Source organism: Tamandua tetradactyla, chromosome 4 (genome assembly GCF_023851605.1).
Source record: "Tamandua tetradactyla isolate mTamTet1 chromosome 4, mTamTet1.pri, whole genome shotgun sequence".
Lineage (NCBI taxonomy): Eukaryota > Metazoa > Chordata > Mammalia > Pilosa > Myrmecophagidae > Tamandua > Tamandua tetradactyla.
In genome coordinates, this window is record NC_135330.1 from 2340978 (window position 1) to 2412750 (window position 71773).

A 71773-nucleotide genomic window follows, 5' to 3' on the forward strand; every position below is an offset into this window, starting at 1 on the left:
GATAGATGATGATGTCATGGCAACATGGAGATAGATGATGATGTCATGACAACATGGAGATAGATGATGATGTCATGGCAACATGGAGATAGATGATGATGTCATGGCAACATGGAGATAGATGATGATGTCGTGACAACATGGAGATAGATGATGTCATGGCAACATGGAGATAGATGAGGTCATGGCAACATGGACATAGATGATGATGTCGTGGCAACATGGAGATAGATGATGATGTCATGGCAACATGGAGATAGATGATGATGTCATGGCAACATGAAGATAGATGATGATGGCACGGCAACATGGAGATAGATGATGATGTCACGGCAACATGGACATAGATGATGATGTCACGACAACATGGAGATAGATGATGATGTCACGGCAACATGGAGATAGATGATGATGTCACGGCAACATGGATGTAGATGATGTGACAGTATAGGGATAGGTGATGATGTCACAGCCATATGGAGATAGATGATGACGTCATGGCATGTTGACTACAAGAGAAGGACATTCTGATAATTGCCTCCTGAGTTTTGGAGTCAGGTTCTCTCTGCCTGAAATGCTCTTTCTCTTCCTAGTCCCAGGGTCTGCTTCTTCACTTCCTGTGAAGAGAACTTCATCACAGGGGCCTTCTGTGCCACCTGCATGAAGTAGCAGATGTTCCCCTCCCCCACCATCACTCTGCTTCTGGTAATTATCCTTTGTTTAGTTTCTATGCTACTTAGCACCATTTAATATTTTATGCACTTAACCACTTGTGTAGTTCGTTTCTGCTTCCCCCACTAGAGTGTAACATCTAGGAAGCAGGAACTATTTTCTTTTTGCTTATACCTGTATCTCCAACTCTTAGGCCAGTGCCTAGCACATAGCTGCTGCTTAGAAAGTATTCACTTAATGAATTAATAATGATTAAATATTTCAGAAAAATTACATTTATTTTGTTTCCCATATTTTGAACATATAGCATGGGATGCCGCTTTGCCAACTGTTAAACATTGGTAAGATATTTAGCTAATGGCATGTACTACAAACAAATCACAGTATCTTCTCTCATTTGAAGTATGTATGCCAGGGCATTTCCTCTGAACTGCCATTGAACTGTGATATGAAAGGTAAACCTTGTTTCTTCTCATTTCATTATAAATGACATTGAACATTTAGCAATTAAAAGTCAATTTTTATGAATGAGTTTGTCAGGCATAGTTTTGGCAGAGACCAGCATCTTTTTAACATCCATTTATTTTTCATGTAAATATGACAATTATATAAGCATATTTTAGTAATAGTGTTTATACCAAATGCAATTCCTTCAGTGTTTCTGCTGTTGCTTTTGTAACAGCAATAGAAATGACATCCTTCTTATAGTGAAAATTGTATGTAATTTTACAAGCTATTCTCTAGAGTATGTATTTTTCTCTCATGTACAATGTGGACAGTCATTTTAGATATGGTATAAGTTCAATTCATCTGCACTTTTTCATAGCATTGAACTATTTAAATTGAATATATGCTATTTATGATTTATAACAAAATGGCATTTATACCAGGAAACAGCTGACATAGAGCTATTTTGTGAAATTTCACTGCATGAAACATATAAGGGATTTAACCCATTCTTAATCAGTATAAAAATGCATCCCAGAGAGGCAAAACATAATTGTACAGTAGTATTTGGGGGCAAATTAAACTTTATTTTGGGCACATAGCTTTAATTTTGTATACTGCAGTCAATGTGGTTATTGCTAAGTGAAAAATCACTTGGACCCAATGCGGTTTATAATTTATTTCATCTTAATCTTGACCATTCTTCTGGGGACAGCAAGAATTTTTTGGATGTTCTTTGTTTAGCCAGAGATTAGCTTCTAGTATCAAGGATCATTATTCCACATTTATGTAAAATAAGAGCATTTATAAATATAAATTCATATAAGAAAGCAAATATTAAGTGCCAATATATGTTTTTAACTTTTTTATTGTATAATATAACGCATATACAAAGCAAAGAAATAAAAAGCAATAGTTTTCAAAGCACTGTTCAACAAGTATTTACAGGACAGATTCCAGAATTTGCTATGGGCTACCATACGATCCTCTCAGATTTTTCCTTCTAGCTGCTCCAGAATCTAGGAGGCTAGAGGGCTTAAATACATTTTTGTCATCACAATCGACTTTTTTTCCTTCTTTTTTTGTGAACAATAACATATATACAAAAAAGCTGTAAATTTCAAAGCACAGCACCACAATTAGTTGTAGAACATATTTCAGACTTTGACATGGTCACAATTTCACAATTTTAGGTTTTTACATCTAGCTGCTCTAAAATACTGGAAACTAAACGATATATCAATTTAATGATTCAGCATTCATATTCATTTGTTAAGTCCTGTCTTGTATGTATAATTCCACCATCACCTTTGATCTTTCTCTTACTCTTTTTGGGGTTATTTGGGCTATGGCCATGCTAAACTTTTCATACTGGAAGGGTCTGTCATTAATATGGGGTAGGGAGATGGAACTATCTGATATTCTGGAGAGGTTGGGCCCTCTAAGTTTCAGGACTTATCTGTACGAGGGACCCATCTGGAGGTTGTAGGATTCTGGAAATTTACGCTAGTGCCTGGAACCCTTGTGGAATCTTATATATTGCCCTAGGTGTTCTTTAGGATTGGCTGGAATGGTCCTGGTTGGGGATTGGCAGGTTATGATAGGTAGTAAGGTCTAACTGAAGCTTGTGTAAGAGCAACCTCCAGAATAGCCTCTCGACTCCGTGTGAACTCTCTCTGCCACTGATACTTTATTAATTACACTTCTTTTCCTTCTTTTGGTCAAGATGGCATTGTTGATTCCATGGTGCCAGGGCCAGATTCATCCCTGGGAGTCATCTCCCACATCTCCAGAGAGTCTTTCACCCCTGGATGCCATGTTCCAGGTAGCGGGGAGGGCAATGATTTCACTTGCAGAGTTGGGCTTGGAGAGACAGAGGCCACATCTGAGCAACAACAGAGGTCCTCTAGAAGTAACTCTTAGGCGTGCCTGTAGGTAGTCTAAGCTTCTCCACTACCTACATAAGCTTCACAAGAATAAGCCCCCTGATCGAGGGCATGGCCTACTGATTTGGGTATCCCTAAAGTTTGGCACAGTATCAGGGGATTCCCTGATGGTAAGGTTTAATAGTTTCATAGTAAGAAAACAAATATTAAGTGCTAATATTAGTTTTAACATGATATTATGATACAGCATGATTTGTTCAACATTTGTGAAAACAGCTTCCTATTAAACATTGATACAACAGAGACTTACTTGATATTAGATTTAATGCAATAAGCTGTAGTACAATTTTTTTGTGAATAAAATTTAGCTTAACTAAAAATAATGTATAAAGGGTAAAGTGAATCCTGTATATAACTACGATTTTGTTGATATTGGGATTTTTGAGAGGTTAGTTAATCATACTCACTCCCTCTCCAAACGCTGACTCAATGGAAACAGAGACACTGGTTTATGATAGAGAATTGGTGGAGCAGAGCTTTGGAGAATGTAACTTGTACCAGAATGGACTTCATAATATTTGCTGGAAAGTCTAAACCTTAGGACCTGAGCTGGGACAGAACTGGGTGAGAGTGAGAACTGGGCGCACACCCGCTCAGATACCTGAAAGTGGGCACAGCCGAAAAGCCCAAATATATTAAGATAAGACTCTTGCCATTCCACCTGTTGGCTAGATCGTGCCTTCTCCAGTGGTAAAGAGTGAGATTGAGATGGAAAATATTAATTTAAAGACTGAGGCTATAATGTGGGCAGAAGGTGATAATTCCCTTTAATTCAATAAACATGCCTTCAAAATAAACTCCACACACCAAGAGTTACCATAAGTTTTACGCTAAGCTCTGCCCAATAGACCAACAACATGGTGATCTCCAAGGTGTTGTTTATCACTCGGTATCTAGCATTTCTGAGTCAGCACACTGAGTATCATCACAGTGCTTTAAATATATGCACACAGAAACAACCCAAAGACCCTGGAAATGCCGCTCTGGAATTCTATTCCTTATGTCACATGTGGAGGACCATTGATCTCGACGTCCTCTTCCTTGAACTAAGCGTTGGGACATAAAAAGAAGTCGGTCACACCCACCTCATTCTAACCCACAAAGCTCTCTGTGCCCTAGGTGCCCCTAGCCAGTCATGACTTATGATTTATTTTGGCCTGAAAGGATGACCTGGAGCAGCAGTTCCCAATCTCTTTCCTGCCAGGGCACACCCAGTGAATGGCGTTTATGTGTGAGGCACTCCACTGCATGAATCCAGATGTTTTAATAAAGGATTTGCTTAATCTAAGATGTGGATTATGTGAAATTTTTAGTATAATGATCATAACTCCATTCTTTTTTCTCCCACCAAGGTGCCTGTGTGTTTAAGAACCACCATCCTAGAGGGTGAGTGGAAGGCATCGCTACTGCCCGTGTCCACTGCTGGAGAGGGCAGTGCTTCAGGACACGCCCCAAACCCATGTCATTTGCCTCATTAGTTGACAGAGTGTGGCTAGCAAAACTAAGGTCAGAAGTTCTCTTATGGGTATTGTGCTAATTGTACAATTTTTTATTTTTATTTTTTTTTTTTATATTTCAGGTGCAGCTTCATTCAGTGTTCCAACATAGTTACATTACATTTAGGTATTATTGTGCTGTCCATTTTTGAGTTTTTGTATCTAGTCCTGTTGCACAGTCTGTATCCCTTCAGCTCCAATTACCCATTACCTTACCCTGTTTCTAACTCCTGCTGGTCTCTGTTACCAATGATATATTCCAAGCTGATTCTCGAATGTCGGTTCACATCAGTGGGACCATACAGTATTTGTCCTTTAGTTTTTGGCTAGACTCACTGAGCATAATGTTCTCTAGGTCCATCCATGTTATTACATGCTTCATAAGTTTAGTCTGTCTTAAAGCTGCATAATATTCCATCGTAGGTATACGCCACAGTTTGTTTAGCCACTCGTCTGTTGATGAACATTTTGGCTGTTTCCATCTCTTTGCAATTGTAAATAATGCTGCTATAAACACTGGTGTGCAAATGTCCGTCTGTGTATTTGCCCTTAAGTCCTTTGAGTAGATACCTAGCAGTGGTATTGCTGGGTCGTAATCCATTCTGCCATTCTATGTCTTTTGATTGGGAAATTCAGTCCATTAACTTTTAGTGTTATTACTGTTTGGATAATATTTTCCTCTACCATTTTGGCTTTTGTATTATATATATCATAACTGATTTTCCTTCTTTCTACACTTTACTCCATACCTCTCTCTTCTGTCTTTTCGTATCTGACTCTAGTGCTCCCTTTAGTATTTCTTGCAGAGCTGGTCTCTTGGTCACAAATTCTCTCAGTGACTTTTTGTCTGAGAATGTTTTAATTTCTCCTTCATTTTTGAAGGACAATTTTGCTGGATATAGAAGTCTTGGTTGGCAGTTTTTCTCTTTTAGTAATTTAAATATATCATCCCACTGTCTTCTAGCTTCCATGGTTTCTGCTGAGAAATCTACACATAGTCTTATTGGGTTTCCCTTGTATGTGACAGATTGTTTTTCTCTTGCTGCTTTCAAGATCCTCTCTTTCTCTTTGACCTCTGACATTCTAACTAGTAAGTGTCTTGGAGAACGCCTATTTGGGTCTATTCTCTTTGGGGTGCGCTGCACTTCTTGGATCTGTAAATTTAGGTCTTTCATAAGAGTTGGGAAATTTTCAGTGATAATTTCTTCCATTAGTTTTTCTCCTCCTTTTCCCTTCTCTTCTCCTTCTGGGACACCCACAACACGTATATTTGTGCACTTCATATTGTCATTCAGTTCCCTGATCCCCTGCTCAAGTTTTTCCATTCTTTTCCCTATAGTTTCTGTTTCTTTTTGAAATTCAGATGTTCCATCCTCCAGTTCATTAATTGTAGCTTCTGTCTCTTTAGATCTACCATTGTAGGTATCCATTGTTTTTTCCATTTTTTCTTCTTTGTCCTTCACTCCCATAAGTTCTGCGATTTGTTTTTTCAGATTTTCTATTTCTTCTTTTTGTTCAGCCCATGTCTTCTTCATGTCCTCCCTCAATTTATTGATTTGGTTTTTGAAGAGTTTTTCCATTTCTGTTCGTATATTCAGCATTAGTTGTCTCAGCTCCTGTATCTCATTTGAACTATTGGTTTGTTCCTTTGACTGGGCCATATCTTCAATTTTCCGAGCGTCATCCATTATTTTCTGCTGGTGTCTGGGCATTTGATCAGATTTCCCTGGGTGTGGGACCCAGCTGGTTGAAAGGTTTTTCTGTGAAATCTCTGGGCTCTGTTTTTCTTTTCCTGCCCAGTAGGTGGCACTCGTGGCGCTCGTCTGTCTGCGGGGCCCACCAGTAAAAGATGCTGTGGCTCCTTTAACTGGCCAGTCCGAATCTTGCAGTCAGCCCCGGAAACCGTGCGTGGAGGGGGTGGGTCGCCGGCTGCCGTGGCTTGGGGGACTGCCGGTCCAAATTGCCCAGCTGGCCCGAGACACCAAGCGTGGCGGGAGGGCCCCACTATCCAACGTTCCCACTCAGACCGGGGAGCCACATGCGTGGAGGGGACCCCAGTCGCCAGCCGCCCCGGCCGGGAAAACGCGTGCCCCTTGGATATCTCACCGCAGCGGATTCTCCCTGCCCGTTCAGCCGTTCCAGAATGGGGTACGCTGTCTTTTTGGTCTCTGTCATGGCTCCGGGAGCTGTTTCGTATTGTTTCTGTTTCTTTAGTTGCTTTTCTGGAGGAGGAACTAAGACCCGCGCATCTTACTAAGCCGCCATCTTCTCCGGAAGTCTAATTGTACAATTTTATAAATTGTCGTGGTCATGTAGATATACTCAAGAAGAGCTTTTTAATTGAATTGATATCCAAGAACTACAGGTACCCCCATGGGACCTCCTTCCCAAATGTGAGATTTTCCCTAAATCAGAAGGCTCTGGAGACTGAATCCCAGGGCTGGGAAGAAGAGTGTCCGTGAGGAGTGAGAGGGAACCCTGTGCTGGTGACAGTAGTAGCAGCAATGGGGCTGTGCCTGTCTTTTGGAGACATCCCATCACTCCCTTTTGGATCTTTTCTTTCCACAGTCTTCTCAGACTGCTTAGACACGGGATCTCCCTCAACAGAGACACCCGATCTGGCTGGCTCATTGTGGAGAATCTTCTTAAAGAGTGCAAACTAATGGGTGTTCAGCAGAGCTGAGGCTGGGGGAACCACAAACACCAAGTTCAGGGAACCAGGACAGATAACCTTTATTGTCATACACTGAGGGGTTGTCAGGAATCAGTCTTCTCTAGAATTCAGACCTCCTTTGTCTAGGGCAGAGTCAAGGCCAGAAGGTGGACTTTTCCAGTGAAGGAGAGGAACCCATAACCAACAAAGTTAGGCAGCTCAGTTCAGGAGGAGAATGGAAAAAAGATGTGAGAGTGAACAAGCATCATGGGGCTGGTCCTTAGTTTGGGTCTTCGATTCCTCGAAGGTTGGAGGTCAGCAGCAGCTCCCAGAGTCATGGAAACAATGGAAACATCCAGAAGATTCACTCTCATAGCGGTTAGAACACTGGTGCTGTTGCAAGTGGACTCATGGAAACTGGTGGAGACCAGACAACTGCTGCTTTCCGAGCTGGAAACAGAGTATCTGGGAACACAGCAGGAGGAGGTTGGAGGGTGGCGTAGAGCTGGGCATGAAGCAAGAGCTTGAGGGGCCTTAGGGGGACACTTGGGCGAACATCTGGGGATATACTTGGCAGGGAGCAGGCACTTAAATCTGAAAAACAATGCAAATATTTTGAAATTCCATTGAATATAGGCTTTGCTTTTATTAATATTTTTCTATAGAATCTGAAATTCTGCCATTGGGTGTGTGGCTCCAGGAACCATTTCATTATAGCAGTTTAGCTCTGGATTCCAGCACAGGAGGAGTCAGGCAGTAGGAATGTTAGAATTCACGAACACCTGCTACTTATCCTGGTTCTCCCAAGACCCCTGACTTCAAAGGCAGCAGCTTGGGGTACTAGGTAGTTAGTCAAATCTTAAATAACTTTTTTTATCATATCCTCTAATTTATGTGTTCTAGAAACCACATTTTGAGACGAGAGTCCTAGGTATACCAGCCCTATGGCTATGCCACTTCCCTTCATTGTCTCCCTTTTTTCTCTCGTCTCATGGGTGCCGCCTTCAATCCTATTCTTAGCCTTCGTTGGCTGTCTCCTGTCCTCCCAACCAACTTTCCACCCCCCAGTATCTGGTAATTTCCACCCCTTCTGGGATTGCTACTTCTTAGCCACACCCATGATTTTCATGCACCTGTCCTCCTGAAGTCACCAGCCAGTCGCCTTCCCTCCAGCCCCGTTCAGTGGAGGTGCTGCTGTCCCAGCCACCCCAAGGCTGCTGTGGGGTCAGTAAGAATACTCACCTTGTCCTCCTAACCGTGGGCAAGAGATGGAGAAGTCAAATGAACCGAGGAACTGCCACCAGCTGAGGCCTTCTCTATGTATCTTCTTGCACCTAATCCAGGGAATGAAGCATGGAGGATGTGAAAGTTGTTTTCCAGCCAAGCAGCTGTGATGACAACTTCTCACACTCCACTGGCTCTGTCATTCTGTCATTTTGTTGCTTCCGGTCACTACCAGTTTCTCATGAGCATATTTTCAAAGCATCCCTCCTCTCCATAAACTCTGGCAGTCTTTCCGTAAAGATAAGAAGATAACTAATTACAAAGGAGTTTTACAATAGGATTGCCTGGGAGCTGAAGTGAGGGTTTCTGGAAAAATCCAAAGGATGATTTAGCAGAAGTTCTAAAGTCTCAAGAGTTGGATCAACCCAAAGCACTGATAAGAATTTCTGTGGGTTTCATTAACAGATTCGGAACCAATAATCTAAGCATTCCCAGGCCACTGCAGAGAATTTGAGACGCCTAATTCAGGTACCAAAATACCTGAATATTTGGCCAATGCAGCATCAGAGAACGGCGCAGCCTGAAGGGTTTTAGACCACTTCCTATACTCCACAAATAGATGAGGAAACAGACAGAGAGAGTAAAGAAGATGCTCAGAGTTGGGCAGAGTCTGAACCGGAAGCCAGATCCCCTCATCTTTGAGACCACAAACCCAGACATTCCCTTCACTGACCACAGTGCCCCCCCCTTTTTTTCTGACTTGCTTAGTTACATCCACTGGACTCTACTTTTTTCCTGTCCACAAGCTCCCTTCTGTCTCCATGCCACTCCCACCCAGCTTGCTTTCCATAGTCCATCATCTCAACCACTCTATGCCATATAATAAGTTTCCTTGCCTGTTTCTTCTCAATGCATTTGTGTGACGAAGCCCAAACCTGTCTGAATCCTGCTACCTTCTTCCCTGCTATAAAAAACACAAAAACAAAACAGACACCTTGGCAGGTTGACACCATTATAAAATCATGATCATCTACCTGCACTGGGCCCAAAACACTGTTTGACCGTTCCCTACAGCACATGTGCGATGCCCTTTCTTCTCTTTTGAATCCTCCAAACCTTCCCGTCGCCCCTCGGTAGGTGATAGTGTCTGTACTTCATGGTGGAAACAGAAGTTGTCAAAGGAAAACTGTTTCAGCTTCCCACTAGCAAGACTTCAACCCTACCCATGTCTGCAGCCATCCTTCAGGTATGATCCTGTGTTACGTAGGAGTAACAACCCCCTGTCTTTTTCCTGCCAGTCCCTACCCCTTTATGTGAGAGCCTTGCATTATTAGCCCCAATTATGTTAGTTTCACCTATGAAATGTTCTCCATAATGCCCTTTATTCTTTTAGTACAAGGCTTGTATTTATTTTTCAGGTTCTGTCTTCTTGGATGTATGGAATGCCATGTTTGCTGTCCTCTCTTTACCCCTAGCACCTACGCAGTTTCCCTTACAACGTGAGCCCCCAATAAATGTGTGCTCAATGAATTGATAAGTTATTTGCAGATGAAGCAAAAGGTATGCCCTCCTTTCACTCTGAGAGAGAAAGAGAGAGAGAGAGAGAGAGAAGGAGGGAGAGCACGAGAGCGAGCATTTTGGGAGGCCAGCTCAGAGGCAGGCATATGGGGCAGGTGTGGGAGGTTGCTGCAGTCAAACACACTGGTCAGTAGCAAAACAACTGCAATACAAGTCAGGGTGCTGTCGTGGCTTGGCCACTCCCGGATGTGTGCCTTGGACAAAGACCACTTCTCTTTGGGTTTCAGAAGGCATTGGTCACCGACCTCAAGCATAGGTTCAGCTTTGGATTTGCATTTATGGGCATCAGACATCCAGGGAGCTAACATCCCACCTGGATGCCCCCTTTTCTGGTCTGTCCTTTTCCCTCCATGTATTTTAACTGGGAGTGGAAGTGGTGGTAAACTTGGTGAAGCGGGGAGAAGTAATGGCTGTTGTGTGAGCATGTGAGGATGTGAAATACTTGAAGGTAAGATGCACTGTGCAGGAGCAACTCCATATAGTCTGTCCATCTCATTCCACTCATTAGAATTTTCTTATTGGATATTGTGCCTTGTTGCACCAAAGCAGAGTATTGTGTAGGTTTGTGGCTCTTGTCTGACTTTACTGCTTCTTCTGGCTAAGAGTGTGGGCTGTTGGAACTCTCTGAGGTATGTGGACATGGGCCAAATCAGGTCCTTTCCTTGCAAAAGGCTTCCACTAAAATACTTCAATTAAAATAGGGCTGGAAAACATCATCATGTTGTATTAATATTACCAACAAACTACCAATTCAGTAATGAAAAATAATTTATTCCAATAAAAACACCTTCCTTGTAATAACTTTTCAAATATAACTTAAATCTTTTTTTTTTTTTTTGGCATGGGCAGTCTCCGGGAATCAAACCCGGGTCCCTGGCATGGCAGATGAGAACTCTGCCACTGAGCCACGGTGGCCCGCCCTAATTTTAAAAATATTAATTCATTTGTTGATTGCCTGCTATATGTAGTTTTGTGAGTTCAAGGATTAAGATACTTTCTTTCCCTTAGGGACTGGTGTAAGTGCAATGATATGGAGAAAAGGAAGGAGTTAAAATTTCTGCTCAACATACTGTTTGTTTACCATGATATTTGCAGCACAATTAGCTCTACGAGTTTCTTATTATTAATCTCCTTTCAGAGATTTAAAAAAAGTGGACAGTCAAAAAGATTAACTAGCATACCAGTGATTCAAATGCCAGTGCCCTGATTCTAAGACCCATACTTTCCAGGTTCTGTGCCTTGTAGAGTCATATACAGTGCAACAGGCAAGGATGGAGTCATGAATAAAGGACTGGGGGTGCCTGGAAGACAAGAGAAGCTCATAGGGTCTGGAGGGGTGACTTTCAGAAAAGATGAGGATTTGACCCAAGTCTTGGAAAATAATAGGGAATGAGTCAGGGGGGAGTAAACAACTGCTATTCTAGGCAGAGGAAAAAACGAGTGTAAAAGTAGAGGGACATGAAAGAGTTTGGCATGTTCTGGAAATAGAGTGGACATAACATCAGATGTACGAGAACAAGAGGTGGGACACAGGGCTGGGCACGAAGAGAAGGTCCAGAATATTTAACTGATGGGTTGTGTGGCTTTAGCCTGTAGATTAATCATTTCCAAATTATATTCCTTGGAACCCCCAGTCTCCAGGGAGGTCCTACAAGGGTTCGACAAAGGTTTGAGTCTCATTTAAAATATTTTAAACCTTGATTAATCAACCAAATAATAAACATTGGCATTGATACTTATTGCTTAAAGTAGGTAAAGCCCTTAATCTTAATCTTTGGCTATTTGGACTACTGAGGAGATGAAGCTGAGCAAATGATGATCTAGCCTTCCACCCAACCCCTGCAGCCATCAGAGCAGTGCCAGTTTCATACATTAGTGGTGTTTATGGAACTTAATTGACACAATCGTGCTCATCAAAAGTGTGGCCAGAGGCAATCAGGGCATCCCTGCCTATGTAGGCCTGGGAGCGGCATCATCAGATTTGCATTTCATGGAGATTACTCAGGTCAGACCTCACATACCATGGCTTGTTACTTAAGAGGTTGAAGAAAGACGAGGCTTCAGGGCGGATGTGAGCTTCACAGCTGGGCTTGGGGGCAGCTTATTATTAACAGGTTTGGAGGAAAAAGACCTACTGGGAGGTGGTCGGAGGGTCTTTGCTTAGATAGAGCTGTCTGGCACAGCTTGTGCCTTCCTGGACTCTGCTACCACCTGCCCCTGCACTTCCCCATCACTATAGCCTGCCTGATGAAGGACTCAAGGACAAGGGGGATTCCTGTCCTAACAGGATGGTGCCAGCCAGGCCAGCCTTGGCACACATGAGTTTTCCAAAGTGATGGAGAAAAGGAAAGCAAGAACCTTCCTCCTGCCTGATCTTCAGGCCTTTGAACGTCCCTCACGCGTGGGCCAGAACCTCAGGGGTGGACGGAAGATGTGGGCCTGCCCCTGGCGAACAGAACTGGGGGAGAATTCGGGCCGGGGTCACCGGGGTACTGAGGCCGTGTGCTGCTTTCCTTGGTGCAGAGGGACCAGGCATTATCCTTGCACCCTGACCTGTCCCACTGGTCTGTGCCCATCTTGTCAGCTGCTGGGTAAGAAGAGAGGGACAAGCCCTTCTCAGTATAACCCAGTCCCATTCCTTCTGTGAGGTGGCCAAGAAACCAATGCCCTATCACCTCTGTAAAGCTTAGCTGGAGACAGAGTCCCCCCAGGTCTAATACAGTGATTCAAAGGAATCATGTGAACGAAGAACCCAGCCCACTGAATGCCCAACATTCCACAGGGGCTGGGGAGGCTGCGGTAATATTTATAAACCCCAGGCATTTCCTAGCTGATGAGTCCCTGTGGGATTAGGGAATGTATGTCCATATCATCTGTCACCAGCACTGTGGACTGTCTTTTCTCTAAAATCCCCAGCTGCAGAGCGCTCCTTTGGAAGGAAGTAGCCAATCACCTCTGGGGCACAGGCCCCGTCCTGACACTCACCAACTGTGGGTCCCTTACCTCCCCTGGGCCTCAATCTCCTTACTTGTAAATGCTACTATATTTTACCTGATCTTGGAGGTAATTGCGAAAGCCTGTACCAGGGGGTCCTCTAGCGCACATTAAAACCTGGCTGACCTCCTTACTTTTTTCTCTGACAGCAGCCATGAGGAGCTTTCTCCTTGGTAACAGACGGGATGATTCCCTGCTTGGATCCAGGTTCCAGGCTGGCCCTCATTTGACTTCAGTGAATAACACAGCAGCTAAAACATCCTATTATGAATGGTTTATGTTTGCAAATGTCACCGTGAAACAATGCCTTATAGTCTTAAACCAGGAGGAAATAGAGAGCTCATTTTGCCTAACCTTTGCCTCCAAGCAATGCTCCCAAGAAGATATTTCTAAAACCTTCCCAGAGCTTGAATGACAGAGCTTTCTCTCTTATTTGAGCTGTCTCTTCCTGCAGGTGTTCAAGGCCTTCTCGCTCACCTAAGTGAGCTCAACACCTCTTAGCTCCACACCCTCCTTCTTAGGGACACCTATACTGATGGCATCTATGACTCATCCAACCCCAGCTAAGGATTCACTAGTGTTTCCTCCCCTGGGCCAAAAAGGGACTGCACCCTGGGACTGCATCCTGGACCCTGGGATTAGCATGTCTTAAGGGAGAGGGTGAGCTCCTTGCTGCCCACCCTCCCTCACCCCTGCCCCACCTTGAAGGTGGATCAGGAGGGCCACCTTTGCCTAAGAAGTCCCACACAATGGACTCCATGAGCACAAGGAGGGGAGGCATCAAAAGGCTGCTCAGACTTCCTGGCCAGTGTCCTCTCCCCTTTGCCACTCTGTGGACCAGCAGTTTTAAGGAGTTTATACTTTTAGAGGTAGTGGCCATGCAAGGGGAGCATCTCATATCCCCACCTTTGTATAGTGTTTGACATTTTTTTTCTTCTTTTAGCAGCCCTGTGAGGTGGATAGTATTGTATCTGGAAAAACTGCATACTGTAAAGTTTAAGAGTAAATGCAGATCACACAGTCTCTAATTTCCAGACGCTAGGTCTAACCCAATAAGGAATTTCATGGAACAAGGCAGCTGTCCTTTCAGTCTTTCTCTTGGTGTGGTAATAAATCAGGAACTGCAGAACCACCGGTTCATCTGAGCCATCTGGGAAGCACTCATAAAATGCAGATTCCTGGTCCCCAACTAAGACTTACTGAATCAGAATCTCTCAGAAGTGTGCTCTGAGCATTTAAATTCTTTAAATACTCTCCAGGTGATTCTGCTTAGTTTGGGAACCATGGTCTTGGGGTGTACTACATTGCCAAACAACTGTAGCCAGCCCATCGAACTGTCCAAGAACATACCCAACGACGAAAGCTATAAGGAATAAAGACAACTGAAGACGTCATTCAGCCTGTGGCGAGACCTTAGCAAACATCTACCACATTTTCTATCAAATGCTCACATCCCGTCTCCTGCATTCCACTGGATGTAAACCCACTGTATATAGGACCTTTTGAAAAGGTTGCTTCACTTAAGGCCTGGCCTATCTCACTTGGGCTGGGTCTGGGAGAGAAATCCATAGAACCAAGAAGCTGTAATCAACAAAACCCAGCAGAGAGAGACCAGCAGAGGGGATGTGAGCATTTGATAGAAAATGTGGTAGATGTTTGCTAAGGTCTCTCCACAGGCTGAATGACTTTTTCAGTTGTCTTTATTCCTTACAGCTTTCACTCGTTGGGTATGTTCTTGGTAGAGAAATTCGGACATGGAGAGAAAGCCATAGAACCAAGAAGCTGTAATCAACAAAACCCAGCAGAGAGAGAGACCAGCAGATGCTGCTGTTTTGTGCTTTGCCATGTGACAGAGGAGCCGAGGATCACCAACAGCCAGTCCTAGGGAAGAAAGCATCGCCTGGATGACACATTGGTTTAGACATCTCAAAGGCCTCAAAACCGTGGGCGGAATAAATTCCTGTTGTTTAATTCAGCCCATCTCATGGTATTTGTTTTGAGAGCCTAGGGAACTAGGTTAGATGCTAGATGATGCCTAGGCTCGGTGGTGAATGGAATAGTAAGAAACACATTTATTCAGGCCCCTTATCTAATTTGGACACCATCTCAACTCCAGGATGAAGTTGTTTTTATTATCCACGTTCACAGATGTGTGAATTGCATGCCTTATGAGCCGACCTAAACTATTTTCCTTCTTTCCCCACTGCACAGGCCCTGAGAGGCTCTAAACGATGAAGTTCCTTGTCCTCCTCCTCTCTCTGGGGCCTTACGGACTCTGAGTGCATCATCGTCACAAAGAAAAACACTCAAAACCAATGGTTCTAATCCCTCACCCATCTCCGTGAAACTAAACCAGCCTAATGGCCACTTAGTATACCACTTGCCCACCCTTACCGTCTTCCAGTGCTTGTCCTCCAGTCCATTCCCAGCCCTTAGAAAGCTGGCCGTCCCTTGTCTCAACGGAGTTAAGTTCTAGTCTCTGTCTCCTGCTGGAGCAGCCCCTGAATAATGTCGTTTTCCCCTGTCTGACATTGTCCGCTGCCGTTTTTTTTTTTTTCTTTGACAGACACGAGCTATGGCTACAGCTGTGAAAAATTCTGTTTTGTTTTCTTGAACTCTTGGTTTACTTCCTCTGTCCTCTCCCATCATCATCAATATTGTGCTTAATTTGATTAACTTTTTAGTGGGAGACGAAACAATAGCAGTTTGTCACCCATCTGCATGTCTGTTCAGGAGAATTGTTCATGGTATAGCTGATCATCGCAGGCAAGTTCTTTTAGGTATATGATAAGAAAGTCTTGAAGACAGAAAAAAAGTATGTAGCCAACCATCTGTCTCATTATATCTTGCTACCAGGAAAATTAGAATCAAAGAGAAAACTGGCATATGGCAACTATAGAGCATTTGTGCTCTTTTCTCTATCTTCTTCTGCTTTCCTACTTGTGTTTTTTGCATCAAAGATGCTATGCCCCCTTCTGCCTGGTTCATGGAGAAATTCTCAATGGTTTTGATCTATGTCTTAGCAGAGAGTGAAGCCTGTCGTGCCCACAATCCCATACAAGGCATTCACCACTTCTCGCAGTGTCTAAACCATGGAACAGAAGCTTGTTCATAGAAGACAAGTCTAAGGGAGGTGGCTGCAGGAGAGACTGCGCAGAGTCAAGGAACAAAATGCCATCAAATGTAGATGATCTCGCGCAGGTGACGGTCACCCAGGAATGACCTGCCATCTCTGTGTACCCTGGTGCCCAGAGTGCCCCTGCTGTTACTGTGCCCCCACCCCTACTTCAAGGCCCCTAGCCCCTAGGACCCTGGCCCACCCATTCTTTCCTTGTCCAGCATAACTTGTCATATAACCTCTGGAAGCAAGAAAAAGCTTCTCATCCAGCATGCACTGGCTCCTGGGTGTTTCATAATTTTCTTTTCAAAATAAAGCACCCCACACATGGATTATTGGGTTGAATGAGTAAGAGTGTATATAGCAGAGAGTGGGAGTCAGTTTGTCACTGTCGGAGTGGGAGTTTTCAGATATGCTGTTCTAGTTTGCTATCTGGCAGAATGCAATACACCAGAAATGGAATGGCTTTTAAAAAAGGGAATTTAATAAGTTACAAGTTTACAGTTCTAAGGCTGAGAAGATGTCCCAGTGAAAACAAGTATATAGAAATATTCAGTTTAAGGAATCCAAGACATCTTGGCTTAAGAAGGCTGATGATGTTCACTGTTTCTCTCTCAGCTGGAAGGGCACATGATGAACATGGTGGCATCTGCTGGCTTTCTCATGGCTCTATAAAAAGGTCTCTCTCCAAAATGTTTCCTCTCTTAAAAGGATTCTAGTGAGCAACTCCACCTTCAATGGGTGGAGACACATCTCCATGGAAATCACCTAATTGAAAGTTACCACCCACATTTGGGTGGGTCACATCTCCATGGAAACAACCAAAATGCTCCCACCCAGCAATATTGAATGAGGATTAAAGGACATAGCTTTTCTGGGGTCCACCTCAAATTCAAACCAGCACGTATGCAAAGGAAGGAGGCTAGAATAAACCACGTGATAATGATTTAGAGTTCGGACATCAGTATGAACTCATGTTTAGCTCAATATAGAAGCACATGGATAAATATAAAAGTGATTATAGATACGCGTGTACACACGTATCGTTGTATAAGGATATGATCCGAGGCTCTGCCTGCTGAGTGTGCCAGGTCAGCACCGCTAGTATCAATGGCCCCAAGTAGCAACGGACACAGCCAGCACCTAGAACTTGCTTTTTATTAAGACCACTTGCCCAATTAAAGGAACCAGAGTTCACTGGAGAAATGACTGATTCTAGGTCTGGGCAGAGGATATACAAAATGAGCCTGAAGCATCCTGCAGTGACAAAAAGTAAGGACGTGCTCCATTTAAATAAATTGATAAGGTTATACAAAGGGACCCGCGACCAAATGAAAGAGCTCCCGATGGTCAAAACTGGGCCGATGTGAGCAACAAAATAAATAGCATAGCGTTGGATTATAAACCGAAGGTTAAAATAAATGCATGTCCAATAGTAATGAGTCCACAATTATATAAATGAATGATTGGAGAACAGACAGAACTTGCAAAGGATTCCCAATCGCTTATGTCGATAGCCGACTCAAGGAGGTCGAGCATGGCTCCACGGTCCTTAAGGATTGGCTGGGCACAGTGACGTCCTTCCCAAGTCCAGAGTAGAGAAGGGGAGATGGGTGGACCTTTGTGGTGGAGAAATCCGAGCAGGAAAGCAAGGTCAGCATCAGCAGAGATGCTGTGGGGATGGCGTGTCCTCTCCACGCCATGTGAGGAGAATGACGCTTTACCTCTGTTCAAAGTCTAATTATGAGATATTCCACAAGATATGTGACCAACAGTCTTCAAAATTGTCAAGGTCATCAAATCTACTAAAGCCTGAGAAAGTGTCCCTGTCTACAGGAGCGCAAGGAGGCGTGACGATGAAATGTAATGTCATATTCTGCACGGAATCCTGGAGAAGAAAAAGGACGTTACGTAAAAACTAAGGAAATCTGAGTAAAACATGGGCTTTAGTTCACAAAAATGTATGAGTATTGGTTCATTAATTTCTTAATATAAGATGTTAGTAACAGGGAAAATTTGAGTGTGTGCTATCTTTGCAACTTTTCTGTACATCTGAAACTATTTTGAAATAAAAAGCGTATTTAGAAGTAGAGTGCACCCCAATATTACTAACAAATAACAGTTATTGAGCTAATTATGCACTAAATATGTTACTTACAGTACATTATCCCATCCTCCTGAGGAAGAAATTATTATTTTACACTATTTTTAGATGGGGAAACTGAAGCATAAAAATGTAAAGAAATTTGCATAAGTCACAGAGTTATCAAAGATTCAAAATGGGTTTCATCTGACAGGTATACAAACTGGCACTTGCTGTGCTAAACCTTACAGATGTTTGCAAAAGAAGGATGTAAATTTATTTGTTTTTGGAATAAAAGTAATACATTCATATGAAAAATCTTAAAACATAGGCAATCCAACAGGTGGCAATTGGAAAAAACTAAGTTGCACTCTAACTAATGTGCTCATGCATTTATTCGCTTCCCTCCTTTCAGCTGTGTTCATTCACCTGCCCGGTGTGAGAGCAGGGGTCATGCTCACTCGTATTTTCCCATCTCTTCCTCCACCTCCTTTAGCCATAGTGTTGTATTCGTACTATTATCGGCTACTTCTGTACATTTAAGTACTATAACTAAAACTATGTCTTCATCCATCAAGTTTAGGCAGTGTTTCTTGACTTCCCCACTGAGTCAGAGGAAATTACCGTTGCATAATTTCCATCACCTTAGGGTGATTTTATTTTAATATTTTATTTGTGATATCTTTATGTGAATTAAGAAATGCAGTGGCTTTTTATTATTAGTTAGACCATATAATTAGCTTTATAATACCCAGTAGTCAGATGCTGTGAACCAATAGCTGTTGAAAATGGTTTATAGTTAGGCAGGGGACCAGGTCAGTACCACAGCGGTTGACCATGGGCCAGCTGAGGATGGGCGTGTGACTGGAGGCTGGGAAAAGCTGGGTGCCCTGAGACCATGGACAGCTGGAGAGGGACGGCTAGGCTTGAGCACCCATCTCCTGCAGGCACTTGCTCACTAGAAGACGAGAGTCAAGGCTTGTTAAGGGGCCCCAGAGTGAACTTAGGAAGCCTTCACCGGACATCTCTCAAAGTCCGTAGGTGACTTGTCTTTTTGAAACACCTAGCAACTCAGATAAGGGCTTTTTTAAAAAAACAAAAGTTGCATGTTCTTTATGTAGTCTCTACAACCCAGCATTTAAAAACTTTTTATAGAGTAGATAAAAGAACATATTAAAGAACAAATATATATGAAGTTTCTAGCAAAACAAATTGTTTTTTCTATTTCAGAGATGTTAAAAGCACATAGGTACTTAACATTCCCTAAAACATAAGGTTAGATACCTTTTAGAAAGAAAAATAATTGTGCCACTAACCTAATTTTGCTATTATGATGAACCTAAAGAAAATCTGTATATAGGACATTTTGTACAAATATGAAGTCTGTGTTTTTATTACTTATTACTATAAAACAAAGATATAATGAATGTATAATATTAAAATGAATCCACACTAAAATATTGTGGATTATAATATTGACATTCTTGACTTATAGCTATATTTTAGAAAATATGAAGATGTCAAACACACAACTTTACAAAGAAAACTAATGATCAAATTACTTTGATTTCATTGTATCCTTTTGAAATCAGTTTGATACAGAGTAAGTAGGGCATCTTATATCATAATACATATATTGAACAATTAACATACAGAATCCAAATACTGACTAGGAAAACTTTAATAGGCCAAAATAGTTAAGTAATATTCTTGTCAAAGAAAATTTGTTTCTTTAAAAAGAATTTTCTTTTGTTTTGCTGAATATTTTTCTTCAATAAATAGTAGAAATAAAACCTAGAAAAAAGATGTTCTTTTGTGTTGAGCTTTACATAATCAACTAAACATTGATATTTCGTTTTTTCCTAGTAACATAGGAGATTCTTTTCAGAAACCTCTGGAAACGTACTGGAAATCCAAAATTGAGGATATATGAGAATCTTCAGCTAAGAGTGGAAGTTCAAACGATCACATGGCAAAATAAATGTCACTGCTTCATACAATATAAAACATCCTTTTTCCCTCAAAAGGAAAAGACATTAAACTTTTAAAAAATGATAGATTTCATGATGCTAACATTGATAGATGGTTGTTATGTTTTTCAGGAACTATTTTTCATCTCAAAGTGGACTTTCTCCACTGCATGCTGAGGCGGTATTTGCTCTTGATCTCTAAATACCCCCCAAACGTCTTTCTCAAATGGAGGCCTTTTCCTTGCTCTGAAATGCAATCTTCCTGGAGAGTCTAAAAAATTTTCATTATCTTAAACAATTATAGAATTCCAATTCTAAATATTATCCCAAGAAAATTACCAAAAGGATCACCAATGATAAGCTTTATTTTACTGTTGTCTAGACAGGAAAAAGAAAAAGAAAATGGAAACAACGTAAGGGCCCAATATTTCGGAAGTAGCTATTAAATGTTGGTGCTCACACGGGGTTGATCAACATCCATTGACATGGAAAAGTCCTGAAAATTATACTGAATGATAAAATAGGCTATAAAATATTTTGAAATGTTCACATTTTGTGATTGCTTCAAGTCTGGAAATAAATGTATAAAAATTTTAGCAGTGGTTATTTTTAGGTGATAAAATTTTAGATTGGTCTTAATTATCTCCATTTAGCTTAGCTACATTAGCGGATCTTCATACATGCTTGCTCCATTTGTTTTATGGGTGAAGTACACATATAAAATTACAATGATGATATAAATCCATGATGGTTTGAAGCTTTATGTACCCCAGAAAGACATGTTTCTAAGGTTAATCCATTCCTGTGGGGGTGAATCATTGTAAATGGGCTTTTTTTTTAGGAGTAAGTAGTAAATTTTATTAAAAAGAGAAGTTTATCAAAAACAGAGAGCACACATTAAAGAGGCTAACCTGCCCCAGGGAGGGACATGCTTTAAAGAGCGTCTTTTATGAGGCTGCTTCAGTTAAGCAGTAGCCCACATCATCCAAGGTGGGTCTTCATCCTTTTCCAGGGTCCTTCATAAATGGAACGAGCACAGACAGACAGAGGGAGGGAGGAGGGGAGGGAGAAGAGAAAGTCATGGAGGCAGGAAATAGAAAGCAGCCCGGGAAGAAGGGAGCAGGCAGCAGCTGGTGCCACGCACCTTGCCTTGAGAGAGAAGAAGCTGGCTTCAGGAAGAGAGTGTCGCCTTGATGACTCCTTGATTCAGACATGTTGTTCAGCCTCAAAACTGTAAGCTAATAAACTCCCATTGCTAAAAGCCAGCCCGCTTTATGGTATCTGCTTTCAGCAGCTTAGAAAATTAAAACAATGTCTATGTATAGGTATATTATAATAGTAGCAAAATCAGCTCCTGTGGGAGGATTGCTGAGCTCTGGAAACAGGCATCCTGTGCATTGGAGGTGATGGAGAGGCTGATATTCTTCCCTGAGCCATGAAAAGATGATCTATTGAGTTGATTACTTGGTGAAAAATAAATGTTTTTGGTGCCCCACCCACCCAGTGAGTACAGATCAACTAAAATTCTTTATGTGGAACTTACACTGAGAAGCAACAAGGTTCAGCCTCAAGCCCCCTGCAGATCCTTGTAACTTATGTCAGGTCCCTCTTACTTAAATTCTGTAGACCCTGGGCTTAGACTCAGAATTTCTCCAGAAATACCAACACTAGGCAGCCTGAGTTTTATGCCTTAAGCTCAGTAAACTCAGCTGATTTGAACTTTCATAGGGAGTTGAGATCATGAACTGTCCCACATCTATCATCCCAGACCTGGCACCCCAGCCAAATTGAAATTCATGACATTGGCAAATACCACATCTGCAATGTACTAGCTTATGCTGTGTCTTCCTCTTAGCAGATGCTTCTTACTCACTCCACACACACACACACACAAACACAACCACAAACACACACACCCCACATACCAAAGTACACTCACCTTTAAAGGTTCTGTTTAAATGTTACCTTTCCCAGGAATTCTTCTCTCCCCCACACCCCCAAGGTGGGATGCTGTCTTCTTTTCCGAACGACCTTTCCAAGGCCACCACCTTTTATCCCCACTATCAGAATGAGCCTCTCCCTTCTGCCCTTGACTTTTGAAACTTTTATTATTCTTAAAGCTGTTTTTGGAGAAAAGTGAGAAGTAACAATAAGTCAGTTAACTTAAGATAAAAATATATTTATTAATCCACGTGATTCAATCTAGATCATAAGCCGCTTCTCCCACTGGACGGCAAACTGTTCTGTAGCAGAGACCAATCTCCTACTTAGATCTGAAAAACACAGAACTCAATGAACAACAGATGCTCAACATGTATTTACGGCACTGAGACTTTCAGGGCTAGACCCATGTGATGACATAGGCTGACGGCTGTGAGGACGCTGAGAGCGAAGACATCAATCCCAAACCATCTGTCTCTTCAAAACATTGTCAGCTGTCTTAGGAGGAAAGAAGGCATGGTATCCACTTGAGGAGGACTCGTTCCATCTGAGCAGGGATGCCAAAGACTCACAGAGCCATGGTTCTGAACAGAAAAGGTTTACTGAGCTGAAGGTGTAGGCGGAAGAGAGAAGCAGAGGTGCAGCTTAGCCAGGTTCTCTCCTCTCCAGTGTCCAGGAGGTGGTGCTCTGTCCTCCGTGAGAGGTAGAAGACCTGGGCTTCTGACAGAATGAGGATGTGACCTGAGTTGAAAGGGGGTGACTGCGCCTGTGCCCCTCTGCATCAGGCCAGCGGCCCCCTTAACACTCCTCCTCTTTGCAGTGGTAGACGGCGCCGCCACTGAGGCAGCGGGGCTTCCGGTGAGCCTTCCTAGGGATGGCCAGGCTCTGAGCCCGCGGCTTCAGGGAACCGAGACAACTGCTTCCTGAAGCGCGGGCATGACAAGGAGCAGAGCACGGGGGCAGGCAGGGTTTTGGGCCTTTGGGAGGGGAGCATTTCGGGGCATTTGTAGGCTCACAATATTGTTTCTGCTGTGACATTGCTGGGTTAACAGGTCGACACTGAAAGGAAAAAGAGAAGGCTGTCAGATCAGGGACCAAAGTTGCTGCGGTGTCTGTTTCTCGTCTCCATAAGTTGGACACTAGCATTTATGACCTGTTGAAATCCATCCCAGTAGGAAAAAAGAATTTAAAAGGATTTAAAAGGGCTAAACATTTGGGAAGTTGATTCTGGTGGGAATTCTTAGGGACCCGCTCACCAAAACCTAAGATAAAAATTTACTTTTCCTCTTAAAAAAGAAAAATAAACTGCCATCTAATTCAGCCGACAGATTATTTTCCCAAGCCAGTGTCCATCATGGTCAAGAATAAGGGAGCAGAACTCCAGACCTTAGAACAAGAAGGACAAAGTCTCTGTTTCCCCTTATTCTGCCTCATTCTGTCCTGAAACTCCTGTGACCCAACAGGAGTCTTCTCTTCTCTAGTCTCTAGCTTCTATGTTTTTCTCCCATGTTAAATCATCTGTGGTCTTTTTCTGGGACTCCCTTCCTTTTTCCCTATCCCAAACCTCTTCTACCTGGCTTATCACCTCTCTGGGAAGACACAAGAGGAGAGATCTTGACTGCCTCAGCCATAGCTGAGTTAAGGACATTCACATGTCTCTTCACCCAGAAGCAAACTTACCCTAGAGGAAGACGTGTGGACAAGTCATCCAAGGAGGAGCAGGAGGCCGTGTAGGTCGGGAAGGGGGAGGGCTTTTTATAGCATGTCCAATCGGAGCCTCCAGGCTGCATGTCATTGGAGGGCTGCCATGGCAGGTGATCTATCCAGGTGTGTCACAATTTTCAGGACTGGATTGCTACACACAGCTGGGATGTGGGTCAAAGAGATTCCTAGGTGAGTGAGTGACCACAGTAGGGAGCTTCAGATTGGGCTGGGTGGGAGTGAGTACAGTGACCAAGTCAGGTGACATCCCTGGGGGGTTGAATGGGGACCAGACCCTTGAGTTCCATCTTGGATTGAAGTCTATGGAGACCTGCCTGAATCCCCACCCAAGTCCATGCTCCTCCCCCTCTGAACATCTTAGATTCCTCTCTCAGACTTGCCAGTTGCTGTGGGTCCTGCTGACCTAGATGCATGTCCTGTTTCCTCTATTAGATGGTTCCTTGATGGCAGAGATCTTGTCTTTACCACTTCTGCATTCCTAGAGTCTGATACTGTGCCTGACACAAGAGGATGCCCATTGATGTTTCTTGAATGAAATGATCTTCCTGCCATTGGAATAGACTGTGTCTTGAGAAAACAAAGATAGGAGGGAAATAAAATCCAGCTCATTCTCCCTTTGTGGATCAGATCTTGCATTTTTGTTTGCTTCATCCTCACTTAAGGCATCTCTGAACATCCTTTCACAAACAGTACAGAGAAATCTGTGGGCAGATCTAAACTTACATTGTAGAATAGAGAGAAAACATTTGTAAACCCTGTTCTCTGTTAAATGAAAAGAATTGCTGCTCACCTAAGTACCAAGGGAACCTTCTGGAGAAGCCTTCCACAGAATGAAGATTCTTTATGTTTCCTGAATATCAATATTCTTATAGGTTGGCTGCAGCACATCTAAATACAGCCCTGGACTTCTGACGCTTCAATCTCAGCACGCTGCGAAGGTGCACAGCTGAGCAGAGAGCTGCTGAGGAAACACACCTTGATGAGGACCTGCCTCTGTGGTCCCAATGCTGGACCCGCAGGAGGGACTCAGGAAACAGCTGAGTAATTGAAAAGCATGAGCAATTAAAAGGAACACTCTGATTATAGAAGTCCTCTAGGGTCTTCATGTCACATACAGGACAAAAGTGAGCAGGATTTGTTGGGGGGGCAGGAGATCAGACCCTACCCACCATGCTAAGGACCAGGTCAGAAGAAAAGCAGCTGAGATGCCCAAATCCAAGCAGGGCAGGATTGTTGAGGCTCGTCATTTCATCTGGGAAGGCTCCAACAGGCAGGTGGGCTCTGAGATGTAGTTTTGATAAAGGGAGAGAAAAATCCTCGTGAGTGATACAGAGGTGGGAAAATGGTATGAAGTTGGTTATGTCTGTGAAGGAGCTTCCTCATTAGAAAACCACCCTCCAGAGAGACTGCCTCACTTCTGGGGACTTGGGAATTATACCTCTTCTCCCTCCTCTTCCATAGCCCCCTCTCTCTCCTTCCTCCTTCCCCTCCTTCTACATCTCAGGCATCAGAAATAACTTTACCTGCTCCTCAGAAATGCTTTGATGCATTGAGCATTCACAGGAGGTTAAGTCACTCTTACCTCAATGTACCGTTTACTCCTTTTCCCCACTTGAGACTTGTGCCATATAACCCCACACTTCCAAGACACAAATGCATTTCTCTGAGAGTTACCTAGCAGCCCAGACTTCACTGTCCCTACTAAGTGCTGAGGGCTCTTGCTGGGTGCACTAACATTCCCTAGCCTTTCCTACATATCTCCCAGGCCACTCCTCCTCATGGTAAATTGTCCACAGAAATCTCTGGGTCCATTCATTGTCAGTACAATGAAAATGTCATCACATGAAGGATGCGTTAGGGCGAATTCCACCAGGACTGGCAACTTCAGGGAAACAAATTTAGCATCTGGTTTTACTGGGCCCCCCGAACTATCCTTCCTGAAACCCCTGAGCTTTATTGTCCTCCAGCTAATCTTACAAAACCAGGAAGTTTCAGGTCATGACCCAGAAATTTCAGTAGTCCTCTTCTGGCCACTCTACCTGTCTTCCTCGTTCAGTTATGTCTATGAGTATGATTCTACATCCTGATATTTGTTATTACCGACTATGTATTGGATACAAGGGAAAATAAGACACCCGCCTTGTAGTTCAAATATTTCACTCTGTGGAGAAGGCAGTCACATTAATAGAGAAGGCAGCATGGTAAGTTAAACACAGGAGAAATGAGAGGTAGGTAAATTCCAGTTGTAGGTTGAGAACGTAACTGCAGCTTAATTACCAAGTTAGAAAGATAGTGTCTTGAGTAATGTGTCTCCCAGGACGATTAGACTCTCATTCTAAACTGGGACAAGAGCCCATCCTGCTAACTGAGAATTTTCTGTCCTCTCTTACTCTACTTGCCATGCTTGATGTCTCTGAGTTTCCAATATCAGCTGAAATCCCTCCACCTCTCACCTGTCTGCTTCCCTTGAATCACTTTTTCTCTGAGTAACTTGGATATTTCTGAAGTATCCAAATAACAATAATAATCCAATTTTATTGTGCTTTATTTTTCCATGAATAATTGTTCTGACTTCTAAATAGTCTTCCAGAATTCCTTGCTAATTTAGGATAAATGTAAACCCTTTTTCCTGGCAAAGTTCTGTATACTTGGCCCCATCTATCACTTCATGTTTAACTCTCCTACAGGGTCTCTCACACTCTCTTTCTTCCTCTCTCTTCCTCTTTCTATAGTTTCCTTCCTTTCTTCTTTTATCTGTTCTTATGTTTTTGTGTCAGTTCCTCTTTTTTCTTTGAATAGTCTATCTACCAAGGACAATCTAAATTCCATGTCCTCTGTAATCAGCTCTCTCACTGTGCCTGGACAACAGAATTTCCCAGAGTGTTTAGTGCTTATTACCATGAATTGTTATTTTTGATGTGTCATCTCTCCAGGGAAATTGTAAACACCTGAGAATGGATCTCATACATGTTTTGTCTCCTGTCAGTGTATAGAACAGTGCATTGTACATACTATTTATTAGTCTTTTGCAAAGAACTTTACACACAGTTTTAAAATGATTTCAAAATATTATCTCCTGAGTTGATTAATTTCAGACGGCCATGTTCATCACAAATCAGACACTTACACTGAGGTGGGAATTGACCATATCATACTGCAAACCTCTTAACTACTTTGCCTGACTGCAGTGATGTTTTTACTTTGATTATTCCAAATATTTAGTTCTGAGGGAATGCTCAAGAAGTCAATATCATTACTCAAATGTATTTCTTATTTTAGAATCCAGCCTTGCTCATTTTCCTAAGTAAAAGGGTCTAAGAAATTTTTAGTCTGAGCCTTAGCTTCTGGGTGGGACTGTGCCCTAACCACCAATCATTCTGATACCTACCCAAGGCACTACCATCTTGAGGATTGACTTTCTAACCACAACTGAGATTCAGAGGAATGTAATAAGCTCTGTGCACAGAGCTTAGACTACCCTCAGCTCCTCATAAAAAAACCATTTTATGCATGAACTATAAAACAAATTCATAATATATAAGCTACTGGTGTGCAGAAAGTCATTTTAAGCCTGACAAAAAAAAACTAAACCAAAAGCTTAAGGGAGTACATATGGAACGAGAACACAGACCTGTTCCTCAGCCAAACAGTTATAACTGGTGAAAATTACCTTTTAAACATTAAAGTCTCTGGAAATTGTCCTTTGAGCATACACCAAATATATGAACACTTACAGCAATCTACCAAAGCTCGGTAAGAATAGCAAGTCTACGGTGCTTGAACTGCATCAGCCCCTTCTCCCTCCTCTCCCACCTCCACATAATTGAAGCTGAGCTTTAGATAACGTAGCCAGCACGATGGAGTCCCTCTCTCCCTAGCTTGCAACCTGAAGCTCATATTCCCAAGCCCCATGATGAATCACCTAAATTCTAGGAGAGTGTAGCCATGACGTTGGGCTTCCTTCCTTCATGGAGGTCCCACCCACAGAGCAGAGACTCCATCTCAGATAAGCCAGGCTGAGAATACTGGGGCCCTGATAGCTTGTGGAGAAGGGAACATGTCTCTCCCAACATTTCTAGGATGACCTGTGGAACTCACCATCCAAAAACATGTCCTGAATGTGGAAGGAACTCACAAAGCCATCCTACCAAGTAGTGCGGGAGAAAGGAAAGCGGCTGCTGGGGACAAGAGATTCATGGATGTAGGATATAGAGAAAATGCCTGGGGCTGCAAGGAAACTGTTGCCTAGGGAAGAAGGGGACATTTTATCCATAAAAATGGGGGAATACCCATAAGGACATTATGCTGTGTGAGATTAGCCAGAAACAGAAGGACAAATACTGTATGATCTCACTGATATGAACTGACATTAGTGAATGAACTTGGAGAATTTCAGTTGGTAACAGAGACCAACAGGAGATAGAAATAGGGTAGATAGTGGGTAATTGGAGCTGAAGGGATACAGATTGTGCAACAGGACTGATTGTAAAAATTCATAAATGGACTGCACAATACTGTATAACTGTAATACGATTATGTTAGAACACTGAATGAAGCTAAAAAGAAAACATGGGGGAATATCAGGATGAGAGGCAGGAGCAGAAGGGATCAGGGAGACCCCTGCCTTTTGACCTGGGATTATTCCCTAAACTCCTTGAATGGATAAGTTCTGGAGGAGAATACTTGTACAGCTCAATCTGCAAAGACTGGAAAAGGTGTTTTCTTTTACCCCTTTTATTGTTGTTGCTGTTAGTTCCTGATTCCAGGAAAGCTTTGTCATAACAAAAGCTAGAAAAAAGCTTAAGGAACAGACACATCAGAGTCTAAACTCAGGCAATAACACAGAAATCTCAAAATGCCAGGGATGCAACAACAATTATAAAACACACAAGGGAACAGTAAGTGATGATGCAGGCAAAGTAAAAAATTAAAGCAACAGTGACCATCAACGAGGAGGGTCAGACTGGGGACATATTAAACAAAGATTTTAAACCTGGTTCTCCATCATGGCAGGTGAGAACTCTGCTTGCTGAGCCACTGTGGCCCACCCTAAAAAAGACTTTAAAGAAAATGATTCTAAATATGCTCGAAGAACTAAAGGAAAACATTGATTGAGAAAGAAGAGAAGAGGAACTACTTACCTTGTCTGAAGTACAGTATTGTTGAAGAATAAAAAAGACTTCAACAAAGCAATTACTAGTAAAGAAATTGAATCAGTAATCAAAACCCTCCAAAAGAAGAAAAACCCAGGACCAGATAGCTTCACAGGTGAAGTCTACCAACATTCTGAGCAATTATGCTCAAACTCTTCCAAAAATAAGAGGAGGGAGCAACTCCTAATTCATTCTACAAGACCTAAATCACTCTCACACCAAAGCCAGGTATAGATATCATCAGAAAAGAAAACTACAAGTCAATATCTCTCAAGAACATAGATGCAAAAATCCTCAACAAAATATTAGCAAACCAAATCCAATAGCATATTAAAAGAAATATACATTAGTATCAAGTGGGATTTATCCCTTCTATGCAGGATTGGCTCAACATAAGAAAATAAATTAATGTTAAACGCCACATTAGCAGAATGAAGGAAAAATATATGCTTATCTTAATTGACACGGTGAAGTACCGTTTCTTTATAAAACCACTTAGAACACTAGGAAAAGTAGGAAACTTCGTCAACATCATAAAGAGCATATGTGAAAATCCCACAGCTAACATTCTGTTTAAAGGTGAAATACTGAAAGGTTCCCTCTAAGATCATGAACAAGACAAGCCTGCCCACTGCAACCACTGTTATTCAACATTGTACTGGAAGTTCTTGCCAGAGTAATTAGGCAAGAAAAAGAAATAAAAGACATCCAGATTGGAAAGGAAAAAGTAAAACTTTCCCCATTTGCAGGTGACATGATCTTATATGTAGAAAATCTTGGAAAATCCACAGTAAAACTCTTAGAGCTAATAAATAAATTCAGAAAAGTGGCAAGGTACAAGAGTAACATCCCTAAATCAGCAGTGTTTAGTCAAACAAGAAATAAACAATTGGAAGAAGAGATCAAGAAAGAAATTATATTCACCAAAGCAACTAAAAGAGTCAAAGAGCTATTAATAAGTCTAACCTCGGATGTAAAGGACTCGTATTCAGGAAACTACCAAATGTTGCCAAAAGGAATCAAAAATGGAGGGACAGTCTATGTTCATGGACTGGAAGTCTAAATATCAGTGAGATGACAAACCTACCCAAAGCTTTTTGTAGATCAAACACAATCCCAATAAAATTTCCAACAACCTTCTTTGTAGAAATTGAAAAGCCAATCGTAAAATTTATGTAGAAGGGTAAGAGGCCCAGAAGAGCTAAAGCTATTCTGAAAAGAAGAATGAAATTGGAGTAATCACATTTCCAGATTTCAAAATATATCACAAAGCCACAGTAGAAACAGCAAGGTACTGGCACAAGGACAGTGATATAAACCAATGGAATAGAACTGTGAGTTCAGAGACCAAGCCTCATATTTATGGCTAACTGATTTTGACAAGGGGACAAAGAGCACTCAACTGGGAATGGATAGTCTTTTCTTCAAATGGTGCTGGGAAAACTGGATCTCCATTTGCGAAAGAAGGAAAACATAGAGGACCTGTACCTCACATCTGATTTAAAAAAAGGCTCAAGATGGATCAAAGCCTTGTATATAACAGCCAGAGCTATCCAACTCCTCAAAGAAAGCATAGCAAAGCACCTTCAGGGCCTTGTTTTAGGAAATGGCTTCTTGGAATTTATACCCAAAGCACAGGCAACAAAAGAAAGAATAGATAAATGGAACCTCATCAAAAGTAAAATCTTCTGGGCCTCAAGGATTCTATCATGAAAGTAAAATAAAAACAATCCATGCAAAGATGCAAAACATATGGAAACCACATATACAATAAAGGTTTAATATCCAGAATATATAAAGAAATCCTTCAACTTAGCAACAAAAAGTCAAACAAGGCAACAAAAATTAGGAAAAGACTTGAATAGATGTCTCCCCAAAGAAGATACACACATGACCGGAAAGCACATGAAAAGATGCTCAACATCATTAACCATAATGGAAACACAGATGAAAACCACAATGAGATACCACTTCACACCCATTAGAAAGGCTGCTATTAAACAATCCAAAAATAACAAGTATGGGAGAGGACATGGATAAACAGGAGCACTCATTCATTGTTGGTGGCAATATAAAATGTTGCAGCCTCTGTGGAAGGCAGTTGGGCAGTTCCTCAGAAAGCTGAGTATAGAACTGCCCTATAAACCAGCTATCCCACTATTAGGTACGTACCTCAAATAATTGAAGGCGGAAACTCAAAGAACTATTTCCACACTATGTTCACAGCAGCATTATTCACGATTGGCATAGGATGCACACACCCCAAGTGTCCATCAAGCGATGAATGGATCATTAAAACGTGGTATATACAGGCTTTTCCTGCTCTGGAGAGTGCCCACGCTCATCTTCTTTCAAGTGTGCACTTTCACTATGCATTAAACTTTTGAGCTGTACACATTGGCTAGTTTTTGATTCACTGAATCGTCCTCGAGTTCTTTCCCGTGTCTGAGTCAAGGACCTTCGCTGGTCAGCCCGCCGTCCAGGTCTAGCCTTCTCTGAGAACTCCCACGGCTCCTGGCATCCAGCTGAGAATTCCTGGAGCTCTGTGGCATCGAGCTTATCAAACTATTTGGTTTCATTCAGCCTTAAAAAGGAAATAAATGAAATCCTTATACGTGCGACAACAAACCTTGAAGACAACATGTGGAGTTAAGTAAGCTAGGAAGAAAAGGACGACTATTGCATGGTCACACTGATTTGATGTAATTGGAATAAGCAAACTCTGACTGTCAGAATCTGGAATATGGATTTAGAGGTTATGGGTAAGGATAGAGGATGGGAAGTTAAAGCTTAAAATGTGCAGAGTTCCTGTTTGGAAGGAGGACAATGTTCTGGTAATGGGTGGTGATGATGGTGGCAAAGCACTGTGGCTGTGATTCACGGCATTGAAGTACATATTTGATGTGACTAAAGAGGAAAATGTTAGACTGCGTATGAGGTAACAGAATTTACAGATGCATTGAATCACATTGCACAGATGGTTAAACATAAGTGAAACCGGGGTCTATAGTGACAGTACAATTATAAATATCTATCCCCGAGTGTAACAAACGTGTCACACCAATGCACGGTGTGGCTGGGGTATGGGAATTGGGTTTATTATGCATGATTGTTCTGCAAACACAAACTTTTCTAATTAAGAAAGAAACAAAAAAATAGGTAATGGAAATCAGTAAGATTCAGGTGAATGCAAAGAGAATATCAATAGGACGAAGAAAATTATGAAAGGAACCAACGCAGCTGAAGACCACACTGACAGAAGTTAAAAGTTCTCCGGAGGGGTTCAACAGCAGAAGAAAGAAGCAGTGTGCTTGAGGGGAAGTCAATTGAAATTCTCCAGTCTGAGGAGGAGAAAAATAAAGAAAAGTGAACAGAGCCCAAGGAAACTGAGGAAGACCATAAGCATCCTCGCACTTGGCTTGTGGGAATCCAGAAGAACGAGGTAAAGGAACAGAGAGGATATCCAAAGAAAAATGGTTAAAAACTTCCCAAATACAACTAAAGAGTTGACTATGCACATCTAAGATGCACAATGAACTTAAAAGAAGCTAAACCCAAAGAGACCCACACAGCAATAGTATAAGAAACTGTTTAACGCGAAAGAGAGAATTCTGAACGCTACAAAGGGAAGCATGTGTCACAGCATGAGTCTCAGTAAGGGGCCAAGTTCTCATCAGAAGCCATGGAGGCAAGATGGCAGTGGGAGAACATATTTAAAGTGCTGAAAACAAAAGTGCCAACTAAGAATTCTATGTCTGGCAAAGCTATCTTTTATGGATGAGGAAGAGATTGAGACTTTTCCAGATAAGCAAATGCCGAGGACTGGCCCTACAGGAGATCTTAAAGAGAGTTCTGAAGGTCGATAGGAAAGGGCATGGCGACATGGACCCAGGGGCAAGCCTGGCCCTGGCACCATGGGATTGACAATGGCTTCTTGACCAAATGGGGGAAAGAATTGTAACAAATAAGGTATCAGTGGCTGAGAGAGTTCAAATCGTCAAGAGGCTGCTCTGGAGGTCACTCTTACACAAGCTTCAACTAGATGTTGCTATAGCCCATGGTTTGCCAAACCCCAACCAAAACCATTCCTGCAAACCCTAAAGAACACCAAGGGACTGTCTGGGATTCTACAGAGGTTTCGTGTACAAGGGCAGCTTTCCAGAACTTACAACCTCCTGATAGGTTCCTGGACCAGATAAGTTCTGAACCCAGAGAGGTCAGCCTCTCCAGAACATCAACTAGTTCCACCCCCCGAATCCCGTATTATCGTCAGCCCCTTCCAACATGAAATAGTTAGAATGGCCATAGCCCAAATACCCCTGAAGAGTGGGAGAAAGATCAAAGGTGATGATTGAGCTAAACAGAGAAAGTCAGGTTTAACAAGTGAGTATAAGTGCTGAATCATTATATTGATATTTCTTTAAGTCTCCAGTTTCTTAGAGCAGCTAGAAGGAAAAATCTGAAATTGTGGATTTGTAAAGCATACCAAACTCTGAAATCTGTTTTACAACAAATTGTTGCCGTGAGCTTAGAAATTTGTTGCTTTTTTGTATATATGTTATTTTTCACAATAAAGAAAAAAAAGGAAAAGAAGGAAAGGGCACTAGATAATAGTTTGAAGCTACATGAAGAAGTAGCAATTTTTAGTAAGGGTAGTAATAGAAGTAATACAAATGTCAGGACTATTGTAGTTTTTTGTTTGTAACTCCACTTTTACTTTTTGCAAGCACTAAAAAGGTAAAAGAATAAAATGTAAGGATGAATCATTGGTTTTGGACTCAGTGGATAATATGCAATTTGTGATAAGAATTACATAAAGCAGGAGAAGGGGGGATATAAGTATAAGGCTTGTGTATACCTTTGAAGTTAAGTTGGTTTCTAACAAATGAGAATGTCATAGATTGAGGCTGTTAAATTTATTCCTCATGTTATCTTTAAAATATTAGAGATTATGTAACTCAGAGAGACAGAGATTAGGGTCCAGGTTGTCAGGGGCAGGGCAGAGGAAATGAGGAGGAGTTAATGAGAAAGAGGTGTAAGGTTTCCGTTCAGAGATGGGAAGTTATGTAATGGAAGATGGTGAGGGCAATGCAACCTTGTAACCCTCAGCGATACCACTGAATGGTATGCTTGGAGGTCACTGAGATGGGAAAGCTTCTGTGTATTTATATACGTTCATAATTTAAGAAGGAATAAACAGCTAAAGAAACAATGACATTGATATGCAATGCGTTAGCCTGGACTGGGTCTATGGAGGGAAGAGAAAGACTCAAACAGACAATATTGAGATTTATGAAAAAAAAAAAAAGAGACTCTCCCCTTTACATCAATGCTAAATTCTTAAATGTCCTAACTGCACCGAAGGTGATTAAATAAGTGAATACCCTTGTTCTTAGAGAACGCTCAGGATGCTATTCAGTGTTCAAAGAACACTTGATGTAAACACTCTATTTCAAGCGTTCAGGAAATGGATTATTAAATATATAGACCAATTTTTGAATAGATAGACTGTAAGTTAAGGCAAATGTGTTAAAATTGATGGATCTTGGTTTCTGGGGATAGAGATATGGTGAAATTCTCTGGATAAGATGTGTATTATTGTATGTAACTTCTTATATGTTTGTAAGTATTAAAAAAGAAGTTTGAACAGCCCCAAAACAGTAGCAATTATTGACCGTTTATTCAGTTCAAAACGACATTAATGAGGCATAATGAACAGAGTAAAACTAACAATGTGCAAATCTCATGTGAAATTTACCTTAAATAATTTCAGAAGCAAGGACTTCTTAACAAAATAAAGAGATTATTTATATTGAAAAAAGTGGACGTCAGATTTGGGGACAGAAATGGAAAGTGGCTGATATTTTTAAGTCCTTGACTCCGTTTTTAAGGGTTTTTGCTTTTCACAATATTTTATCATATATTGTATGTACGTTTCTTGTTGGAATAACTGATTCTTTGTCTATTTGCAGAAAGTTTATGTATAATTCTTTAAACAAATGTTTTGACTGAAGGAAAATAAATGCGTCTGTGAGTTGCGGCAGGATCACAGAGGGGAGGAGAAGACAGAGAGGGGATGGGACGGCCATCTGTCACCCTGCCACGCCGGGGCCTGGGTTGGAATTCAGAGGGAAGCCCAAAGCCCAAGGCAGTGTGCCCTGAACCACGCCAGGGGCTGAGCACAGCAGGGCCTGGACGGGTCACCGACAATCTGCGCGGGAGCGCAAGAGCCATCTTCTCTCGCCTTCTCCCACCCACGCTCATGGGGCCACAGGCCCAGAACAGCCTTGATTTCTGCGAGTCCGAGGCACTGCGAAAATGGGAATGGCGGGGAGTGCTGTAAACAGCAAGGACAGGTCTAGAAAGAGATGCCGAACAGGTTCCGAACTTTATTGTTTCACTGTAGGCTGCCATCTCCAAATGCATAATGGGACAAGGATCAGTCCTTGGTTTGGGGTCCTGAGGCCTGGATGCATCATTGGTGGCGGAGGTCATCGATGGGTTTTTGGGGGAGGATTCAGGATTCCACGTCAGAGAGGCTCTCTTGGCTGGAGCTCAGAGCCTTCACCAGGTCTTCTCAGCCACTCAGGCAGGCCCAAGAGGTGAAAGAGGAGACGGCCTCCAGATCTTCAGAAGAAGCCTGCTCTTCTCAGCTCAGGTCCCTTCAGCAGCAGCCTCCAGAGCTCTGACCGCTGCCCCCTCCGCAGCAGCTGGAGCCCCCCGAGGGCTGGCTGCAGCGGTCAGAGCTCTGGTGCCTGCAGCGGTGGGATCTGCGGCGCCTGTGGTGGCTCAGGCAGCAGCCCCCACCCCCAGAGCTGCAGCAGTCCCCAGAGCTGGGGCCACAACAGCCCCCCGAGCTGGGACCACAGCAGCCCCCAGAGCTGGGGCCACAGCAGCCCCCAGAGTTGACACTGCAGCAGGAAGAGACTGGAGCTTTGGGGGGGCACTTAGGAGGGCATTTTGGGGGGCATTTAGGAGTTTGGCACTTGGGAGGGGGCTGGCACTGCTGCTGGCTCTGCTGGCAGGACATCTCGGCAGGCGGGCAGGAGCTGGGGGAGAGTCACACACAGTCAGGCTCAGGACACACAGGGCTCCTTTACCATCCTTTCAGCACCATTTCTTGTCCTTACATTTTAAAGCCTCTCCCTCTCCCTCTTTCACTCTCTCTCTCTTTTCAAGAAAGGAATGAGGCTTGCCTTTTGGAGGAGCTACATATGACTTTTTTGCATAGACACATGAAAAACCAGAATCACCGCAAATCGTTTTATAAATGGGAAAAGTGAGGCATGATCCTCGGTTCCCGTTCCGCACCCGGGATGGTGATGTGTCGGGGCAGCACAGCCTCCTCCCTCCGCCCCTGGCACCGTGAATCCTAAATTGTCTGCTGTTCAGTTTGGGCCTTCTCACACAGATGCCCGGGCACCACCCCTGGCCAGCTGAGTGACACTGAGTGACGCCCACAGCTCTCTGTGTTTATAGGGCTGCAAATGGGCTTCCTCGGGTTTCCTCTGTTGCAGAACTGCGACCCCAGTACGGGCTTTGAGGAAGGGGCGCAGGTGATTATTCCAGGCATTCTCCTCCTTCTGAAAGGAAGGACTATTTCAATTTTCTAAACCCAAGAGACCCAAAAAGGAAAACAACTCATATGGTTTATAGTACAGACACAGAAATCATGCCAGTGACTTTAGTCTCTTTTGCCTCATAGCTCACCTCCTTTCTCAACATTTCTACCTTCAGCTCTCTGCTGATCCAGCCACCAGGTCCCAAAAGCTCCCCCAGCCTCCCCTTCCGGTCTGAGCATCCGTCCTGGGGAAGCCTGTCTCCCACCCTGGGGACACTCACCGACTCACAGGCAGGCACAGGGTCCGTCACACCTGGGAAGTGAGTGGATGTAGGTGCTCTGGTCCCCAGGCCTTTTATCCTGGCCTCAGGCTCCGCCCCAGCCTGTGAGCCAGGACCTGGGCATGAGAGGACCCGCCCGCTACTGCCCACGGGGTCATGACACCCAGGGATGACAGGCAGATCCTCACCTGCCTCCTGCACGGGGCTCAGGGCAATGGCTCCATGCCAAGATTAGGGCAGCCTAAGCTCAGGGGTCCAGGACAGATGTCGTACTGTCCATCACCTGCCACCCCGTTCTCCTTGGAGTTGCCTGGCTCCCACTTCTCTTTCTTGGAGTCACTTTCCCAAGCTCTCCTTTTCTTCCTCCTACAATGTTAGTTCATTGACTCCAGGCAGCCTGGTTTGGAGAAAGAAGCCCAGATACCTCCAAACTTTTACTTGGACTGGGACTCAGTGTGTCTGTGTTTGTGCGTGTGTTTCTGCTGTGTGTGTGCATCTGCATTAGTGTCTTTTATGTGCATCTTGTGAGGAACATTCATCTCAGAGTAGAACTGTCGCTGGGACCATCTTGACCTTAGTTAGAACTCAACTTGCTGACTCTAGAGCCAGATTCCTGGATTTGAATTTTGGCTATGACTCTTACCACTTCTACAACTTAGGAAAATTAATTTACCTCCCTGTGCCTCAAAAGGGAGCTGAAAAGTTGGGATTTTAGTAACCTTTCCTTCACAAGCTTGTTAGGACTATTGCAGGAGATAATATACTTTAAGCTCTAGAACGGTTCCTCACGCATATTTTACGCACCAAAAGCTTCACATGATCATGACCATATTTTCCTGAATCATCTTCAAGAAGGATTCTCTGGCAGTTAATAGATATTGTTCAAGTGAAACCAGCATTTGCACAGCACTTCAGAATCTATGAACAGTTTCCTGAGGTGACTTAGGCCATTGGTATAAGTCCTGGCACGCGTGGACGTTGCCATGAGGACAAGTCACCCTGCAGCGGTCGCAATGGGGAAGGCATCATGGAGACCAGAGATGCGGGAGAGATATCGAAGTTCTAACTAAAATGCCCAAGAGAGGACAAGTCAGGGATTTGATTCTGCCAACCAGCTGCCACTAGTATCAGAAGAAAATGCACTCACATGTAAAACTGTTCCCATCTGCTCTAATCTACACGCAAGGATTAGAAAGCTGGAGGGGAAGGACGTCATCAGGCAGGAAACAGTCTTCATCTCCCTCTGTGATTCCCCAGCCCACAGCAGCTGGAACATGAATAAATGTGCCATTAAATCAAGCTGGGCTTGAGAATACAGCTCAAACTGTATTCTCTTTTCTGAAGTGGTATTATCGATTTAAAAAATTATAGCTTTCCAATACTTGGAAATAGCAGTTTTAAGGACAGCACCATGTAGTTAAAAAGTTATATATTTTTGCATCCTACAAGATTGCTTAGTTTGGAATTATAGATGAACATCCAACTACTTGAAAAAGTGTTATGTAGCTGGAATAGTCTTCATAGAAAAGTGGTATTTTAGGTGAGACTTGAAGGAAGGATTGAATTGCAAAAAGTGGATAAGGGGGAGAGGAAATTGATGGACCCTTCAGAAAAAGGAGACAGGAGGAGATGCTGCTAATAGTAGTAATAGTATAATAGAAGCAGCAGCAGAGGAAGTTGTGGTGGTGGTAATTTTAGACTAGCAATAGAAGCTACCCTTTATTGAGTATTTATGCTACATCACTGTATCTTCATATTATATTTATGCTGTATTCATTTATACTCACTACTCTAGGTACTAAGCTATGGATAATAAGCTCTAGTGCTTCCAGAGAAAAGGCACCAAGATGTACAAGTGTAAGTTATATATGGACAAATTGAGATGTTTAGTGTTGCAGGAGGGTTTTCACGGGAACTCTATGAATGGTAGACCTGAGAAGTTAGGTTGGAATCAGTTTCTGCTGATGTAAAATGTAGCATTTAAGGAGCTTTAACCTGAAGAGAGCCACTGTGTTTCAGAAATGGAGGGACAAGCTCATGAACGTATTATAGAGGGGTGTCTGGAAAAAAAAGGTGTACAGGATTTAATGAAACAGGAAAAAGACAGAGACAGTATTTGCTTGGAGGCTGGAACTAAAACCCAAAAGATTTTTATATGCAATTTACCTGATTGCAGAATTAGCAGATGATACATACATAAAACATTAATATGTATTTTTTCAACGGGTTTATATTTTGTTTCTCCTTTTTTTTATTCATTCTTCTCTCTTCCTCCCTCCTCTCCTCACACCTTCTTTCCCTTCCATTTTTGCCAATTTGAAACCTATGATGTACCCCAGAAAAGGCATGATCTTCTAATCTGTTCTTGTGGGGCAGACCTACTGTGGGCAGAGCCTTGTAGTCAGGTTATTTTCACGGAGATGGAACTCACTCAATTCCAGGGGCTCTTAATCTTTTACTGGAGTTTTTGTGAAGATTAAAAGATAGCAATGCCAAGAGAGCTTAGAGACATCTAGAGAGAGAAAAAATAAAATCCCGCAGGAGAAGACAGAGGGGCCTATAGGGGCTGAGGGAGTCATTTGAAAGCAGAACCCAGAGAGAAGAAAGGACAGCAGATGTCGTCATGTGATTTTCCATGTGACAGGAACCCCAGGTGCCAGCAGCCTTTCCTCAGAGAAGGCATCCTCTTGCTCATGCCTTAATTTGACCATTTTCCCATTTTCATGGGCTTAGAAGTGTAAATTTGAAACCTAATCCATCCTCTTTTTAAAAGCCAATCTATTTCTGGTATATCACATTCCAGCAGTTTAGCAAACTGAAACAGATGTCAGCAGCAGAGGAATGGGGTGTTGCCATTTGAAAATAACAAACATGGTAGAATGTCTTTGAAGATTCTGGCAGAATTGTGAGGAGCTTGTAGAAAGGGCCTGGATTGCTTTGGAGAGACTTTTGGTAGAAATGGACATTAAAGATACTTCCAATGAGGCCTTAGACAGAGATGATAAATGTGTTATTGCAAATTGGAGAAAAGACGATGCGTGTTTTAAAGTGGCAGAGAATTTGGTAAAATAGAATGCAGGTATTGTATGGAAGGGAGAATTTGAAAGCAATGAGCTTGGATATCTAGCTGAGGAAATTTCCAAACTAAATTTAGAAGCAGCCTGGCTTTTCCTTATAGCTTATGGTAAAATGTGAGAGAAAATGGGTATGCTGAGAACTGAACTCTTGGGTACGAAGAAATTGACGATTTAGAAAATTCTGAGTTTCCAGAAAGTAAGCCCCTGGAGAAGAGAGCTCAATGTGAGGATTTACCCAGTCAGCCATTTCAGTATAAGCCAGGACTGGAAATGGAGTAATCCAGGAAGGATTTGTGGAAAGTCCTGTTGTCTGCTGGTTAGGACCCTTTACGCTGCATGCCAAACTGACAGGGTTTTACAAGATCTGCATGAATGGAACCACTGCCAGCCTGGACTAACAGGGACAGAAAAGGGACAGATTGAAGGAAAAATGACCTCAAGATCAGAACCATGGAAGCTAAGGTCTGAAGCCATAAACCTCAAGCTAAGAGAGTGGATCCACCTATGCATATGGAGAAGGTGAGTTTGTCTTGGGGTTTGCAGAGGGCAGGCCTTCTGCCATGTAGCTCAGGAAGAGTGCTGTGACCCCAGGACTCTCGCATGCCTGGGGAATTGAGCGTAGCTAAGCAGCCTCGTTGTTCAGGAAGCATGCTGCCACCCCAGGCCTCAGAGATGAGGGAACACATTCCCCAGGCATTGGGGAGAGACTTGCCACCACCCCACTGTTCAGAACGGGCTGAACATGTGCGTTAGAGATGGCACAGCGTTCAGGTGCCATCCAGACGCTTGAGGAGAGTAGGGCTGTGAACAAGGTGGTCTCCCCAGTGCTTGGAAATGTGAAAGCCCTCACCCCGTGTTTAGAGAGAGCAGGGTTGCTGCATAAGCCCTTGGTGAAGGTGGGACAACTGCACTCTCAAGCCCTGAGTATGAGCAGTATTCTCTAGATAACTCTCAGACTTTGTAATATAATGGAGTTTGGCGGGCAAGTTTTTGGAACTGTCTAGGTATTTTGATACCTGTTTTCCTTCCAATTTCTGTGAAATTGGGAATGTGTATCCTATGATTGTCCCTCCTTTGTATATTGGAACCCGATCATTTGTTCTGAGTTTCATAGATCCACAGCCACAGGAGAACTTTGTATTGGGTCAGGTCATGCTGGTAGTTGATTTTGAGGAGACTTTGTGCTGTTTTTGACTTGTATTGTATTTGGTTTGTTTTTGAAATGGTTTAAGAATTGTGTGATATTGTGACGGAACAAATGTAGTTTGTACATGGGAAGACCATGTCTTTTTGGGGTCAGAGGTGGAGTGTTTTGAAACTGTTATGCACCCCAGAAAAGCCATGTCCTTCTAATTCATTCTTGAGTGTGAAGCCCTATTTGGACAAGACCTTTTGATTAGCTTGCTTCCATGAAGATGTAGATCAACTCGAGGTGGGTCCTAATCCTTTACCGGAGTCCTTAATGAGAGGATAAAAGACAGTGAAAGCTAAGAAAGCTTAGAGTCATTTAGAGAGAGAGAGAAAAGAAAACACCCAGGAGAACCCATAAGGACCCACAGGAGCTGAGGGAGTCATTTTGAGACCCGAACCCAGAGAGAAGAAGAACTAGCAGGCATCATCAGGGGCCTTCCCATGTGACAGAGGAACCTCAGATGCCAGCAGCTTTTCTTCGGGGAAGGTATCTTGTTATTAATGCCTTAATATTGGCATTTTCTTGACCTTAAAACTGTAAATTTGTAACTTAAAAATCTCCTTTCTAAAACCCAAGCCCAGGGGCTCTTAATCTTTTACTGGAGTTTTTGTGAAGATTAAAAGATAGCAAAAGCCAAGAGAGCTTAGAGACATCTAGAGAGAGAAAAAATAAAATCCCGCAGGAGAAGACAGAGGGGCCTATAGGGGCTGAGGGAGCCATTTGAAAGCAGAACCCAGAGAGAAGAAAGGACAGCAGATGTCGTCATGTGATTTTCCATGTGACAGGAACCCCAGGTGCCAGCAGCCTTTCCTCAGAGAAGGCATCCTCTTGCTCATGCCTTAATTTGACCATTTTCCCATTTTCATGGGCTTAGAAGTGTAAATTTGAAACCTAATCCATCCTCTTTTTAAAAGCCAATCTATTTCTGGTATATCACATTCCAGCAGCTTTAGCAAACTGAAACAGATGTCAGCAGCAGAGGAATGGGGTGCTGCCATTTGAAAATAACAAACATGGTAGAATGTCTTTGAAGATTCTGTCAGAATTGTGAGGAGCTTGTAGAAAGGGCCTGGATTGCTTTGGAGAGACTTTTGGTAGAAATGGACATTAAAGATACTTCCAATGAGGCCTTAGACAGAGATGATAAATGTGTTATTGCAAATTGGAGAAAAGACAATCTGTGTTGCAAAGTGGCAGAGAATTTGGTAAAATAGAATACAGGTATTGTATGGAAGGGAGAATTTGAAAGCAATGCGCTTGGATATCTAGCTGAGAAAATTTCCAAACTAAATGTAGGTGCAGCAGCCTGGCTTCTCCTTACAGCTTGTAGTAAAATATGAGAGGAAATGGGTATGCTGAGAACTGAACTCTTGGGTACAAAGAAATTGATGGTTTGGAAAATTCTGAGTTTCCAGAAAGTAAGCCCCTGGAGAAGAGAGCTCAATGTGAGGATTTACCCAGTCAGCCACTTCAGTATAAGCCAGGATTGGAAATGGAGTTCTCCTGCAAGGATTTGTGGAAAGTCCTGTTGTCTGCTGGTTAGGACCCTTTACGCTGCATGCCAAACTGACAGGGTTTTGCAAGATCTGCATGAATGGAACCACTGCCAGCCTGGACTAACAGGGACAGAAAAGGGACAGATTGAAGGAAAAATGACCTCAAGATCAGAACCATGGAAGCTAAGGTCTGAAGCCATAAACCTCAGGCTAGGAGAGTGGATCCACCTATGCATATGGAGAAGGTGAGTTTGTCTTGGGGTTTGCACAGGGCAGGCCTTCTGCCATGTAGCTCAGGAAGAGTGCTGTGAACCCAGGGTTCTCGCATGCCTGGGGAATTGAGCGTAGCTAAGCAGCCTCATTGTTCAGGAAGCATGTGCCACCCCATGCCTCAGAGATGAGGGAACACATTCCCCAGGCATTGGGGAGAGACTTGCAGCACCCCACTATTCAGAAGGGGCTGAACATGTGCGTTAGAGATGGCACAGCGTTCAGGAGCCATCCAGATGATTGAGGAGAGTAGGGCTGTGAACAAGGTGGTCTCCCCAGTGCTTGGAAATGTGAAAGCCCTCACCCCGTGTTTAGAGAGAGCAGGGTTGCTGCATAAGCCCTTGGTGAAGGTGGGACAACTGCACTCTCAAGCCCTGAGTATGAGCAGTATTCTCTAGATGACTCTCAGACTTTGTAATATAATGGAGTTTGGTGGGCAAGTTTTTGAAACTGTCTAGGAATTTTGATACCTGTTTTCCTTCCAATTTCTGTGAAATTGGGAATGTGTATCCTATGACTGTCCCTCCTTGGTATATTGGAACCCGATCATTTGTTCTGAGTTTCATAGATCCACAGCCACAGGAGAAATTTGTATTGGATCAGGTCATGCTGCTAGTTGATTTTGATAAGACTTTGTGCTGTTTTTGACTTGTATTGTATTTGTATTGTTATTGAAATGGCTTAAGACTTTTGTGATATTGTGATGGAACAAATGTAGTTTGTACATGGAAAGACCATGACTTTTTGGGGTTCAGAAGGTGGAGTGTTTTGAAACTGTTATGCACCCCAGAAAAGCCATGTCCTTCTAATTCATTCTCGTGTGAGCAGATGTATTTGGGCAGGACCTTTCGATTAGTTTGTTCCCATGAAGATGTTGGTCAACTCGAGGTGGGTCCTCATTCCTTCCTGGAGTCCTTAGTGAGGATAAAGACAGTGAAAGCTGAGAGTGCTCTTAGACATTTAGAGAGAGAGAAAAGAAAACACCAGGAGAACCCATAAGGACCCTCAGGAGCTGAGGGAGTCATTTTGAAACCAGAACCCAGAGAGAAGAAGAACTAGCAGGCATCATCGGGGCCTTCCCACGTGACAGAGGAACCTCAGATGCCAGCAGCCTTTCCTCAGGAATGTATCCTCTTATTAATGCCTTAATTTTGGCATTTTCATGGCCTTAGAACTATAAACTTGTACCTTAATGAATCTCCTTTGTAAAACCCAACCCAATTCTGGTATATTGCATACTGGCAGCTTTAGCAAACCAAAACACCTTCCCTTCCCTTCTCTTCTCTCTCTCTTTGCTGAAGGAGAGTGAAGGAGAAAGGATGTTTTTTCACGGTAGATCAAGAGTAGCAGGATGAGTACAGAGTGGGGTGGGGACCGTAAGGAACCAGATAAAGGCCATGAAAGTGATTGGAAGACAAAGGAGCTATGTTTACAAGAAGACATTGCACACAAACAATGATGGCTCGGGGCCCAGATGACATTGGGAAACACAGTGAGGAGCATGTGTCTCCCTCCCCTTCTCACCTCATTCACTCCACTTCTGGCTAAGATAGCCCCTGGACGTTGAGGTTTGAAGGTCATCACCAGCAAGGACATGGTAGAAGAGAACAGTGGCAACAGGGGGAGACAAGGGACCTTCTAGAACAAGAGGCTGAGCAATTTTTTGTTTGTTTGTTTTATTGTTTTGCATCAGTGAGGCAGCAAACTTTAAGAAGCCCTGACACAGTGGGTGACATCTTTGGCTTGGAGATCTGAGCTCAATGGGTGGGTTTTCAGGAGAAGTTTTGAGTTTCTGAGCCCTGGGAGACAGATTCCCTTCGCTGAAGTTCAGTCGTCCCTGGGACTTCACAGCTTCGTGGACAGGTCCAGGAGAAGACAGAGGACATCCTCGGCCATTGATGCCTCCAGTTATGTTCTTTGAGACTTAGCAGCAGCCTCCAGAGCTCTGACCGCTACCCCCTCCGCAGCAGCTGGAGCCCCCCTCGGGGGGCTGGCTGCAGCAGTCAGAGCTCTGGTGCCTGCGGCGGAGGGATCTGCGGCGCCTGTGGTGGCTCAAGCAGCAGCCCCCACCCCCAGAGCTGCAGCAGCCCCCCGAGCTGGGGCCAAGCAGCCCCCAGAGCTGGGACCACAGCAGCCCCCAGAGCTGACACTGCAGCAGGAAGAGACTGGAGCTTTGGGGGGGCACTTAGGAGGGCATTTTGGGGGGCATTTAGGAGTTTGGCACTTGGGAGGGGGCTGGCACTGCTGCTGGCTCTGCTGGCAGGACATCTCGGCAGGCGGGCAGGAGCTGGGGGAGAGTCACACACAGTCAGACCCAGGACAGAAGCCACCCCACTGTTTTATCATTTCAACATCTTTTCACTATGTACATTTCCAGAAAACAAATCCCTGGCGTATGCTTATTATGATTTCTGATACCTTATCAACTATACTAACAACGTCAGCTTTGAGCCTAACTTTCTTTTTCGTAAAGTAGGAAGGAATTATTATCTTCTACAAAGTGGAAAAATTGAGACCAAATAATGTTAGCAAGATGAAAAGAGAATTTTTCCCATGTCACCCAAATTTCTGAATAGTCCCATAGAGAATAAGGGGCAGAAATGTTGTCTTCAAGGAAAATAAATGTCCCATGGGAATAGTGTCCTCAGTAGTTTTACCTTGTAGAGACAAAGAAGGTCAAAATAGAAAGGGAAGCAAATACCTGAAATCGCTAAACCATAATCAGCCTCACTGATATGTGACATGACTGCAAAAGCCCTTATCTCTGCCTTCCTGTCTTTAAGAGCTGTCACTCCTTTACCTGGTCGTTTTCCTGTAGGACAAAGGCCCTGATGCTAATGAGGAATTTGAGGTCACCATTAACTAGCTTTGTCCTGGACATCTGTAAATCGTATAAGCTACTAGAGCTGCTAGAGAAGGTCACCTGTCTCGCTTCCTTTTGGCTCACACCTTTAGTACTGAACTGACAGCTCTGCCTGCCTCCTTTCAGCTTCTGTTCTCCTACTGAAATGATGATAACACCGCCTCCTTTTCTGCTTTGAACTTGCTATCCAAAATGACCTCATCTCCCCTTGCAGAAATCCTTAAAGACCTGGAACCCCCTAAACTCGGGGAGACAGGTCTTGGGCTGCTAGGCCATCTGCTCTCCTACTGACCACCTAGGAGTACACTCTCTGAAACCCAGATGTCTAAGGAATTGGTTATTGAGCGCATCGGAGAAAAGAATCCACAGCCTTTGTCCAGTAGCACTATGCGCTCATGTCTCATAGATGTCACCGCCCTGTACGCTGTCTGGCATAGGAAGCATAACATTTATTCTGATGTTTTTTCAAGTCTGGAGCTTTTACAATGCGTTCTCAGGCCCAATTCCATACCCATGTGTTTCAGCAATCTCCAAGCATGCCTCTGACCTCTCCTCATTTTGACTTTGCAGAGGGAGATACAATGATATCCTCAAACGTCAACTCCCAGTTCTGAAACTTTCCCACGATGCCAAGCAGCCACTGACTATACTCCCTCATCGTGAGAGTCACAAACAATTGTAAATGTGTTGGGTTCCTCTGAGTTTAACATAGCAACAGCCCAGCTCCTTTAGCTCTGGCAGTCTGCTCCCCCTGCTTCTTGTCTGTCCTTCTAGGCCCTCTATTAATATGAACTTCAGTTCCCAAGGCTCCCCCAGCCTCCCCTTCTGGCCTGGGCATCCGTGCTGGGGAAGCCCCTCTCCTGCCCCGGGGACACTCACCGGCTCACAGGCAGGCACAGGGTCTGTCACACCTGGGAGGTGATGGATGCAGGTGCTCTGGTCCCCAGGCCTTTTATCCTGGCCTTGGGTTCCGCCCCAGCCTGTGAGCCAGGACCTGGGCATGAGAGGACCCGCCCGCTGCCGCCCACGGGGCCATGACACCCAGGGATGACAGGCAGATCCTCACCTGCCTCCTGCACGGGGCTCAGGGCAGCGTCTCCCAGCCAGGATTAGGGCAGCTTAGAGATGGTCTAGAGTGAACTAGATTCCCAGAATTTAAATGTGAATGCTTGTATGCTAGCCACACTGGTAGATAGTGTGTGTGTGCACATCGGGTTGCACTATCCTCAGCATTAGATACCTAATTTCCTTGAAATGACACTGTCTACCATCTGTATGGTTCTTTCTTGATTCTCTTTCCCTGGGCCCCCACTCCAGGGAGAATCAATTACCTAATTACTCTTGACCTCTGAGGAAACCCATTCAGGTCCCACAATGTTTTCAGGACGGCTACAGTCGATTGACTAACATTCAAATTTCCATGCTATTGCACCACTTCTCCTATTAACGTTTGAAGAGTAGGCAGGACTGGCCTGTTAGCTTTCCTTTGAATGTGTCTTTCTGCCCAAACTCCACGATCTTTTCCTTTATGAGACAATGTCATTCACTTACTTTGTCACCCTTTATGAGACATATCTCACAAATGAACTTCTAATAATCCCCTTGACAGCCTGACTTGTGTCTTATATTTCCGTAGTTCCCATCTGTAAATAATGCAAAACCCCACACATAGTGGGTGGCTCAATGATATTTTTGTTTTTAATTTTTACATGGGCAGGCACCGGGAATCAAACCTGGGTCCTCTGGCATGGCAGGCAAGCATTCTTGCCTGCTGAGCCACCGTCCTGTCCCTAGAGCTACACAGACTTCACAGTTTGCAAATAGCTGCTCCATGCCACTTCGCTCATCCTCAGAGGGCACCAACCTCTGAGTCAGGTGTGGTGAGCCACGAGACCCTGGGAAATCTGCCCTGTCTCACCTGGGCATGACATCGCATTGCTCAGCTGATTCCAGTGGGCTTGCTTGTGGCGGAACGGCTAGGATATCGATTCCTTGGCTCACGCGAGAGCCCAGCTCCTAATTCGCAGAAGGATGGAGCTGAGAATCCATGGCCCATGCCTCGGCCTCGAGGTAAGGCAGCACTCAGCTGTCAGCCAGCCTTGGACTCAGATGAGTCAGGGCACAGCTGTAACGTTACTAGTCTTTTTTGTCCTTGGTTAGTAGCTCTCAGTGGCTTTGGCACCATTTAATAAAGATCTTGGGTTGAGAAGGCTTCTGAGGTCACCTAGTGATCCAAAGGGTTTCCTCTTACACCCCCACTATCCTCTCATCTTCTTGGAGAACAGGAGGAGACACTGCTGAGATCTTATGGGAAGTAATCCAGATTGACTCCACTGTGGCCTCCCACCTTCTCATCGTCTGAGCCTGGGACTGTCACATCAATAAATTGTAGGTTTTTCCCCTCCCTGTGAACTTTCTTTTAAAGTATAAATGATGAAACAATGGTTTGAAAGCAGTAAAAAATATGGTGATTATTTCTTAATTCTTAATTGGAGAAGATATTTTAAGAATGGCACAAACCCATAGTCTATAAAGGAAAATCGTGATTAATTTAAGTACATGAAAATTAAATTTATATGGCAAAATACCATATATAAGATCAAAAGACAAATACCAAATGAGTGAAAAATGCAGTGCATGTGCCAGGCAAGGAATTAATATCTCTAATATACAATAACTTTTACAAATTAAAAATATAAACATTTTTAAATATCTAATGGACAAAGGACCTAAACAGCCCATTCATACACACACACACACAAATATATGGAAAAACACATTTGAAAAGTTGTTCAACTTGACTAATCTTCTTACAAAAGCAAAGTAGGCAACAAGGTAATATCTTTTATTTTTGGAAGGGTCTGTCAGATTCATTTATTTATTTCAAAGTCATGATTGTAGGGACTAACAAAACTCAAAATGTGTGAATTTATGACACTAATCCTTCATAATTTGGGATTGGTATATAAATTGTTTTAACTATTCTGTATGGCAATTTGGGTTATTGGCATGTGATTAATTTTATTTAAAAGTATCATGTCCTTTAATGCACTAACTGTTTTAGAAATTTAGCCTGAGGAAATAAAGTTATTATATAGAAGAGATAAATTCTAAGAATGTTCTCTGCTGGTGAACATATCTAATTTAGATAAATAAGAAAGTTCAGCAAGTAGTAGGATATGACATCAACGGACAAAATGGAAATTAACCTCATTATACCAGCAACACCATGATAATAACTGTTTCAGGAAGGATCTTCAATAGATGACAAAATTGTTTGGGCAAACGTTTGCTAAGGCTCGGATATTTAAATAATCTGAACGTATCTTATCTTTAGTTGTTACTTCAAAGGAAAAATTGTTAGGTTTACAACGGAGAAATGTGGCAGACAGCACCTTAAACGGGACATAGAGGCCATGTGTAGCCTGGCTCATGTTCTGAAAATATGCATAATCTGAACTTAGTCAAGAAGACACATCAGAAAGACCAAAATCAAGGGACCTTCTTCAAAGCCAGTGGCCTCTACTCTTCAGAACTGTCCAGGTCAGGAAGTACAAAGCAAGAGTGGGACACTGTCACACATCGGCCGAGGCTAAGCCAGCAACTAAAGGCGATGTGTGGCTCTGGGTTGGATTCTGAACCAATGAAAAGTTGCTTGCTATAACAAATGGAAAAACTTGAATAAAGTGTGTAGATAATGATAGCAGAGTGTCATATCAACGTCATGATTTTGATAATTATTCTGTGATTACATTACAAAAAAAAGTCATTGCTTGAAGCATCATACACTGAAATATTTTAGGAGAAATTTGTTCTCTGTCTGTAATTCATATTTGTGTGTGTGTTTATGTAGAGAGAGAGACACAAGAGATGAGAAGGAAAGAGATAAATCAAATGATAATATATTAACATTTAGGGACTATATGAAAAGGATAAACAATTTCTTCCTGTTAAATTTCAAAATAAAATGTGAAAATATGTAGATATTTAACCAATAAATGTAAAGATGCTTTTTAATATCAGCAAATTTTATATAATGCACATTTTAAAACTTTTTATTGAAGTAATATATATATTTCATGATTTCCCATTTTACCTCCTTTCAAGTGTTTTACCTACTTTCAAGGTTACCTACAGTCACAGCATTGTGCCTTCATGCCCAAAAGCCATTACCCCAACTTCTTCATCACCTCAATCATCCAGCTCTCCCTGGAAGTCACATATTTCGAGTGTGTGGAAACTTCATAGTTAAAACTAGAAGAATACATTGAAATAAAATATGTGCCCCATCCTTGGCTACATGGAGAGTGACAAGCAATGTCATAAGATGAAAACTCTGCCCAAATTAATTGTACATATGCAATACTCTCACTAAAATTCTAGGAGGGTGCCTTCTTTTGTCCCCATTTGGTGAAACATAAGTTATTTAACAATGTACAAGGAAAATAAAAGGACTAAGACAAGCCATGACAATCTAAAGAAGAAAAACATAAAAATACCTTTAAAAGAAAGCAATTGTGAGAGTTGTCACAATTTACTTAAGGGAACAGGAACTACAGCAATGGGTGATCTCACAGGATGCACACCCAGACCAGCGGAGCAGCCTGGAAATAGAGCTGCTGTGAATGCAGACGTTTTGGATACCAGGAATATGGACAATTCAAATAGGATTCTGGGACAATTGGATATCTGTGAAAATATGAAAATAAACATAATTTTAACTTCAAGTGGGTAATAAGGACATAAATATAACAAACAAAAATAAGCACAGCAAAACTTTACACCTTTTAATGGAAATAATGGAAGAATTAGTATCTATGAGTTTTTAATAAGGAAACAAATCTTAACAAGATTTGAAATGCATGTATTTTTTTAACTTTTTTATTGCTCATATAACATATCTACAAAGCAAAGAAAGAAGAAAGCAATAGTTTCAAAGCACTCTTCGACAAGTAGTTACAGGACAGATCCCAGAGTCTGTCATGGGCTATGATAGCATCAACATCAGCTATTCCAGAATATAGGAGTCTAGAAGGAATAAATATATTTTTATCATCACAATCAACTTCTTTTTTCGTTTTTGTGAAAGATGACATGTATACAAAAAAGCAACAAATTTCAAAGCACAGCACCACAATTAGTTGTAGAACAGACTTCAGAGTTTGCCATGGGTTACGATTCCACAATGTTAGGTCGTTACTTCCAGCTGCTCTAAGATGCTGGAGACCGAAAGGAATATCAATTTAGTGATTCAGCAATCATACTCGTTTGTTAAACCCAACCTCTGTATAAGTCCACCACCACCCCTGATTTTTCTGTCCCTCTCTTTAGGGGTGTTTGGGCTATGGCCATTCTAAGATTTCGGGACTAGCTGATGTTCTGGAGAGACTGGGCCCTCTAAGTTTCAGGTTTTATCTGGTCCAGGGGCCCATCTGGAGGTTGCAGTTTTCTGGAACGTTGCCCACCTGCATGAAACAAAAAGCATTTATTTTGATAATGGAAATATTTCACAAAATCTAGCTCTAGTAAACATTTTAAATCCATATTCATATAAAGAATAAAAAATGGAAAAAAAGAAGCCACAGGCTTGGAAAGTTAGCTGTACATCTAACTGCCAGAAGATTAGTACCTAAACTGTCTAAAGAACTACAAAACAGTAATGAGGAAAGGGAAACAGTGAAAGAGAAGAAAAACATTAAAAAAGAGAGAACGTGCGATTAGCCAGAAAACATATTAAAAGATCTCATAATCCCTGTAGTCAGGGAAATAACCGTTGAAACTACAATGGGATAGCATTTCACGTCACCCATATGTGTGGTGGTTATGGTCTGGTGTCTACTTGGCCAGCTGATGGTGCCCAGTTGTCTGGTCAGACAAGCACTGGCCTGACCGTTGCTGAAAGGACATTTCATGGCTGGTTGATAAACCCGAAGGCTGGTTTATTAAATCATCAGTCAGTCGATGCAGCTGTGGCTGATTACATCTACAATCAATTAAGAGGGTTTCTCCTGCAAACGAGACAATCCAAACAGTTGGAACTGGTGCGAGCAGTTGGAGAATTTTCAGAGAAATGAGAGAATTTTCACTGCTTCTTCAGCCAGCGAGCCTCTCCTGTGGAGTTCACCTGAGTCTTCCTCAGAGTTGCCAGCCTCCCGGGCTGCCCCGCAGATGTGGGACCCTGGTTTTCCCACAGTGTGTGAGGCACTTTTCCTAACTTGTACTTACAGATCTCTCCTGCTGGCCCTGTTTCTCTAGAGAACCCTGACAAACACAGCGTGGTACCGGGAGTAGCTGCTAAGAAACAGAATTTAACAATGGGTTTTGACAGTTGGTTTTCTACACCGATTAGACTCAAAGGCACTAATGACTCTCTTTCCAATAATCAAGATGACACTGACAGTCCATGGCGTGAACTGGCAACAGAGATACGCAAAATACAGCCATTTGATTTTGCCGATTGTACATGTATAAGAGGCAAGGCTCTGAGTGAGGGTGTTTTGGGCACTTTACTGGAGTTTTGTGGAGTTAAGAGTTATAAAAATGGTGGCTGATTGTTCTTAGATATGTTGGATACAGTTATGAGGGAAAAAGATGAGCTGAAGTCCTCAGATTTGTAAGTTAAACATTGTGTGAAAGATATAAAAGTTTCTATGTGTGCCCTGAAAGAAAATCTTATTTCCTGAGTAGCAGATTTCAATGTAAACCAAATTCTCATCCTTGCTAGTTTCTGCTGTTAAAGTAAGGGCTTTGATTGGAAAAGAATGGGATCCTGAAACTTGGATGGCGACGTCTGGGTTGATAAAATGGCGTGGGGACACGGAAACCCTGAGCTCTGCTGAGACTTTGTAGGTACACCTGTATGGTCTGTCTTGAGGAAACAGCTACACCACCTCCAGCTGCCTTGAGGAAGCAGGTTCCAGGTTCTAATCCACATGTGGGGTTGGCTATCCAAACTACACCTAAAGAGATTAACTGTTCAGTGCTTACAAAACCTGTAACCACCTCTCCTGGGGGTCCTCACTCCTCTGTCTGGAGCAATTAATCCTGTTTCACCAGATGAAACTGCAATGGAACACCTTGATGTAATTGGCTTGAATGACACTTCTAATTCTTTTCATGACCCAGCCCAACCATGTTATAGATTTCTTCAAGATCTATAACTAAAGTCCCAACAGGACCCTAAATGTGAGGTACACAATGAGACACGTGAGAAGGTAGGTTATACTCCTAAAGAACTGCATGAGTTTTCAAATTCATATACACAAAAATCAGGAGAATAAGTGTGGGAATGGATATTAAGGGTGTGGGATAATGGTGGAAGGAATATAAGGCTGGATCAGACTGAATTCATTGACATGGGCCCACTAAGCAGATATTGCACATTCAATGTTGTAGCTCAAGGGGTTAGAAGGGTGTTGACAATTTGTTTGGCTGAAACATGGATGAAAAGGTGGCCTGTATTACTAGAGTTTGAAATGCCAGAACTGCCCTGGTATAATGTAGATGAGGACATCCAGCGGCTTAGAGAGGTTGGAATGTTGGAGAGGATTCATCATGGAAGACCTGCTCACTCACCCCAGGAATGTCCAGAGGACACACCTTTCGCCAGAACTTTGAGGAGTAAGTTGGGGAGACTCCCTCCATCATTCCTGAAGAGCTCTGTAGTTGACCTTCTCTGAAGAGTAGATATTACTGTGGAAACTGCTGTAACTGAGCAGGAATCCTTAGACACGATGGGGATGATCGGAGTTGAGTTGGCAGAAGGCATGTGACAGCAGTTAATCACCACAGAGGAGGTGGGCATGGCCACCCTAATGGACAGGAAACTCAAAGCAGCAGTCGAGATAATCTGACCTCGTAGAGACTCCTCGCAATGGCAGGTAGAACATGGTGTTTCTAGAAGTATAACAGATGGGCAGCCTATTAAGTCCTTGTTTGAGCTGTCAAAGAAGAAGAATTCTAGATCAATTGAACAGAATTCTAGATTGAATTTACAAAACAGAGAGTCACAACCCTTAATCATTTCCCAGACTTGAGACAGTTTACAGACCCAGAGCCCCTTAAATGAGGGGAGAGCTGGGTGCCTCTGTGGAAGGGCCCTGTTAAACTGCCCCAAATTTACACTGTAAATTACCTTCCTCCAAGCCTCCCCAAAGAGACCTTTGGCCTTGTACCAGAGTGACTATGCATTGCAGAAAAGGAAATGATGAGATATTTGGGGGATTATTAGACCCTGGATCAGAAGTGATATTGATTCCAGGAAACCCAAAACATCACTCTGGTCCACCAGTCAGTGTCAGGGCTTATGGTCAGGGGATTGATGAGTTTCGGTTCAGGTCTGCCTCAGAGTGTGTCCAGTGCATCCCCAGACCCATTCTGTGGTCATTTCCTCAGCTCCAGAATACATATCATACTCAGCAATGGCAGAATTCCCACATGGAGTGAGGGCCATTATGGTAGCAAAGGCCAAATGGAAGCCGCTAGAACTGCCCCTACCTAGGAAAACGGTAAATCAATTCCAGACTCCTGGAGGGATTGCAGAGATTACTGCCACCTTTAAGTGTGTGAAGGATGCAGGGCTGGTGATTCCCAGCATTCTCATTCAACTCTCCTATTTGGCCTGTACGGAAAGGAGATGGGTCCTGGAGGATGACAGTGGATTATCAGAAACTTAACCAGGTGGTGACTCCTAGTCAAGCTGCTGCTCCAGGTGTGGAATCATTGCTTGAGAAAATTAGCACATTCCCTGGTACCTGGTAAGCAGCCATTGATCTAGAAAATGCTTTTTTCTCAGTAGGGACTACCAGAAACAGTTTGCGTTCAGCTGGCAAGGCCAGTAGTATACCTCTACAGTCTTACTTCAGGGTTGTCACAACCCTCCAGCCCTATGTCATAATCTTGTCCACAGGGCCCTTGATTGTTTCTCCCTCCCACAAAACCTCACATTGGTAAATTATACTGATGATATCATGTTGATGGACCGAGTGAGCAAGAAGTAGCAACTACTTTAGACTTATTGGCAAGGCATTTGCATGTCAGGGGATGGGAGATAAATCCAACAAAAATACAGGGGCCTTCCACCTCAGTGAAATTTCTAGGTGCCCAGTGGTGTGGGTCATGTCAAGATATTCCATCTGAGGTGAAGGATACACTGTTGCATCTGGGCCCTCCTACGACCAAAAAGGAGGCACAATCGCTAGCTGGCTTCTTTGGATTTTGGAGATAATGTATTCTTCATTTGGGTTTGTGATTCCGGCCCATTTACCGAGTGACCATAAAAGCTGCTAGTTTGAGTGGGGACCTGAAAAAGAGTCTTTGCAACATGTCCAGGCTGCTGTACGAGCTGCTCTGTCACTTGCGCCGTATGATCCAGCAGATCCAATGGTGCTGGAAGTGTCAGTGGCAAATGGAGATGGTTTCTGGAACCTTTAGCAGGCTCTTATAGGTGAATCACAATGCATACCATTAGAATTTTAACATAAAGCTTTACCTTCTGCTGCAGATATCTACACTCTATTTGAGAAACAGCTTTTAGCCCTTCTACTGGGCCTTAGGACAGGTTGAACGCTGAACCATGGGCCACCAAGTTGCTATGAGACCTGAGTTGCCTGTCATGAGCTGGGTGTTGTCTGACCCACCAAGCCATAAAGTTGGGCATGTGCAGCAGCACTCTATTGTAAAATGGAAATGGTATATACGAGATAGGCCCAAGCAGGTCCTGAAGGCACAAGTAAGTTAGATGAGGAAGTGACCCAAATGCCCATGGTCTCCACTCCTACCACATTACCTTCTCTTTCCCAGACCAGAGCTACGGCCTCTTGGGGAGTTCCTTACAGTGAGTTGACTGGGGAAGAGAAACCTCAGGCCTGGTTTACACATGGTTGTGGATGATATGCAGGTACCACCCGAAAGTGGACAGCTGCAGCACTACAACCCTTTCTGGGGTGTCCCTGAAGGACGTGGTGAGGGGAAATCCTCCCAGTGGCTAGAACTTCGAGCAGTGCACCTGGTTGTTCATTTTGCTTGGAAAGAGCACTGGCCAGAGGTGCATTTTTATACTATGTCATTGGCGGTTGCTAATGGTTTTGCTGGATGGTCAGGGACATGGAAGGCACATAGTTCGAAAATTGGTGACAGAGAGGTCTGGAGAAGAAGGATGTGGACAGACCTTTCTGTGTGGACAAAATCATGAAGATGTTTGCATCCCGTGTGAATGCTCACCAGAGGGTGATGTCAGCAGAGGAAGGATTTAATAATCAAGTGGACAGGATGACCCGTCCTGTAGATACAAGTCATCCTCTTTCCCAGCCAGTCCTGCCACTGCCCAATGGGCTCATGAACAGAGTGGTCATGGTGGTAGGGATGGAGGTTATGCATGGGCTCAGCAACATGGACTTCCCCTCACCAAGGCTGAACTGGCTACAGCCACTCCTGAGTGCCCAGTCTGCCAGCAGCAGAGATCCATGCTCAGTCCACAATATGCCACCATTCCCTGAGGTTATCAGCCTGCTACCTGGTGGCAAACAGATTATATTGGACCACTTCCATCATGGAAAGGACAGTGATTTGTTCTAACTGGAATAGATACATATTCCCAATATGGGTTTGCTTTCCATGAACATAATGCTTCTGCCAAAACTACCATCTGTGGGCTTACAAAATGCTTTAACCACCACCATGGAATTCCACGCAGCATTGTTTCTGATCAAGGGGTCCACTTCACAGCAAATGAATTGTAGGAATTAGCACATGCTCATGGATTTCTCTAGTCTTACCATCTTTCCCAGCATCCAAAGGCAACTGGCTTGATAGAACAGTGGAATGACCTTTCTAAGACTCAATTGTAGTATTAACTAGGTGGCAATACCTTGCAGGCTGGGGCGAGTTGTCCAGGAACCACAGTGCCCGCTTTCTCTCCTCTCCTCTCCTGCCAGGAGACACACCAGTGATTCCATTGAACTGGAAGTTGTCTGCCACCTGGTCACTTTGGGCTTCTCATGCCTCTGAATCAACAGGCAAGGAAGGGGATTACTCTGCTGTCTGGGGTGATTGATCCTCACTATCAAGAGGAACTAGAGTTGCAGCTACACAATGGAGGTACAGAAGAGTTTTCCTGGAATACTGGAGATCCCTGAAGACCTCTCTTAATACTACTATGCCCCGTGATTAAAATCAATGGAAAACTACAACAACCCAATCCAGGTAGGATTACGATGACCCCACCAGGCAAAGAACGATGGCCAGCGGCGGTGTTTCCTGAGGGTCAAGGGAACACGGAATGGGGAGTGGGAGAAGGCAGTGATAAACATGAGCTATGACCACGTGACCAGTTACAGGAATGAGGACGGGGATGGAATGACTGTTTCCTCCCTGTTTCATTATGTCTGTTTGTATTTGTACATAAATAAATATCTTGTTTTCCTTTATCATACAACATAAGTTACTTTGCTCATCTTATAGTTACAGGATATCAACTTTGAGAATGAATATTACCCGAAGACTTGCACCCTATTCTGGAGAGATTCAGCTGTTTCTGTTTGTACGCAGGGCAGTTGAGTGCTGTTGGGAGAACACTGTTGTTGTGTTCTCCTTAGGAATTAAGCATGTTTCAAAGTGATGTATTTAGCTGCCAAGTGGACAGGGGGTGGACCGTGATGGTTGGGTTCTGTGTCTTGGCCAGGTGATGGTTGCTAGTTGTGTGGTCAGGCAAGCAGTGGCCTAACTGTTACTGCAAGGGCACTTCATGGCTGGTTGATAATTCATTCTGGGAGGCTGGTTTAAGTCATCAGTCGATCGATGCAGCTGTGACTGATCACATCTACAATCAACTAAGGCTGTGCCTTTCGCAGACAAGATAATCCACGATTTGATGCGAGCAGTTGAAGAACTTCTAAGGGAGAAGAGAATTTTCTCACTGCTTCTTCAGCCTGCGAGCCTTTTCTGGAATTCGTCGAGACGTTTCATCAGAATTCCCAGCCTTAGCTGCCCTGCAAATCTGGGACTCTGGCATCCCCATGGTTGCGTGAGACACTTTTATAATTCTTACATTTACAGATATCTCTTCCTGGTTCTGTTTCTCTAGAGAACCCTGACTAATCCAATATGAAATGATGCAAGTCTGAGAGTGCAATTGTTGGTAAGATATGCAGCAAGAGGAACTATTTTCTACCATTGATGGGAGGGTAAATTGATGTATGCATGTGGGATAGCAATGTAGCAAGATCTTAGAAAGTTAAAGAGGGCATAATGTACAAATCAACAGTTGCATTCATAGGAACTTAAATTAGAGAGACTGCCCCATCAGACACAATGATACATTTAAAAGAATTTTCATGGCTGTATTATTTATAATACTCAGTTTTAGCCACAACCAAATGCCAGTCAACAGGATACTGATAAGCACACCATGTTGTGTTCACCAGTGGCATATTATATACCAGTGCCTTCAAATATAGCTTCACAGATACACAAAAAAACCTCACAGATGTTCATTGAAATAAAGAAAAAGATGCAGAAGACTGCACAGGTATGATTGTAGTTATGTACAGTAGAAAATGTGAAACATAAGTTATATGGTTAGGGTTTCATATATGTGTTAAACTATAAAGAAACATGTAAGGATGATTAATATCCAATTTTGGATGAGTTAGCATTGGTGGGGAAGGAAAATAATGGAACAGTTATGCGTAATGCTTTACTTCTTTAGCAGAACCACCAGTAAGCAATTGCTCAGCCTGTAATTCTTATGCTGTTCAGATATTTGAAACTTTTAAAAAAACATTTAAAAATAGAAAGAACATAAATCCATAAACCCAAATACAGTGCGTCTTATATAATACCGAACCACCTTTTCTAATACAAGTAAGCCATGTTTGTTCAAACTATTTCAATGTGTATCCCATGTGCTCTGCTGGTCTCCTAGCATATTCATCCGTGTGACGGATGCAGTGACTGCACACAATAAGCACTCAATAACTACTTGTCATAATTGTTTTCATTTTTTTTTATACCTTTTTATATGAGTGATATCTTTGACCATATTAAAATAAATTTTCTAGGGAAGGAAGAGAAGGAAAATTAGGAGGAAAGGGCAAATGGGAGGAAGACGTGAACAAATGGGATAATGTCTCTCTGACTGCCATGCCTGAGTAATGGGGCTTGACACCTCAATGGCACAGGATCTAATAAAGCTACACTCGTGAAAGTTGGTGGGAGAATTGGGCACAAGTGTTGATGCCTGGAGTTCCCATGTAACATGAGACACAGAGCTAAGGGCTGTCACCTTCCACCACTTATTGGCCAAATGTGTATTATACAATGAGGCTTTCAGAGAACTGAGGACAGTGTAGGAGAAAAATGATGATGCAAGAGGAATAAACATGAGTCAAGACAAGAGAGAATGCAATTTCTGGTTTTATTGTTTCACATGAGGCTAAGGTTTGCAAAGAATAATGCAGAAGGCCACAGGGTCTGTGCATTGGGGCACCCAGAGCAGGGGTATCTTTGGAGAAGTAGGTCTATGGGTTTGTTTTGGGGAGAGGCTTTGGCCTTTAGGATCCTAGGCCAGAGGGATCCTCGGGGCCAGAGTCAAAGCCCCACTAAGACTTCAACATGACCAGGAGCAGGAGGACATATTTGGCCTCTGCGCTTCTCAGCTCAAGTTCACTTCAGCAGCAGCCTCCAGAGCTCTGACCGCTGCCCCCTCCACAGCAGCTGGAGCCCCCTGAGGGCTGGCTGCAGCAGTCAGAGCTCTGGTGCCTGCGGCGGTGGGATCTGCGGCGCCTGTGGTGGCTCAGGCAGCAGCCCCCACCCCCAGAGCTGCAGCAGCCCCCCGAGCTGGGGCCACAGCAGCCCCCAGAGCTGGGACCACAGCAGCCCCCAGAGCTGGGGCCACAGCAGCCCCCAGAGCTGACACTGCAGCAGGAAGAGACTGGAGCTTTGGGGGGGCACTTAGGAGGGCATTTTGGGGGGCATTTAGGAGTTTGGCACTTGGGAGGGGGCTGGCACTGCTGCTGGCTCTGCTGGCAGGACATCTCGGCAGGCGGGCAGGAGCTGGGGGAGAGTCACACACAGTCAGACCCAGGACAGAGACCCCTGTCCCTTCTTATCTTTTCCACATTATTTCTTGATCCTACACTTTAATAAACTGAGAGGAGATTTCATGACTGGACGTTTCACTATTTCAACACGCTGGCCAAGTGCTCTCATATCCTGTCTTTGAACTTAATGGACTTACTTATAATGTTATGAAGCATTCTCAAGTGTTCCATAAGTAAAATCTGAGACCAAAGGATATTAAGAAAAATTCTCAAAATCAAACATGTAATATGTAGAGGAAGCATTCCATTGCAATTTTTATATACAAGAACAAAAATAATCTAGGACACAATGTAGAAACAAAATCATTTTTAAGGGAAAATAGTTGTTCTCTCTCATGGAATAATTTCCTAGTTAATCTTATCTTGTAGAGATATAGGAAGTTAAAATTGCAAAGGATTTTAGAGGAGTCTCCCTGATCTTAGTAGATGAGGAGAAGTTAATTTATTGTAAGCCTGAAGCTTGCACACTGGTCCTCTGACTGGGTTTAGTGCTCTGCCATTCTCTGCAGACAAGCTCAAATGAATCCCTCCAAATGGGGATTTGCAAACTGGCTGCATTCTATTCAACTGTGCTGGTTCCTATGCAGATATCGAGGCCCATTCATTTGAGCACTTAAATATCAAAGCAGCCTTTGACTTTCTCTCTGCCTGGTGAAGATCACTGTTTCCAGCTCAAAACTTTCAAGAAAGGGCAGTTGAGTTTTCAATGGTGAACATCTCTTTCTGAAAACAATTTGCAGGTTAGCATGAAGGCTCATGTTTAATTCCTCCAGGCCAGAGAGACCCAGCAATTCTAGATCAGTTGTTTCTCTAGAGCACTGAGTCACAGACACACAACTCCCTGTCCCAATATTCCCAGCTGGTCCTCGTTGCTCCCCTTCATCAGGATTCTTGAGACTAATTTTTTCCCTTGCTAATGGACTCCAGTTCTCCCTCCTCAATAAGGGCCCCACCCAGCCTCCCCTTCTGGTGTGGGCATCTGTCCTGGGGAAGCCCGTCTCCCGCCCCAGGGATGCTCAGTTCCCAAGGCTCCCCCAGCCTCCCCTTCTGGTCTGGGCATCTGTCCTGGGGAAGCCCGTCTCCTGCCCCGGGGACACTCACCGGCTCACAGGCAGGCACAGGGTCCGTCACACCTGGGAGGTGAGTGGCTGCAGGTGCTCTGGTCCCCAGGCCTTTTATCCTGGCCTCGGGCTCTGCCCCAGCCTGTGAGTCAGGACCTGGGCATGAGAGGACCCGCCCGCTGCCGCCCACAGGGCCTTGACACCCAGGGATGACAGGCAGATCCTCACCTGCCTCCTGACGGGGCTCAGGGCAGCGGCTCCCAGCCAGGATTAGGGCTGCTTGGAGATGCTTAGAGATGGGGTTAAGTTTGGGGGAGACCGCTCCTGCTGTCCCACCCATCCTTCTTCTTGGGGCACACCTTTCTTGGGGGCTCTGCCTCTCATTCTTGGAGTTTTGACCCCCACACTTCCTTTCTTGTCTCCCCAGTGTTACATTAATGGCTCCATACAACCTGGCATTGACCAAGACTTAACATGTCTTTTCGTATTTTATTCTACACCCCATTATTTCTACTTTATAGAAATGGCAATGTACTTGATGTGCTGGTCTTTAATATCCGTTCTTCTTTAAACATTTTTGCAAGTTATTCAGGTTGATTTGTTTAGCTATAGTTTACTCATTTTCACAACTATACTGTATCCATCTTAGGAATGCGGTTTGATTTTGCTATCCAGCCTCTTTTTGACGAACTCAAAAGTTTTCCCACTATTTACTTGTAAATATTGCGGCTTAGAAAATGTTGGAGTATGTAAACTTGCATGTATGTAGAAGAGTGTCTGCAGGTCGAGTCCCTGCAAACAGGACTGTTGAATTTTGAATTGTCTCATTTAGACTCTCCCAATGGCTCGTACTGACTTCTATTCCCACTCATGGTACATGAAAATTATTCTTGCTACATATTGTTGCCCAACTTAAATAATTGCCGTTCTATGCATGTGAATTGGTTTGCGGTCGTAGTTTTAATCCACGTTTCCCTGCTTAGTATTGACCATGAGCTATGTTCGTGTTTAGTGAATTGTGTGTCATATTTAACTGTCTTCTGTGAGTTGTCTCTTCTTATATTTAAAAAAGTGTTTTTCTACTTCTTTGTCTTTTTTTTTGTTAGTGTTTGCATATTCTGCCAAAACATTCTTAGGGTACCACAGCACTCTCATCAAGTATGCTGCAAATATCTGTTCCCAATAAGTTTTTTTCTTGTTCATTTTTTAAAGGTGTCCTTTGTTGAAGAGGGAGTATTATTTTTGACATGGCTGTATTTCTATATCATTAAGGATGTGGTTTACACTATTCATGATTCTGAGAAGTCTCAACCTTTCATAATAAGCTCTGAAAATCTTTTCTGTTTTCCCTTAAACATTGTAAAAATTATTTTTCTTTTTAAAATGAAGTTCATCATTCAATCCAGGATGGAATTTTTGTACATCTTATGCATATCTAAAGCTTTTTCCAAAAGGATAATCAGTTGCCCCAATATCATAATCAAATATACTGATCTGAAATATGCCTGTATCATCACCAAGTTTTCACGTGCTTTTAGATCTGTAATTGAACTGACAACTGTTGTCATTACCAATCCTTGTGAGAATTGCTATAGGCATGCAATCACCGGAGATATCTAGTCACATAGTTTCCTTTTATTCGGTTCTCCTTATGATTGACTAGCCAATTCCTGGAATTTTGTTCTTTCCTATAAACTTTAAAGCCAATTTTTTACCTTCCGCAAAATGAAAGTAAAGCTAAATGAAACAAAACATCATAGGAGTTTTGATAGAAATTTCATTGAATACACACATTAATTTGTGAAGGGAAGTCAAATTTCATGATACCAATTTTTCTCTCCATCTATTTTTTTTTTACATGGGCAGATACGGGGAATCAAACTCAGGTCTCTGACACGGCAGGCGAGAATTCTGCCACTAAGCCACCATCGCATCACTCTCCTTGTGTTTTTTAAAATGGTATTTCTCTTTATTTATGTTACTATCCTTTAATACAATTTTCTCATTTTATCAAGAAATATCTTTATATTAAAATTATATTATAAAACATGTATTTTTTCCACTGTAAATAGAAATTTTTTAAACTATATTTTTGACTTATTTGTTGCTATTTCATATAAATTTAATTTATTCTGTATTCTGATCTTATATTTTGCAACCTTTCTGATTCACTATTATTTCTAACTTCCTGTAGTAAACATTCTTATTCATATATTTTATTTGTGAAATCTTTTTTCCTTAGATTAAATTCCTAGAAGTACAATTGCTGTATAAAAGAGTATGTTCATTTTTAATTTTAACTCAATCATACAGTAATTATTTGTTGAATAATGAACCACCAAACTCTCCTCCAGGAAAGCTATACCAATTTAGATTTCCAAATACAAAGCATAAGATAAGATACATTTCTGCTAATCCTCAATGAACACTGAATTTCCTTAATCATTTAAAAAGATCTGATGCAAAGCAATATTTCTGTTTGAACCATCCATTAAAAAATCTTTGTTTTGAATGTAGTTTTTTGGTTATTTTGTGTGCAAACTTGAAACATTAAATTGCACAGTTTACTGGCCATTGTATTTCTTTCCAACGTCTTTGCCTGTTCATTTATAGACAGATTAATTTATTTTCTATAAAATTTTAAGAACTTATTTATTATGGATTTGAATTCTATTTCTGATTTGTGTATTTTATTTTTTTCTCAGTTGGTGATTTTTTTCTCATACATTTTAATGATAACTTTCTGCCTCCCAGAATTTTTTTTCGACTATGTGGTAAAATGTATCAATATTTTGTGCCACACTGAAGTACTTTCCCAAGCTACTTATAGAGAAATAATTGCCTATACACTCTTCTAGTAATTTTGGAATATATCTCTGTCTTTTTTACAACAAGTAAAAGTTTACAGTGGAAGAAAACAAAACAAAAATGATTAACAGGAGTAGTGCTGGGCCTGGAACGTAGAGTAAAATCCAGTGGGCGGACGCGGCTCTCATCAGGTCTTAGCATTCTTCCTAGTCGCCCTGAGATCGGGGGAGTCTGGAGACGCAGGGAGCCTGGTCCCTCAGAAGGTCCACCCTCCCTAACGACTAATGTTTTCCTGTTGAAATGGCCTCCAGGACATTGTGCTTTGACAGTCCTCAAGGCGTTATGTCCACACTACCTCCTTAGCACCCGGGCCCAAGCAGAATAGCCGATGCTTGCCGTGTCCTCTGTGGTGACACACGCATAGACAGAATAGCTTCGAAGTCCCTCATCTTGGGAATGGGTGAGTAAGAACCACCTGCGTGAGCTGAGTAATCAATACCTTGGCTGTGCTCTCATGAAATAAACATACCCCTTGGAACAGAGCCATATCCTAGAGTTTAGTGGCAGATTTCTGCAGGGTGATGAGGCCAATGCACTTCTGCTTGAGTATCTTAGATTAAGATTTCTGATGCTGATGGCTCAGGTGATAGGGAAAGTCAAGTTCATGGTGATGTTAATGTGTGGATTTTTCATTCATGACCCATTCTGTGTGCATCCTTGTATTAAGAGCTGATGAAAGATGGACAGCTATAGGACCCCATGCTGGGGAATAGAGTTTCACGCAATCATATTTGAGCAGTAAGACTAAAAAAAGTATCACAGCAAGTAATATTTGAACAGCACTGTTTTAAAAAGGCAAAGGTCATGGAATAAAGTCTGGAAGTTGGACAGGGAGGGACAAATTCAAGTTTGGAAAATAGGCCACTTCAGTTTAAGAAAGCTGTATCTAAAGGAAGGTCACAAAGCCTAAAGCAGAGATGCAACACAGGGACACAGTGCACACGCCGAGCTCCCGACACGCAGGGACACAGTGCACACGCTGAGCTCCCGACACCCAGGGACACAGTGCACACACCAAGCTCCCGACACCCAGGGACACAGTGCACACACCAAGCTCCCGACACCCAGGGACACAGTGCACACGCCAAGCTCCCAACACTGGTCAAAGGAGAGTGGACTTTATCAGTGACACAGTGGAAGAGAGAACAGAAGAGGAACCAGGCAGACGAGAGGCAGAGTAATTTAGGGGAAGCTAGACCCCAGATAATACCTGATGCTGAGAGAAGCAAGATATATTTTATATGTGTGTGTGTGAGTGAATAAATATATATAATACCACTTACACAGTGTCTCACATATATGTACACACACATAAACATAGGCACATGGCCACATATTTAGTCTCATAGTGTCTGCAATAGCTCCACGTAGATGTACACACGAGCACACAGACACACAGACACCAACTCAGTCAGGTATTAATGGGGTTTGGGCTGCACAAAATGACCTAGATATTATCAAAACCACACCCATTTAGGATCTAGGGAATTGCAGAGTTCTCCCCAGTAGTTCCACCACACTTGGACGGAGGAGGACCCCCCTTCATATCCTTCAATACTCACTTCCTGCCTTAATTCTCTTCCATCTGATATGTTAGTTTATTGTTTGAGAACCTTGTGATACCAAATACGCCATCTGACTGTCTCGACCCAGATGCGAACACATGTTCCATATGCAAATCCCAATATTTCTTTCAAGAAAAGCCTGTGTTCATACAAATTACTCAGTTAAAACCCTAAAGTACTACTGGGAGCTGAGAGGGGCTTATAAGACAGCAAAAGAAAAGAACTCATAGGAATTACTAAATATTCCCGTTTTACACATGCTCGTGTGCCCGCCCCACTGGAGAAGACCTTCACCTGGCCGCGCGCCCCAGTGGGGCACAGCCTTTTGCCGTCCCTGAGATGCCTCCCTCCCTTTCTCCTTTCTCATCTACGGACCTCACCTCCCAACATCTGAATTCTCACTCTACTTAGCAGAGCAATTTCTCTCACTCTCCCTCCTCTATAAAACTGCATTCTTCTTTCACATTTTCATATTAAACCTGGCAATAATCACAGCAAAATAACAGGGACTTTTTTTTTCTAAACAATTCTACTCTCCTTAGAAAGCAGCTGCAGTTTAAAAAGCTGAACGTGCTTGCATTTCTTTAGAGAATATAGGATGTAATACACTCTACCAACCTTTCTTTGCTTTAGCTTATTGTCGCCGGCACTCTCCAGGAGAGTTATTTTTACGTTGTCTCTATTCTAGAGGCACAAAACTGATGAGAAGGATGAGCTGTTTATTTACAAGGTCATGCAGGATTTCCTCCTGTATCTATCTGATTCTTTACCGGGTTTCTAATTGTTATAACACACACACAGGCACACACACTCACATATAAGATGATAGAGGATTCTGTGAAACTTGGTTCAAACCAAGGTGTTCAAAACCGTTGAGATAACATTTGTGAGGCAAGAGAGGCAGGTTGTGAACTCAAGCCCCAAACTGAGCAAGACAGGAACCCCTAGAAGGATGGTGGGGAGAGACGGTAAGGATTTCTTCCCCAGCCCTCGTCTCTACAAGGCCCTAATCCTGGCTGGGAGCCGCTGCCCTGAGCCCCATGCAGGAGGCAGGTGAGGATCTGCCTGTCATCCCTGGGTGTCATGGCCCCGTGGGCAGCAGCGGGCGGGTCCTCTCATGCCCAGGTCCTGGCTCACAAGCTGGGGCGGAGCCCGAGACCAGGATAAAAGGCCTGGGGACCAGAGCACCTGCATCCACTCACCTCCCAGGTGTGACGGACCCTGTGCCTGCCTGTGAGCCGGTGAGTGTCCCCGGGGAGGGAGAGGGGCTCAGAATGGAAGGAAGAGAAGACAGTGGGACAGGGAAGAGAGGGAGCTAAAGAGCTAGAGGGGACAGGGGAGGTGGGGAGTCAGTCAATGGGGAACAGGAGGGAGAGCTGGGGGCTGGGCTTGGGTGCTGGACCAGGTTAGTTGGCCCCTGGCCAGGTGTCTGGATTCAGAGGAAATGGAGACACTCACTGCTGGGCTCTTTTGCAACAACTTCAGGAGCACATGCCACCTTTCAGAGCAAAACTGTGACTCTTCCTGCAAAGACGAGCTGGGGCCAGTGGTTCTCCAACATCAGAAAGGATTTCACCTAGGGTTAGATTTGGGATTGGAAATCCTAAAACTCAGCACCACAAGTTGAGAACCACTGTGCCAAAATATTGGGCCGTGATTTGCTGAAAATTGCAGAGCACCAGGCTCGAGTTCGGGCCTCCTGCACGGGGCTCAGGGCAGTGGCTCCCAGCCAGGATTAGGGCCTTGTAGAGATGAGGCTGGGGAAGAAATCCTTACCGTCTGTCCCCACCATCCTTCAGAGGCTATAATCTTTAGCCCCTTTAATAAAGTGAGCTGGTGAGACCAGGCAGTGTCCAAGACTAACTACACTCTACCCTGCCAAGTGCTTACTGGAGAGAAACATCTAGAAAGTTACTCCAAGAGAGAATCAATTTTTTTATTCTTTCTTTCTTCAAGAAAATATTTATATTCTGACCTAGTTTCTAGATTGGACAATTTTTCAGCATTATGATTGCTATAATGAAAGAAACTGCCTCCTTCGTTTCCTAGATGTTTAACTCTGGGCAGTATTTCTCATATCATTTTGCCTAACGTCCTTCCGGAGAGGTGTGACATCCCCTGCCATTATAAAGAGACTATGAGGTTTGAAGAAAATAGTGTGAGAGCACTTGCTCAACTTCTTGAGATGTTCAGTGAGGAAATCTCTAGGGCCATTCTCATCCAGGTCATTTAAATGTGCATAGTGAAATGCTAAAAGGACCAAAGGGGTTCGGTGGCCTCTGTCCTGAGTCTGACTGTGTGTGACTCTCCCCCAGCTCCTGCCCGCCTGCCGAGATGTCCTGCCAGCAGAGCCAGCAGCAGTGCCAGCCCCCTCCCAAGTGCCAAACTCCTAAATGCCCCCCAAAATGCCCTCCTAAGTGCCCCCCCAAAGCTCCAGTCTCTTCCTGCTGCAGTGTCAGCTCTGGGGGCTGCTGTGGCCCCAGCTCTGGGGGCTGCTGTGGTCCCAGCTCTGGGGGCTGCTGTGGCCCCAGCTCGGGGGGCTGCTGCAGCTCTGGGGGTGGGGGCTGCTGCCTGAGCCACCACAGGCGCCGCAGATCCCACCGCCGCAGGCACCAGAGCTCTGACTGCTGCAGCCAGCCCTCAGGGGGCTCCAGCTGCTGTGGAGGGGGCAGCGGTCAGAGCTCTGGAGGCTGCTGCTGAAGTGAACTTGAGCTGAGAAGCGCAGAGGCCAAATATGTCCTCCTGCTCCTGGTCATGTTGAAGTCTTAGTGGGGCTTTGACTCTGGCCCCGAGGATCCCTCTGGCCTAGGATCCTAAAGGCCAAAGCCTCTCCCCAAAACAAACCCATAGACCTACTTCTCCAAAGATACCCCTGCTCTGGGTGCCCCAATGCACAGACCCTGTGGCCTTCTGCATTATTCTTTGCAAACCTTAGCCTCATGTGAAACAATAAAACCAGAAATTGCATTCTCTCTTGTCTTGACTCATGTTTATTCCTCTTGCATCATCATTTTTCTCCTACACTGTCCTCAGTTCTCTGAAAGCCTCATTGTATAATACACATTTGGCCAATAAGTGGTGGAAGGTGACAGCCCTTAGCTCTGTGTCTCATGTTACATGGGAACTCCAGGCATCAACACTTGTGCCCAATTCTCCCACCAACTTTCACGAGTGTAGCTTTATTAGATCCTGTGCCATTGAGGTGTCAAGCCCCATTACTCAGGCATGGCAGTCAGAGAGACATTATCCCATTTGTTCACGTCTTCCTCCCATTTGCCCTTTCCTCCTAATTTTCCTTCTCTTCCTTCCCTAGAAAATTTATTTTAATATGGTCAAAGATATCACTCATATAAAAAGGTATAAAAAAAAAAAAAAAATGAAGGGCGGGCCGCGGTGGCTCAGCGGGCAAAGTGCTTGCCTGCTATGCCGGAGGACCTCGGTTCGATTCCCGGCCCCAGCCCATGTAACAAAAACGGAGAAACAGAATACAATAAAACAAGAAAATGTTTAAAAATGTTTCCCTTTCTTCCTTCCTTCCTTCCTTCTATCCTTCCTTCCTTCTCTCTGTCTTTCCTTTAAAAAAAAAAAAAAAAAAAAAAAAAATGAAAACAATTATGACAAGTAGTTATTGAGTGCTTATTGTGTGCAGTCACTGCATCCGTCACACGGATGAATATGCTAGGAGACCAGCAGAGCACATGGGATACACATTGAAATAGTTTGAACAAACATGGCTTACTTGTATTAGAAAAGGTGGTTCGGTATTATATAAGACGCACTGTATTTGGGCTTATGGATTTATGTTCTTTCTATTTTTAAATGTTTTTTTAAAAGTTTCAAATATCTGAACAGCATAAGAATTACAGGCTGAGCAATTGCTTACTGGTGGTTCTGCTAAAGAAGTAAAGCATTACGCATACCTGTTCCATTATTTTCCTTCCCCACCAATGCTAACTCATCCAAAATTGGATATTAATCATCCTTACATGTTTCTTTATAGTTTAACACATATATGAAACCCTAACCATATAACTTATGTTTCACATTTTCTACTGTACATAACTACAATCATACCTGTGCAGTCTTCTGCATCTTTTTCTTTATTTCAATGAACATCTGTGAGGTTTTTTTGTGTATCTGTGAAGCTATATTTGAAGGCACTGGTATATAATATGCCACTGGTGAACACAACATGGTGTGCTTATCAGTATCCTGTTGACTGGCATTTGGTTGTGGCTAAAACTGAGTATTATAAATAATACAGCCATGAAAATTCTTTTAAATGTATCATTGTGTCTGATGGGGCAGTCTCTCTAATTTAAGTTCCTATGAATGCAACTGTTGATTTGTACATTATGCCCTCTTTAACTTTCTAAGATCTTGCTACATTGCTATCCCACATGCATACATCAATTTACCCTCCCATCAATGGTAGAAAATAGTTCCTCTTGCTGCATATCTTACCAACAATTGCACTCTCAGACTTGCATCATTTCATATTGGATTAGTCAGGGTTCTCTAGAGAAACAGAACCAGGAAGAGATATCTGTAAATGTAAGAATTATAAAAGTGTCTCACGCAACCATGGGGATGCCAGAGTCCCAGATTTGCAGGGCAGCTAAGGCTGGGAATTCTGATGAAACGTCTCGACGAATTCCAGAAAAGGCTCGCAGGCTGAAGAAGCAGTGAGAAAATTCTCTTCTCCCTTAGAAGTTCTTCAACTGCTCGCATCAAATCGTGGATTATCTTGTCTGCGAAAGGCACAGCCTTAGTTGATTGTAGATGTGATCAGTCACAGCTGCATCGATCGACTGATGACTTAAACCAGCCTCCCAGAATGAATTATCAACCAGCCATGAAGTGCCCTTGCAGTAACAGTTAGGCCACTGCTTGCCTGACCACACAACTAGCAACCATCACCTGGCCAAGACACAGAACCCAACCATCACGGTCCACCCCCTGTCCACTTGGCAGCTAAATACATCACTTTGAAACATGCTTAATTCCTAAGGAGAACACAACAACAGTGTTCTCCCAACAGCACTCAACTGCCCTGCGTACAAACAGAAACAGCTGAATCTCTCCAGAATAGGGTGCAAGTCTTCGGGTAATATTCATTCTCAAAGTTGATATCCTGTAACTATAAGATGAGCAAAGTAACTTATGTTGTATGATAAAGGAAAACAAGATATTTATTTATGTACAAATACAAACAGACATAATGAAACAGGGAGGAAACAGTCATTCCATCCCCGTCCTCATTCCTGTAACTGGTCACGTGGTCATAGCTCATGTTTATCACTGCCTTCTCCCACTCCCCATTCCGTGTTCCCTTGACCCTCAGGAAACACCGCCGCTGGCCATCGTTCTTTGCCTGGTGGGGTCATCGTAATCCTACCTGGATTGGGTTGTTGTAGTTTTCCATTGATTTTAATCACGGGGCATAGTAGTATTAAGAGAGGTCTTCAGGGATCTCCAGTATTCCAGGAAAACTCTTCTGTACCTCCATTGTGTAGCTGCAACTCTAGTTCCTCTTGATAGTGAGGATCAATCACCCCAGACAGCAGAGTAATCCCCTTCCTTGCCTGTTGATTCAGAGGCATGAGAAGCCCAAAGTGACCAGGTGGCAGACAACTTCCAGTTCAATGGAATCACTGGTGTGTCTCCTGGCAGGAGAGGAGAGGAGAGAAAGCGGGCACTGTGGTTCCTGGACAACTCGCCCCAGCCTGCAAGGTATTGCCACCTAGTTAATACTACAATTGAGTCTTAGAAAGGTCATTCCACTGTTCTATCAAGCCAGTTGCCTTTGGATGCTGGGAAAGATGGTAAGACTAGAGAAATCCATGAGCATGTGCTAATTCCTACAATTCATTTGCTGTGAAGTGGACCCCTTGATCAGAAACAATGCTGCGTGGAATTCCATGGTGGTGGTTAAAGCATTTTGTAAGCCCACAGATGGTAGTTTTGGCAGAAGCATTATGTTCATGGAAAGCAAACCCATATTGGGAATATGTATCTATTCCAGTTAGAACAAATCACTGTCCTTTCCATGATGGAAGTGGTCCAATATAATCTGTTTGCCACCAGGTAGCAGGCTGATAACCTCAGGGAATGGTGGCATATTGTGGACTGAGCATGGATCTCTGCTGCTGGCAGACTGGGCACTCAGGAGTGGCTGTAGCCAGTTCAGCCTTGGTGAGGGGAAGTCCATGTTGCTGAGCCCATGCATAACCTCCATCCCTACCACCATGACCACTCTGTTCATGAGCCCATTGGGCAGTGGCAGGACTGGCTGGGAAAGAGGATGACTTGTATCTACAGGACGGGTCATCCTGTCCACTTGATTATTAAATCCTTCCTCTGCTGACATCACCCTCTGGTGAGCATTCACACGGGATGCAAACATCTTCATGATTTTGTCCACACAGAAAGGTCTGTCCACA

At 43.2% G+C, this 71773-nt stretch overlaps 2 protein-coding genes and 1 long non-coding RNA gene across 5 annotated transcripts; 1 reads left to right on the forward strand and 2 right to left on the reverse strand.

The window, feature by feature from the left end:
* The first annotated feature begins 439 nt into the window (after positions 1-439).
* LOC143678695 (uncharacterized) lies at positions 440-9961 on the forward strand. Of its 2 annotated transcripts, XR_013173409.1 has the most exons (5): positions 440-705; positions 4418-4571; positions 8904-8966; positions 9576-9684; positions 9857-9961. It is a non-coding gene; the product is annotated as an uncharacterized LOC143678695 (long non-coding RNA). The 2 variants fall into 2 exon arrangements; XR_013173410.1 differs by lacking the exon at positions 8904-8966.
* Positions 9962-22377: 12416 nt separating this feature from the next.
* On the reverse strand, positions 22378-23844 carry LCE6A (late cornified envelope 6A). Of its 2 annotated transcripts, none has more exons than XM_077155661.1 (2): positions 23803-23844; positions 22378-23181 (listed from the first exon to the last, which is right to left on the reverse strand). In XM_077155661.1, exon 2 carries the CDS (start codon positions 23158-23160, stop codon positions 22921-22923), a length of 240 nt encoding a protein of 79 aa, XP_077011776.1. In that variant the 5' UTR covers positions 23161-23181; positions 23803-23844; the 3' UTR covers positions 22378-22920. The 2 variants fall into 2 exon arrangements, with proteins under 2 accessions (XP_077011776.1, XP_077011775.1); XM_077155660.1 differs by lacking the exon at positions 23803-23844 and adding an exon at positions 23696-23783.
* Positions 23845-34662: 10818 nt separating this feature from the next.
* On the reverse strand, positions 34663-46661 carry LOC143680108 (late cornified envelope protein 1E-like). The gene is made up of 4 exons (XM_077156732.1): positions 46617-46661; positions 44939-45161; positions 37838-37905; positions 34663-36046 (listed from the first exon to the last, which is right to left on the reverse strand). Exons 2-4 carry the CDS (start codon positions 45140-45142, stop codon positions 35662-35664), a joined length of 657 nt encoding a protein of 218 aa, XP_077012847.1. The 5' UTR covers positions 45143-45161; positions 46617-46661; the 3' UTR covers positions 34663-35661.
* Positions 46662-71773: the final 25112 nt, after the last annotated feature.

Excerpts from the sequence above, each read along its gene's own strand:
- LCE6A (XM_077155660.1), bottom strand. The coding sequence starts at position 23,770 with ATGTCCTTAACTCAGCTATGGCTGAGGCAGTCAAGATCTCTCCTCTTG. Across the intron at positions 23,182-23,695 it reads CCAGAGAGGTGATAAGCCAG|TGTCGACCTGTTAACCCAGC; the intron begins GTAGAAGAGGTT and ends TTTTCCTTTCAG.
- LOC143680108 (XM_077156732.1), bottom strand. The coding sequence starts at position 45,142 with ATGTCCTGCCAGCAGAGCCAGCAGCAGTGCCAGCCCCCTCCCAAGTGC. Across the intron at positions 37,906-44,938 it reads CTGCAGCTCTGGGGGTGGGG|TTAGAACTTCGATATCTCTC; the intron begins GCTGCTGCTTGA and ends TGGGCATTTTAG. Across the intron at positions 36,047-37,837 it reads CCCATTGCGACCGCTGCAGG|CTCCTGCCCGCCTGCCGAGA; the intron begins GTGACTTGTCCT and ends ACTCTCCCCCAG.